Below are 72,089 nucleotides of genomic sequence, written 5' to 3'. Positions count from 1 at the left end.
CCAGGTCCAAACAAGGCCATGTCATAGGGAATAAAGCAAATATTGATGGACTGGAACACTTTGGTATCTTTCTCTGGCCTCTGTGTGTATATATATATATGCACACACATATGCACATACAACAAGCAAACACACACACACGTGCACACACACACATTGAAAAACAAGCTTCAGGTTTTTATTTCATTTACTTACCATCTGGCTACAGAGGTGTAACTGGGCCAGAGGATTTGCTGTGCTGTGGAATTCACCTTTCCTCTGAGAAACATGACCTTCTGTACTCTGGGCACAAACAAATTGATATTTCCTGCCTTTTCTTCTAGTACAATAAAAAAAGTTTTCTGATTTGAGGCCAAGAGGTCACACAGGAAAAAAACAAACACTTGGAGAGATGGGAGTGGGCAGAGATGTTTGCAGAAAGGCTGCACACACAAAAGTGCAGCACAACTCACTGGGGCATCAGATGGAGTTGTTACAAGTGTCCATATCTTGTCTTTCCTGGGCCTTTAAACATGTTATTCACAGGTACATTCTATGATATGCACACATGTCAATAAAACAAGCAAACCTCCATTAACTTGGGGGAACAAGATCCAGGACATTTGAAGGCCTCTACTCTGGGACAAGCAGCTTATAAACTATAGATGACAGATAGATGTGTCACAGGAATCAAAGCTCTAGCCAAGGATTTACTCTAACTCCTGTTTGGCTGAGTCTCCCATCCCTGGAAGAAACAGAAAAAAGGGCCTTGACATTATGCTCATGGGCACACATAAAAGAAAGTAAGAGTCACCAAGTCCATTTTTACTGTGGAAGAACAGTTCAACCTTTAATTCTACCTTAGGGAGGCAGGCTGGGAAGGTCTTATAGACAATGCTTGTCTGAAGAAGACTGTCATTGGAAATGGAGATAGAATCTTAACACAGACAGATCTTTTGATGAGGAAGAAATAGCACATGGAAAAGAGAAATGCAAGGCTTCTTTGCTAAGCAGCTTGAGAATCCATATGGCTAAAGGGATGGTGCTTAGGCAGGTAAGACAGCCAGAGTGGCTGAAGCAGTGAGCAGAGGCCTTGGGCGCCCTGCTAAGGAAGTATACCACTCTTCAGAGAGCGTGAGAAAAATATCGAAGTTGTTTTGTTTTTCTCAGCTAGAAACTCACTTTTTCCATAGTTTACAGTAGGAAGATTAACTTGGCAGTGTTGTCAGTGTGACTGAGAAGAGAGCAAGTAGGGGACTGATTATGTCAGTCGGATGGAAACTATGATGACTAAGATGACAGCTCCCATGGTGAGAATCTCAAGGTCACATAAGGGCCATTGCAGACACGGACTTGGAAAGACTGAGTCGGGTGGGCAGGCCTTTGAACTTGAGGGTCTAGGGTTAGAGTGTTGGAGGAAGAGCAGGGAACACAAGCTTGTATGAAGAGTGATGGTGTTCTGAGATGATGGAGATTGGCATCCCAGGAGCTCACTGAGCTTGAGAGTTCGCTAGGAACGCTCAGACTATTCATTACAATAGAGGTCTGTCAAGCAAAGTCAGCAGAGGAAGAGGCCTTTAACAAAGTCTGAAAAAAATCAGGCATGGGTATCCAAGAGTCTCTGACTCATGTGTCACAGGAGACTTGTGAGGACACACAGGAAATGCTGTCTGCCTGCCAGGAAACGTCATTAGCATCACAGTGTGCAGGGTTTTCAGTGGCGATGGGCTATACAGGAATCCTTGACAATTTCAGGCTCCCAGAGGGAAAATGGGTGTTTGACATAAAACACATTGCTTTGGAAAAGAGTTTAGACCTAGAGCACTGTGCTTATCAGTTCTGGGAATGGTACAAACCCCATTAAAATCCAAGTTCCAGACACTAGCCAAGGCTGTACTTGTGAGCAAACATTTCATGGGATAGCAACCTTGGGCTGAGGTGCTGTCCTCGAATGGACATGTTCCTCTAAACATTCCCTTATATGGAAGAAAGGTACAGGACTGGGCAAAAAGAAAATGATGTAATTGAGACAGTTATAACAAAGAACCAAGACAATCCCAGCGAGTGCTGTATGACTGTCAAAAAATGTCTAACTTAAGGTCAGAGGTTAGGCTTTCCTATCTTAAATGCTGACCAGAGGCTAGCAGCTCCCTTAGACTTGTCAGAAGCAGTTTCCAAGACCACTCTCAGGGAAGACAAAAGGAAGGCAGTGGACTTCCCGAAGATGGGTCCTGTGTGGTAAGCATGACCCAGCATCCAACAGAGAGGACTGAAGAACATTAGCTACGCAGGTTGCTACATTACTTTTTTTTCTAACAGGAGCCCATTCCTTAAGAGACTCTGAAGTAAGCTGTCAATATAAACAAGAAGCACACAGGACATAGTGTTTTTAATGCATCTTGGCATCTAGGAGTCATGAGAACAGCCATGGCTCTTTCTCAGGAGATCATATGAGAAGCTTTGCTAACCACATTTGCCTACATCCTGAATTCTCTCACAGCCAATTGGGGAAACCCTTTATGGGATTGCTTCATTCCATGCGAGGGAATCTGTTTGCCAGGGGCAGCATCCTCACTTTTGGATGAGAATGGCAGTTTCTAAGTAGTTAAGTGCAATGACCCTCAAACACCATTTTGTTGGACAGCATCTTCCATGTGTCTAGGCTGGAGAGACGGCTTGGCAGGTAAGAGCACCGGCTGTTCTTCCGGAGGACTTGGATTTGATTCCCGGCACCCACATGGCAGCTCCCAATTGTCTATGTTTCTAGTTTCAGGGGATCCAACTCCCTCTTCTTGTCTCCATGGGCACTGTACATACATGGTGTATAGATACACATGCCAGCAAAAACCTACACATATAAAGTAAAACTAAAATAAACTTTTAAAAAGCCTCATGTCTTTTCATGTCATGAAAATTCCAGAAGAAATATTACGATTATTGAGAAATGGAGCGTCCATCTAGGTGGGACCCAGGTTCCTGCTGCAGCTGGGCACTAGGAGTGGGCTGAGCTCTGTTCTCCTGTTCTCTTCTTCTGACTGCTCACACATCTCTGCAACATCAAGTTCTTCTCTCAGAAGACAGAGAGCCAGGGCCTTGAGTATGCTTCAAGGAGACCAGAAAACATCTTATAAACAAAATACTTGAAAGTTTGAAAGCATGGCATTGTTTCCTTTGGGGCCAGTGTTCCAGAATATAGCAAAGGAGACACTAACACATAAACTTAATGAAGATTGTGGAGGTCTACAACTACTGCTTTGGGAATTTCACTATTCTGCTGTTGAGAGATACTGTTGATTTTGGAAATATCATTAATCACTTCCTGAAAGAAAAAAGATAATGGGAGCTTTCATTCCAAGTTTCCAAGAAGTGTTGTCTAAGGACAGAGAGCCTTTGAGAATATCAGAACATGCTTAGAGGCCTTCGCTGGGAAACACTCCCTCACCACTTGAGAAATTCTGAGTTCTGGCAGATGTTGTGTTCTTCCTGAGTGTCTGTGCACTTAAGAAAAGGTGTATCTCTTCCTGTTGATTCTAACAGGCTGTTAGTCAGAAACACATTCTTCTGATGGTTGGTGGTGGGAACCACAACTGGAAGATCTGACTTCTAAAGCAAAGGCCTTTTATCAGGAAGTTGGTGTCCAGTGAAGCCAGCACAAGATTCATGTTTCTAGAGGAGATGCTTGTCAGCTTGACGCAAGGGGTGGTTGGTACCACGCCCTGGCCCTCCCACGGTCCCTTTGTGCTTTTCAACCATAAAAATTCTCAAGCTGTAACTTGAAGCATTTTTTTTTTCTCTTTTTAAGGCTATGAACAAATCAGTTCCTCCAATGATGGAGATGAGATTGACTGAGCTTTCCAAGGCAAGTGGGAGGACAGCAGTATAGCCCTGAGCCATTGGACTCAATAAAAGCTGTGTATTCAGACCTGAAAACAGGCTGGGAGCCAGTCTCCTGAGCCAGGTTTTTAAGTTTTACCCAAAGATATATATTTCAAAAGTCATATAGATACAGCTGAACATGTTTGCAGCTAACCCCCTGAACTTGGGGACCCCAATGACGGTGCTAAAGAAAGGACCTAAGGAGCTGAAAGGGGTTGCAACCTCATAGGAAGATAGCAACATTATCAACCAACCAAACCCTCCAAAACTCCCATGGAGTAAAACATCAACCTCTGTGCACACATTGAGAGACCTATTGATCCAGTTGCATATATAGCTGAAGATAGCAGTGTCTGGCATCAATGTGAGAAGAGGCTTTTTTTCCAGAGAGGGCATGCAGTCCCAATGTAGGGGAATGCCAAGGCAATGGGGTGGAGAGGGGGATCAGAAGGGAGTGCACCTTTGTGAAGGCAACTGGAGGGGGAGGGGGAATGGGAGCCGGGTGGGGGTAAAGAGATAACATCTCAAATGTAAATACAGAGTATCTAATAAAAAAGATAAATAAATAACTAATTATAGAAACTCTGTAGAGCCTCAGACAATCTCTTTCCCAGAGGTCACAAAGTTGCACTGTACCTAAAACTAAATGAAGACATCTATGGTGCAGTGGTCAAAGTTAAGCTACAATTGCTGACATGTGTCTTTGCTAGTGATCAAGACCTGTCTTTCAGTTCAACTCAATGCTGTCTTATTGTAAAGAAGATAAAACTATAATGCTTAAAATCTGAGGTTACACAAAAGTGATATTGCTATCGATGGGATCTTTGCACAAAATAATAATAGGTCAGGTCGTGGGGTTTAGCAATCCTGACTTCGGTGGTGGAAGTTATTCAAGGGAAAAATGCTAACATGCTCACACAGGCTCTGCTAATGTCACTTTGTTCTGATTTATGTCATCTGTGCCTTATACACTAGAAAGGTGTCTAAAGAGAGCATGCAAGAAACTGGGGGAATTGTCTCGAGACTTGGATCATGCCTGAGATGACGTCTCTGGTGGTTGATCTCAGAGTTCCAAGCCTCTAGCTTGGCAGCTCAGCTGTGTTCTTAAACCTGAGTGGATCTTTTTTACTTATGGTCATACAGATCTGAGTCTGAATAACTAAAGCAAACTTTTACAGGCAAAGCAATGAACTGGTCTCACATGTTTTCATTGCACCAGGCTATGGGGTGATGGAGTGACAACTAAACATTCTGTTCAGACATGATGAATATGAGATGCTGAATCTGTACCATTAGAAAATAAATCACGGGCTTCAATTGTTACACTGTGGAAATGTGTTTATAAAGAGCCAAGTAAGATGGCAATGTTTAATGAGAAAATGAGTTTCTGTGTAATGATATCAGAACGTTTTACAATGCATTCATTTCACCAGGCAAGAGAGCCTGGTCATTGGCCAAGTGAAAGAGTTTTGGAGATTTACTGGCTCTTTGCCTTTAAGTACTGTCATTTGCCACTGATGCCTATGAACCTCCCCACCTATTCTAACACCAAATCTCCCAACTGTCAATGTGGCTACTCATCATCTGGATGCTACACTCCAGTAACCATGGATTCTGAGATCTTCTCTCAATAAACCACCCTATGAACATTTCTGCTGCCCCTGGCTCTAGCTCCCCTGATGTCTTCAGCTCCGCCTTGCCTTGTATCTTTGTACCTCATGTTGTCAGGCTTAGAGTCTCCCCCACCATTGATGCCTATGTAGGTTCTTGACTGAATGAGTTGGCCATGCTGTGACTCAACTGTACTGTGAAAACTTACAAAGCTACCTCTGTGAGAATCATGCAGGGCTTTTTTGTCTTGAATTTCAGTCTCCGGATACTCAACTTGAATGTTTCCCTCCATTCCTTTGCACATCATTTTTACTTTTGCACATCCTCTAGACAGCTTTTCTTGACCACTCCCCTCATTCTACTCCCATTGTACAACCAAGTCACGTGCCCCTCCCATGTCATGCTTACCTACATCCACTGAATCATTTTGTGTCATCCTGTCCCACCAGATTTATTCCACCATGATGGGTTTCTATCACAAGTCAAACATGCATTTAGAACTCCCACCATGTTCAGAACGCTTAACGTTAGCAGGCAGCTGGGGAAAATTATCTATTAAAGCCTGTTTCATGGTGGAGAACTGAGCATGTCACGTGCTTTGCTGAGCCCTGTACTAGAGTGGAAGTAGATCAGTGGTATAGCTACAGTCACTGAAACACAATCATAGAGTCAGAACATGGGAACTCTGACCAGCAGAGGTCACTTTCTGGGTCATTACTATTAACAGTAAGATCTCAGGCAGTTTATGTTTGTAAGCAGGGCTTCCTCAGCCACTGTAGTTTTTTCCCAAGGGGTTTTGTGTTAACATAGAGTATAATATTTATATAATATAAGAATACCCTTGATCAACACAGCATATAAAAAGCCCTCTCTTAAGTTGTTGGTAGGGTTGTCCAAGACTTGCTATTGCCATTGCCCTTGGCTGTCCCCCAGTGGTGAAAGATAAGTCCTTATGGCTGAAGATACCAGAGTCCTGAGCTGTAAATGATCTGAATGCCTCCTTCCCTCCTTGAGGACTAGCTTTTATAGTATCAGAAGGCATTATGAAAGCTTCCAAATGAAGGGAATAATCAATAGCCCTACTCAGCTGTGATGTCTATGAACCAAGATAAGCCTTCCAAAGCCAATAATGAACTGCTGTCTAAATGAGCTCTAGATTTTTCATCTTTTTTATTTTGATGTTGCTTCTTGATTATAATAATTATCATCAAAAGAAATAAGTGCTGCATAAACATGTCTCCTAGTTAGCCAAATGTCTTCTGAGAGATTTATGTTAAGATTGTTCTGAGGAGGAACTGTCTGTACTTAACGTTTATGGGTGGTGACGTAGCCCATCTCACATTAGAGGTTCTTCATAGGCCACCCTAAACCCTTCAGAGCCTCTGATTGTCACTGTTTAGCACCATGGTTGCTCCCCATTTTGGCCCCCAGTCTGCCCCTGAACCCCTACACTCACCTGGATACTGAACTTAGCATCTGAGAGTCTTCAGGGCAGAGTTCTCACGCTGGGCCTGGAGCATCAACCACGGATGAGAAGAGATGCACAGAAGAGCACTGTATGAGAGTCAGCAATTTGCCCAGCTCTGGCTTCTTAGAGGATGGGTGGACACTGTTATGATTTGGATGTAAGATATCTTCCATGTGGTAAGGGCTTCCTCCCCAGCTAGTAGCTATTCAGAAATAAATGGACCACAAGGAAGCAACCTCATCAGTGCAGTACTCCACCAATGGGTGACAGTTTGAGGGCATTTTGAGCAGGTGGTGAAACCTTAGGAGACAGGACTAGTCAAAGGATACAAGTTCCTGGGGGTGGGGGGGAATGCTCTAGAAGGGTCTATTTTGTTACCGTCACCTCCAGTTTCTCTCCTTCCCTTGTCCACCAGAAGGTGAGCAACTTGGCTCCACCAAATACTTCCTGGCAGGTTTTCTCTCTCAAAATGCTTAGCCCAGAAGCTGCAGAGCCACAGAGACTGAACTAAAACTTCTAAAACTGAGAGCCCCCATGGTGCCTCTTCCATAAAGGCTTTCTTCAGGTGTTCTGTGACTGTGATGGAGAGTGATTACCTCAGGCACCACTTAGGTGAGATCTGAGACACCCACAGGCCTCTTAAATCTAATCCATGGGTGAGCAGATAAAGTTAGATCCTTCTCCCCCCAGGAGCTTTGATCCAATCTGGTTTAGAAGAAAGGATTTGCAGGAAATAGGATTTCTTCCCATCTGGTGGTTCTACATCTTATTCTTATCAGTGCTTGCAACTATAGAACAAAGTTATTTTGGGGAGGATTTGTAGTGTACAGCGTGATTCCTTCAGTGTGAGCAAGCAGGGTTATTTATAGCTGCCTCGTTTTGTTGCTTTAATTTATGTATCTAAGTCTGCTCTAATTGTGGGTGATTATCAGGAGGGAACTATATTCTTGTGTGCCTCCAGGGATTGTTTTTGGGCCTATAGTTTTAAATAGCCCATTTATTCCCCAGTGGGTAGAAGAATCAATTTTATGGATCTTCAAACATAAATAAGATCCACCATGTAATGAAGCTAAATATCAAAGTGTTATTAGTACATTTTACATTTGCTTTATAGGTTTCTCTCTTAGTCTAGAAGCACTATAATATATTAAGTACTTCTAAAAGTGTTTCTTGCATAAAGCCATACAGAGGGGGAATTTCAGCACACTGTATGGGTTACTAGAGTCATTGAGATTGGTTGTACATTGATAGCAGAGACACAGGTCTCAAGCAACAAAGATCCTTAGGCATGAGGAATGGTGGGACTATTTGCATTAGCTGCCAGTGGCCTTATAGAAACATTATGTGCCCAAGAAAAGCTTATGAACTATTCCAAAGCATTTGGTACACTCACACCTTCAATCCAGTCCTCACACTAGAGTTCTTTTTCTTCACCAAACCTTATTAAATGGAGGTAATTCTTAAAAACTGAAATCCCATGAAGTTTTTGTTTTGTTTTGTTTTTTGCTAGTTTCAGATTATTGTTAGAAACACCTGTCTGTGTAGCAGTGGAGGATGGGGAGCTGGTGGTAGCCACTAGAAAGTTCCAGATGCCAGGGAAGCAAGAGGTTGCGGGACCCAGTGGGGATGACATTAGCTAAAATACCCAACCAGGGGAAATAAAACCTACAGAAATGATACCCAGTGATAACGCACAGCACCCAGTTAAGGGAGGAGGTCATCTACCCATATCAAAAATATTAGCCCAGAATTGCTCTTGTCTAAAGAAAATGCAGGGACCAAAAAGAGAAAAAAAGAAGAAAGAAAAAGAAAAGAAGCAGAGACTGAAGGAAAGGCCATCCAAAGACTGCCCCACCTAGAAATCCATCCCATCTGCAGACTCCAACCCCAGACACTACTGCTGATACCAAGAAGCACTTGCTGACAGGAGCCAAGTATAGCTGTCCCCTGAGAGGCTTTGCACAGATGAGGGGTACCAATACAGATGAGGATGCTTGCAGCCAACCATCGAACTGAGTATGGGGATCCCAATGGAAGAGTTAGGGGAAGGACTAAATGAGTTCAGGGTGTTTGCAACATCATAGGAAGAACAACAATTTTAACCAACCAGACACCCCCACCCCCAGAACTCCTAAGGAACAAACCACCAACCAAAGAGTACACATGGAGCAACTGGAGCAACCATGGCTCCAGCCACATATGCAACAGAGGATTGTCTTATCTGGAGTCAATAGGAGGGGAGTCCCTTGGTCCTGTGGAAGCTCAATGGCCTAGCATAGCAGACTGTTAGGGCAGGAAGGCAGGAGTGGGTAGGTGGGGGAACACCCTCATAGAAGTAGGGGTATGAGATGGGGACTTTCAGAGGGGAAACAGGAAAAGGAGATAACATTTGAAATGAAAGTAAATAAAATAACCAATAAAAAAGTGAAAGAAAACAAAACCAACTAAACAAAGCAAACAAACAAACCAAAAGAAACCCCTGTCTGGATTGATTTCCCCCATAATGATTTCCTCACAATTCAATTTACCAACATTCCAGCCATTTTTATTGATCTCATATGGAAATCTTACTAATGAATCTTAGATGATAGCCCAAGTCATTTTTTCTGATCAATATCACTGCTTCCTGATGAGCAGCAAAACCTCCCAGCATTTAAAACCTATTAGAAATGATGACTTCGTTGCATGCATCATGACTAGTTGATAACATTTGCATTCTTTGTCTTCTTTTGCACTTTAAAATTTGGATTATGCGTTTTGTCTGCATCTGAATTATAAAATCTACTTATATCTCCCTTTTACAGATTGCCAAAGGGAAACTCTTCAGCTGCTGCATGAGCTCAATGCTGAGACCTATACTATCCCTATTGGCCTTTTCTTCTAAGTTTGAAACAATCAGTGTTTTCCTCATGGCGCCCACTACCCTGAGCTCCAACTCCTTCATGGGAATCAAGCATAACACTTGTCATAGTTTCAATATTTGTTTATCCAAGTTGAGATTGACAGGCTAGTGGCTGAAGCAGGTACGATGTTAGATGGGACATAGGTCTCAAATGGGTCTCAGAGGGGTGCCTGGTAAAGGCAGTGATGAAGAGCCTTGGCATCCACTGATGCCGAGAGCATGATGCAGCCTGTAGACGGCCACACTGGATTGCCTGGCTGTGCCCATACGTTAACAAAGCAACCTGGAAATCAAACAAGAGTAGCCCTATTGTTCTCCGTTGCTGAGTGATAAGGTTATGGTGAGGTAAACTGCCCTCTAGCTATCTAAGACATCATAAGCTATCCTACATGGGGGATAGCCTAGGAAGGTAGACATGGGTTACCTACCATAGGTAGTAGACTATGCTGACGTAAAGAATTCGCATAAGGAGAGGCTTAAAAACATGGAGGAAAACTATAGTGAAGACACATTAAAGTGCAGCTTATAAGGTTATCTCGGTCTTTCTCCAGTGGTGAGGGACAAGCTTGTAAGACAACATCACTTACTGTGGTATGTAAAGTTGGATCCCGAAACATATCGAAGAAGCTCAACCCTGAGACAAGCAGATGCCAAAACCATTAACCCGAAGAGGCCAGACAGTGTGCAAATCAGATGGGACCTCTGAGCCACAGCACACGTTTTCATCTCTCCAGGGGGCAGAGGCTCTGTCAGGACAGAGAAAGATCTTACAGTACTGGGAAAAAATGCTTGTTTTGATATTATTCTGTTAACAATAAAGATTCATTGAGATTAGTTCTTATGCTATGCACCTCTCTCTCTCTCTCTCTCTCTCTCTCTCTCTCTCTCTCTCTCTCTCTCTCTCTCTCTCTCTCTCTCTCTCTCTTTGTGTCTGATGCTTCTGCCAGAGGCCTCCCTCCTGCTGCTGTGCTTCTCTGCCATAATAAATAAAATCAACCCCTCAGAGTCTAAGCCAGGCGAACCATTTCTTCCTTACCTCGTTTCTTGTCAGACATTTGGTCATAACAATAAGATGGCTTTTCCAGCATCTCCCTTTCGAATCTCTGCTGAGCATATTTTGGTGGGAGGATCTCACATATATTCACTGACATGATAAAACTGTTGGGCTGAGGTAACTTAAGCCATGAAAGAGAAATAATAAAATGTTTCCTAATCATGAAACTCATCAAAGCAGATAGAAAAGACAGTGTTAGGCAGAGCCAAGTGAAGATACATGATTCTTTCAGCCCGTTTTCATTCATTATTGCCCCATATGTGGTTAGAGGGAATAAACTGGTCTTTATCAGCAAAAGGTATGTATCTACCTAAAAATATACTCTCACTGTTTGCCAAAGTATAAACATTCTCTCTTTCAAAAGAGTAGATTTATTATGATCCCCGAAGCAGCATCACATTTTCATAGCTCAGCTTGGTCATCACTTCTGCCAATTGTAACAGTCACATTGCTGGTAAGGACTCCAGCAATAACTGCTTCATTAGAGGAGAACGCTGTTCCCACTCAGTCTGCTTTCAAAGTCAAAATTTTCAACCTATCTGGTGCAGGACACCTACGAAGAAACAAGAATGAAAAGCATTTATTAAAGAATTCACTACTGTATTGCAAAGCCAAGAGTTGAAAAAAAAATGGGCAAAATCTCTCTTTTCTGTAGAACTTTCTTCTGTGTGTCTTTGGTTTTTGTTTGCATCTCTGTGGGAGTTTTGTTTGCCTTAGATGGCCATACTCACATACATTGGGTCGAGATCAGCTCAGCAACACCACCACCTTAACCTCTTATGATTTCCTCAGAGTGAGCACGTTTGAAATCTTCTCCTCTATTTTGAAGTATCTTTACATGTCAACCAGAACTTGATAAGAGGATGATGAATGGAACACATGAACAGATAATCATCTGGTATCTCCTCACAGCGAATGAAGACTGGAGCGTTGATCCAGAATGATTATTCCTGATATGCTAGTACATGTACGCAGAGAAGTTGGTGGGAGGAGGGAGGAGGAGGAGCTGGTCTACAGGCTGAGGAGAGAGGCCTTCTCCGAGTTCTCAGAGAGACAGCTGACAGCCATCACTTCATTTTCCCAGCACTGACCCCAAAACTGTGAGAAAACACATTTCTGTTGTTTAAGCCACCCAATCCATGGTTGCTAGTTTCGGGTACCAGAGCAAATTATTCTACCAGAATGCTGTTTCCTGACAGGAAGGACTAAAAAGTTTATTGAGTAAATATTGTAGTTTGCTGGGAACAGAGGGAATATTGACATTAGCCACAGAAAATTCAGCTCATTACTACAGAAGACAAACATCTGAGTGAGTCCATGAAGTAAAACAGGATTCACAGAGGAGAGAAGACTCACCCTGAACAATCATGGCACCTTCACACAGGGCTCAGGTCTCCACCATGACAGACTTTTAACCTGTTGATTACTTTTGGCAAAATAGCCATTTTTACTACATTAATTCTGCCGATCCATGAGCATGGGAGATCTTTCCATCTTCTGAGATCTTCTTTAATTTCTTTCTTCAGAAACTTGAAATTCTTGTCATACAGATCCTTCACTTGCTTGGTTAGAGTCACACCAAGGTATTTTATATTATTTGTGACTATTGTGAAGGGTGTCATTTCCATGTTTTCTTTTCAGCCTGTTTACTCTTTGAGCAAAGGAAGTCAACTGATTTGTTTAATTTTATATCCAGCCACTTTGCTTAAGTTGTTTATCAAATGAAAGAGTTCTCTGGTAGAATTCTTGGGGTCACTTAAGTATACTATCATATTATATGCAAATAGTGATATTTTGACTTTTTCCTTTCCAGTTTGTATCCCTTTTACCTCTCTTTGTTGTCTGATTGCTCTGCCTAGAACTTTGAATAGGTAGGGAGAGAGTGGGCAGCCTTGTTAAGTCCCTGATTTTAGTGGGATTGCTTCAAGTTTCTCTCCATTTAGTTTGATGTTGGCTACTGGTTTGTTGTATATTGCTTTTATTATGTTTAAGTATTGGCCTTGAACTCCTGACCTTTCCAAGACTTTTAACATGAAGGGGTGTTGAATTTTGTCAAATGCTTTTTCAGTGTCTAATGAGATGATCATGTGTTTTTTCTTTGAGTTTGTTTATGTGGTGGATTATGTTGATGGATTTCCACATATTGAACCAACCTTGCATCTCTGTAATGAAGCCTACTTGATCATAGTAAATGATCATTTTGATGTGTTCTTGGATTTGGTTTGTGAGAATTTTATTGGGTATTTTTGCATCGATATTCATAAGGACAATTGGTCTGAAGTTTTCTTTCTTTGTAGAGTCTTTGTGTGGTTTAGGTGTAAGTGCAATTGTGGCTTCATAGAACAAATTGAGTAGTGTTCCTTCTGTTTCTATTTTGTGGAATAGTTTGAAAATTATTGACTAGTATTAGGTCTTCTTTGAAGGTCTGATAGAATTCTGCACTAAATCCAGCTGGTCCTGGGTTCTTTTTGGAGTGGGGAGTTGGGAGACTTTTAATAACTGCTCCTATTGCTTTAGGGGTTATGGGACTGTTTAGGTGGTTTATCTGATCCTGATTTATCTTTGGTACCCAATATCTGTCTAGAAAATTATCCATTTTATCCAGATTTTTTCTAGTATAGGTTTTATTAGTAGAATCTGATGATTTTTTAAAATTTCTTAGGTTTCTGTTATTATATCTCCCCTTTCATTTCCGATTTTGTTAATTTGGATACTGTTTCTGTGCCCTCTGGTTACTCTGGCTAAGGATTTATATATCTTGTTAATTTTTTCAAAGAACCAGCTCCTGCTTTTGTGAATTCTTTATATAGTTCTGTTTGTTTCTACTTGATTGATTTCAACCCTGAGTTTGACTATTTCCTGCCATCTACTACTCCTGGGTGTATTTGATTCTTTTTGTTCTAGAGCAGATGTGCTGTTAAGCGGCTAATGTATGTTTTGTTTTGTTTGTTTGTTTTTCTTTTGAGGCACTCAGAGCTATGAGTTTTCCTGTTAGCACTGCTTTTATTGTATCCCATAAGTTTTGGTATGTTGTGCCTTTATTTTCATTAAATTCTAAAAAGGCTTTAATTTCTTTATTTCTTTCCCTACCAAGTTATCATTGAGTAAAGAGTTGTTCAGCTTCCATATGTATTTAATCTTTTCAATATCACTTGTTTGAAAGGTTTCTTAGCATCAGTGCCTGAAATAAACTGACATAACACAAGTCAACTAGAGAATAGCATATAGAGTTGTCTAATGGATGCTTCTTAGGGCATAAAGAAATGAAGAGCCAAAGTAGCCATTAAAGTCAGCTACTTATGACAGAATTTCACAAAGAGTATGTCTTGAAGAAGTAACAAATTCTTCAAGACTTCTTTGAGTTTTGCACAAAATCCTGTCTGCTGTGGCGTCTAATCTTTAATGATGAGACTGTTGGTTTTGTTTGGGGCATAGAAGAGTGTTTTTCATATGGGAATTTCTCTTTCATTTAAGAAACATAAAATAGGTCAGAATGATCTTTTCACACATGCTGCTTTTCAAGTGCTTTTAATTCAAAATATTCAATATGCCAAAGTGGAATATTGTTAACACCTCCACTGTGTACAGATATGGTGTGATAAAGAGAGCTATGAATCTTAAGAGTGAAGAGAAATATTATAGCTACTTTTAGAAGTATCTTTAACATTTAAATAAAGAAACTTAGCACAGGAATACTGTGGGCACCCAAGATTAGAGAGCATTTAATAAGAATTAAATTCTATAGGTCTTAAAGCTAAGATGTATATTGATTTGTTGTTATGAATTCAAACTATGTAAAGGGCTGAACATGTGGTCCAGTGGGTAAGAAGAGTACAGGCTACACTTGCAGAGGACCGGAATCTAGTTCCTAAGACCCATGTTGGGTAGCTTACAACTCCTGTAGCTTGGTACTGATGATGGGAGGAAGGGAGTCTCAGTGGTGAGGGCAAGAGAAATCCCAAGCATGTTCTCTGGCTTGCTAAATGATGATCTGATTACGTTCTGAAATCCTGAATTCAGATAAAGTGCAGCAGGGTGAGGATGTTTGCCAGAGAAACAAAGTCACATGTGGTGCCACAGACCATCTTCCTTTAACTCATTACCTTGATTTTGCCTCGGCTTCCATGCTGAGGGGAATTAAGCAGTGGACAGCAGGATGTCATCTCATTCAAGTAAATTACAAATGATTCCTGAAACCCGTGACATTTGCCTAATTGGCTTATTTATATGCATTAGACATTGCTAAGCTAGTTTGATTCTGAAATTGTGATACTTACCTGCTATTAGTTATTGTTGTTTTTACAAACAATGCCCAATAGATGGAAAAAGATTTGCAACCTCAAATTTTCCATCCCTCGGAATCTGAACAATAAATTTGTTTTTAACTTATTTTTCTAACTGTCCAGAAAAAAAAACCCTTCTGTAACTCTAGTTACACCAAGTTATAACACCTCTGGCCTTTACAGAAATCTGCACTCACGTGCACACACCCACACAAAGACATACATACCCACACATAAGGTAAAAACAGATTTTTTAAAGAGTGTGAAAAGTTTCGTGTGCACTGATTTAATAGTGTGCCAGCATGATGTAAATCAGCTTTTAAAAATCCCAGCCCCTAAAGAAGATCAACTTCTCTATTCACTGTTTCCATTTGGTGCAGTGGACATCTAACTGATGTGACAAATAATCTATCAGAAAAGAAATGTTTAGAAAAAGGACTTATTTGGCTTACAATTCCTACTTTACCTATGTCCTTGAAAAGTGTGTTGATTTATGACTTTTTGTTGTTGTTGTTGTTGTTGTTATAATATTTAACACCTCATAAAATGTCTGTCATGGAAAACAGTATTTAGGAAAGCCTGAATCTGTGGGCTGAACCCATGCTCACTCATATTTGGCTTATAATAAGCTATTATTTTTCTCCATTTTGTTGTGAGAGCTGTGTTTTTGGGTCAACACTAGCAATATTTAACCCTGTTGGAAATACTGATTGTCCACAGGGTTTAGGCAGGGATCCATAGATCCCTGAGTATGGGAAAACATGTATGTGTATTATAAGCATGTATGCGTATTGTATTGTTGATGGAAGAGCTCCAAGGTTGCAAAGCAACAAAATCCAGCTAGCAGTGGCTCCTGGCACAGAGTGAGCTCAGTGTCTATAGCTGCAGGACAGGCTCCTGGTGTCCCCAGCTCAGATAAAAAGCTCCCTTGCGTCCCTATCACCAGGCTATTTGCTATTTTCCTGTCTTCTCACCCTGCTGAATGCACTGGGGTAGGATCCATTTGCTTTGCTGCCTCTCTTTCTGCTGATGGGTAGTTACAGTCAAGTCCTGTTTCCAGCGGCCCATGGGATGCAAACTCTATGCTAGTTTCCTTTCAGCTCTCAGAATCCTTTAGTTCTCAAACACCAAACAAAAACAAACAAATAAACAAAAACAAGTGGACAAAACTCCCACCAAACTTATTGAATTTCTAATGGATTTTTAATGAGTTTCCTTTAGTCAATGTGATTGCTCTCCATGAGCAGCAGAACTTGAAAAATATAAACATGAAGAAACATGCACACACAAAACAACAGATATAGGATTACAGAAATACCCACACAGACATAGAAACACATAAATATATAAAATAAACTTATAAAACACATGAGCATATACACAGAAACATATGAAGACAAACACTTGCACACGCACACACTAACAATATTTACACTAACATATAAAACAAATCTAAACATGAAAACATACATAGAAACACACAAAACCAAACAGATATACACATAAACACTAGCACATACATCCCAACACACAAAAGCACACATCAATGTACAAATACACAAAACACAAAAACACAGCAAAAACACATAAACACAGAAACAACACATACACAACACACACAGACAAACATATACACAAATACACAAGCACACATATACGGACATATAGAACCAAAAATGCAAAGACATAAGCACAAACAAAATCACCAACACATATCTAAGAACTCATGTGCATCAAATTGCATGAACACACAGAAAAATTCAAAGAAATACACACATATACACACTTATATATACAAACTCACACATGTAAACACAAATAAATTCAACAGAACATAAACTCACAAACACACATAAAACACATGCAAACACCAATATGATATAAAAAGAGACACACAGAAACACACAAATACAAACATGTGTAAAACAATAAACACATACATGGATAAGCAGAGATATGTGGAAATATAATACATGTACAAACACAGAAAATATATAAACACAACCATAAATCACACATGCAAACCCACACATACACAAATACAAATAGGCACACAAAAACCCAGGCAAAAACTAGCTCATTACAATCATGAATTCACATACACACAAAAACATAAACACTACAAACACAAACGTGAAAACATAGAAACACACAGTACCTAACCACAAACATATAAAGACACAATGCTTAGCACAGATATATAGACACAGAAAATTGCATGACATACATACAGAATGTATGTAAACACAAAGAAACATACACAAACAAACACAAAAATACATACATGCACACACAAACACACAAATACACAAACAAAAGCGCATACAAACACAAATACAATCACACATAAAAATCAATACTACACACAAAACATAAAGAAACATACACAATTGCACATATAGTCACACATAAAACCACACACAGAGAAACATGCACATTAACATACAAATACAATCACACATAAAAATCAATACTACACACAAAACATAAAGAAACATACACAATTGCACATATAGTCACACATAAAACCACACACAGAGAAACATGCACATTAACATACAAATACAATCACATAAGTACATAAAGCCTTATAAATCACACAAGACACACATAAGCATGAATTCAGTTACAAACACAAAAACACACATAAATTCATATGAATGCAGATACACAGAAATAGAAGCACAAAAACATACAAATGAATACAAATCTAAGCACACACAAATGCATCAAAACATACATATAAGCACACACACAAACATACAAACACTACCACACACATAAACAAGCATCAACATACATAGATACAGAGAAATAAACATACAAACATGATACAAACATAAACTCATTAACAAATATACAAAACACACATAAACAGACAAAACAAAGGCCTAAACATATAGAAAACTACACACCTACACATACAAACACACATAAATGTACTAACACAAACACATAAACATACACATAAATATACAAACACTAGAAACATGTAAATATAAACATCAACAACAATAACATCTATACCCAGACCAATACACACATACACATACCAGCAGGTGCAAACACCAAGATACAACTACACACAAGCACAATCACACATTTATACACACAAGCTGAAATACAAACACATACAAACATGCATAAAAAATATACAACACACACATATACTCAGGCACAAAACATACACTCAACCACATACACTAATACACACACAAACACTATAAACATACACAAACATAAAACACAATTGTGAAAATTTACACAAACACAAGTATACAAATGCACAAATACACATGCAAGCACAGACACAATTACACAACTACACAAACACACAAAGGATACAAAATACATGCACTGTTCTCATTTGTTTTCTGTCACTGTGACAAACACTAGAATTAAAAGCCACCTAGAGAAAGGGCTTTGCTGCTGTTGTTTGGTTGTTTTTGGTTTACTGATTACAATCCATCATTAAGGGAAGGCAAGGCTGGAACCAAAAGGCAGGAACTGAAACAGGGACCATGGAGGAATGCTGTTACTGTCTTCTCCCTATACATCACAGGCTCACATGCCCAGGGTTGTCACTGTCCACAGTGGGCTGGGTCTTCCTACATTAACTGCAATATAAAAAAAATGCCCTGCAGACTTCCCCCAGGCCAATCTTCTGGAGACAGTTCTTCTATTGAGGTTTCCCCTTCCTATGTGTTTCAACTTAATAACCAAGATTAGCCATCACATGTACAACACACATACAAATATATACAAATGCATGCTAATATACAAACACACACACAAAGCTATACAAGCATATCTTCACATGCACACAAATCACACTGACATAATACACAAACAGCATGCAAACACACACACACACTGTTGTTCAAACCACACTCTCCCTATGAGCTGATTGTAGCAGTGCTCATGGAAATGAATGTGTGGAACTCACAATGACAGTCAGGGAAGCTGGTAGCAACAGGGATGCCTGAGTTCCTGTTTTGATTGAGGTCTCACTGCCCCCCTTCCAAACAGAGAGGTGCCCTTTCATCCTCATATCCTTGTATGCCCCTCTATTCCCCTTTTGTGTCTGTCTGTCTCTATGTGTATTTGTCTGTATGTAGGTATGTCATGCCTGTACATGTACCCAGGGAATCCAGGAGATGGCTTCGGATCTCCTGGAGCTGGAGTTACTGAGGGTTGTGAACTGTCTGATATTGGTGCTCTGGGAGAGCAGCAAGTCCTCTCAACCTTTGAGCCAACTTTCCAGCCCACTGTCCTGTATCCTCACAAACTGCCCTGGAAGATGCCCTTAACCCAGCTCAGGTCAGCTTCTATTTTCAGCAACCACGGCACTGCTAATTGACAGTTTGGCAGTTTCAAAGCTACAGCACATGACCTTGGGGAAAATCGCTGTAGAGATGAGCTTGAAAAGAGGCGTAATGATCTCAAGATCTCACTCTGAAGTCTGAATTACTCACTTTTACTGCTTTTGTGTGCTCAGGGTGGAACATTCAGATTGCTATGGCCACTGACGGTCTCCAGGGCTGGACCAAGGCAGCCCACTGCTGTTTCCCATGATCAGTGCTCAACAGGGAATGAGTCTCATGTCCCATGCTAGCTGTACCCTTCATAACGTTCCCAACACAGGGATGTGCTTGCCTCGGTCCCACATGTGGAGAACAGTTCTTTCCTTAATCTTTACTCTGTCCTAAAATTGATTCCTAGAAAACTGGAAAGGGCCCTATCTCAGAAATCTTGCTTCCTGTCTTCAACTAATCGGGCAGTTTTATGGGACAGCTTCTTGCAGCAGGCTGGGTCACCTTCGTGGCCATTACTGGAGCAACCACATTCTCCCTGTGGGGAATTTGAGATCATTCTTTTTTTATTATTTATTTAATTTTATTTATTTACATTGCTAATGTTATCCTCTTTTCTGGTTTCCCCTCTGCAAACTCCCTCTCCTATACCCCGTTACCCAGTTTCTATGAGGATGCTCCCCACCCACTCCTGCCTCACTGCCCTAATCTTACTCTATACTCTGTAAACTCCATCTTGATTCTAGCTCCATCTTGATTCCTCTTCCAATCTCCCTTCTGCCTCCTGCCTCCACTTCTGCTCTTTGACCCTGCCTATCTCTCACTTGTCCAATCATGTGTCACCTTAACATAAACCTACACACAGGGGCTATGCTAATCTTCTCTGTATCTCTGTATCATTCCAATTTTAGCATATATATATATATATATATACATATATATATGGTATATGATACATACATACACACACACATATATATGGTATATGATACATACATACATACATACATATATATATATGTATATGTATATATGTTGCCAAGGTGAGCCAGCTCTTGTCTTTATGCTTCAAGGCAGTCCTTCAATTTGAAGAGTACTGATTAAGATTCACACATTATAACTGAGAAAACCAAAGCTAAAGGCATTAATAACCCGAAGAATGTTTATCACCTGAAGATGAAACCAGTCAGAAGGTGAAGGCATTTTTTCTTCCCAGTCTTTTGATCCACATTGCATGGATTTGAACTATGAAACTACAAGGGAAGCCTTGGGTTCAAGCACAGCTGTGATTATGAAGATATAAATGGCCTTGGTGACCATCAAACAAGGCTGGCAAAATCAGATTCATGCTCCTGACCATTCACTGAAAATGCTGCCATTGTTACTTGCCACCCTCCCTTTTAAGTCCACCAAGTCTAGTTTGTGTTAGCTATTCTTGAGTGTGAGAACTCGCCCTGGAGTGTGGCCAATGTACCAGGTTTCATGCCATTGAAAAAATGCACCTAATTTTCACTCAGCACCAATCAAACATCAATAGTTCTCCAGCTAGGAGCACTTTGGATCATGAATACTGACTTGTATGTTTGTACAATCTGAAAATGTTAGAGGTTTTTAGGATCCCACAGGTCTTTTCTTCCTGACTTGTGGTTGGATGCATACACATCTCCGGCTGTTCATGTACAGAGTTGCTCTGTGGTAACAGAAGCTATAGTCAGAGGTGGCAAGTTTGCTTTCATGGAATTAAACTCATAAAAATTCATCATTCTTCCAGATAAAGATGAATATTTTGGCTGGCTTTAAATTTGTTGTATAGTAGAGGCTGGCCTTGAACTCCTGATCCCCGTTTCCACCTTCCAAGTTCTGGAATTACAGACATTGTACTAGTTTACTCAGCCATTGCTTGATTTTGAAACCATGACAACTGTAGATAATCAACGGTAGAAGGTTCAAATAAAAGAAACAAGGTTCTTACAAACATCCAGATGTCTATGAGGGTGGCCTGGGACTTGGGTCAAGAATCACTAGTATTTTGCAGTTTAAAAGTCATTTTACTGAAAACAATGCATGTTTTCTTTTACATGAATCTGTTCAGCTATGAAGTTTAGGGGTTGCCCAATCTCCATTCTGCTGTTCTGTGGATTTTCCTTCTACTTTTTGAGATGCTGGCTGTGATGGAGGATAGAAGGTTCCTAGGTGCCCTGAAATCTGGCATGCATAGTGCATATGTATGTGTTGGGTAGTCATAGTGTATATGTATGTGTTGGGTAGTCATAGTGTATATGTATGTGTTGGGTAGTCAGTGTATATGTATGTGTTGGGTAGTCATAGTGTATATGTATGTGTTGGGTAGTCATAGTGTATATGTATGTGTTGGGTAGTCATAGTGCATATGTATGTGTTGGGTAGTCATAGTGCATATGTATGTGTTGGGTAGTCATAGTGTATATGTATGTGTTGGGTAGTCATAGTGTATATGTATGTGTTGGGTAGTCATAGTGTATATGTATGTGTTGGGTAGTCATAGTGTATATGTATGTGTTGGGTAGTCATAGTGTATATGTATGTGTTGGGTAGTCATAGTGTATATGTATGTGTTGGGTAGTTCTAAATGACAAGCCTGAGAGTGGAATCAGGAGGAGATGTAGAATGGTTTATGTTATTGGTTTTATGTTTTGTTTTTGGGGGGCTTTTTTAATGTTGTGAGTGTTCTGCCTTCATGCATATATGTGTGCCACATGCAACTTTGGTGTCCATGGAATCTGGAAGAGGGCTGACAGGTCCCCTGGGTGGGATTGGAGCTACAGAAGATTGTGAGTCACCTTGTGGATTCTGGAAAATGAACCTGGGTCCTCTGCAAGGTCAGATGAACTATCCATGTCCAGTGGTTAGTTAAATTATATCCATTTGCACAGCTTAGAATCACCTATGGAGTCAGTTGATTAATTGTCTATTAGACTGGATGCTAAGCATGTTTGTGGGGGAACTGTCTCAGTTGTCAATTAATATATGAACACCCAGCCCACTGTGGGTAGCTCCATTCCCTTGGCAGGAGGGATATGAGGAGAATGTAGATGAGAGAGATAGGGGGAAAGGGGGAAAGGGAGGTGGTGCGGGAGGGAGAGAGAGAGCGAGAGAGAGCGAGAGAGAATGAGAGAGAGCAAGAGAGAGAGCAAGAGAGTGGGAGAGCAGGATGTAGCAAACAGGCAGCATGGGTGCTTTTGGTTTTTCTCTGCTCCTGACTATAGATGTGGTGTGACTTAACTGCCTGAGTTCTCACCATGACTTTCCCTCAAACATAAAGTGTAACCTGGAACCGTAAGTCAAACACACCCTTTCCTGCCTTAGTTGCTATTCTGTTTCACACTACTTTGCAAATTTTTATGTTGATGTCCTTAAGTCATTTCATCCTCCTTGATCCTTACTGACATTACTGGCGACCTGAGTCCTGTGGCTTCTTCCTGCTCTCTCCTTAACTGTCCACTCATCTCTCTGGCTACTTAGTGCCTTTGGTGTTGTCTTTCTACCCCATTGTGAGCTAGTTTATCCACAGCCAGCTTCTCAGTGCTCAGCTTCTCCTTAGATGTCCAGGCTTCACCTGCTGATGCTCACATGGGTAAGATCTGGGCGTTTGTCTCTAACAACCCCAAAGAGCTCTATGCTATAACCAGTGAGTCAGCGTGTCCCGAGCTCATTACTTCCACTGCTGAGGAAGATGGCTGAGATGGCCTCCAGTGTTGCCCATTTTCCAGGATTAGGTCCTTGAATCAATGCAAAGAATGGGCCTGTGCACGGGTTATTGTTTGTAATTCTTGTCTAACCCCAGCACTTTTCCTGATGCTCACTGTATCCCATCGTAAATGTTTCTGGTCCAAGAATCACGCCTTCTCTCCTCATTGGATGTGTCTGAAAAAGCATGGATGGTTTCTTTTTTCTACTTAAGGAATGAATCTTTGAGGTTTCTGCTTTATTTTGGGGGGGGGGGTTATTTTTGTTTTTTTTTGTTTTGTTTTGTTTTTGTTTTGGGTTTTTTTTTTTTTTTTTTTGGATTTTTTGGTTTTTGTTTTTGAGAGAGGATCCTACTATCTACCTCTCTGGCTGTCCTAGAACAGTCTGGCCTTGATCCTGCAGAGATCCACCTACCTCTGTTTCCCAAGGTCTGGGACTAATGGTGCACCACCACACCTAGCATAGCTTTCAGTTTCTTTTCTTTTTTTTTTAAACAAAACAAAATAAAAACCAAAACCACCTCCCCCAAAATATTATATTTTTGTCTTAAAAAAAAAAAAAAAAAAAACGGCCTCAATGTAAGCAACCAGTAAGACATTTCTATTTGGGCTTGGAGTTGTCTTTATCCATCGATATGTTCACTGTTTCCTCTCTGCCGCAGAGACAACTCACTATGCACAGGCTGGCATTGAGGGGCTGGAGGGGTTGGGGATGTACACTTTTAAACAGTCTGTAGTTTTCTTCCTTATTACAAAAAATAATCAGAAAAGAACCAACACACAGCATGAAAATTAATTCCTCCTCTCAGTATTAAAGGGTTGTGGAATATCTTGGTAGTCCTTGCTTTTATAAAATGAGGATAACAGTACCAGATTGACTGGCTTATAAATTGGGTTATTTAAGTCACAACTGTAATGATAAAGTTAACCTTGCAAACTCTAAATAAATAAATGAGTTTATAGAAATTCCTCACTGTGGAGAAAGAGAAACAGAGTTCCAGACAATAAAATTAGCAATTCCACCATTAAAATTTACATATGCAAATGAGATTTAAATGATCCAGTCTGAAATACAGGTATGTATCTGTCTTTTTTCTTTTTGAATACTATCTTTCTTTGCACTCCATATATAATACATACAAAACACACCTCTGAGGGTGTGTGTGTGTGTGTGTGTGTGTGTGTGTGTGTGTGTGTGTGTGTGTGTATTATGCATATGTATGAAGGCCAAAAGACAACATCCTGTAGTGTTCCATTCTTTTGGGGGAGAGTGTAGGGGGAAGACCTCTCCTTGACCACGAAGTAGACTACATCCATGGGGCACCACACCAGACTTTTAATGTGGGTTCTGGAGTCATACTCAGATCAAGACTATATATCCCCACGGATCGTATACTGTCTGTCTAACCCTTTCCACTGTTCCCAGCCTACTCCGTTGTTTGACAGCTGCATGTTAGCTCTCCGCACATACACTAACAACCCCAGAACTGTCCCAAACAAAATACTGAGTATCAAAGTTTCCTTTCTTAAATTTCCTTTGGAAAGCCTCTATATTTCCTTGGTTCATAACCATGGGTAATTACTACCACAAACTGGGCATTTAACCTATAAAGTGGCTTCTAAAGAGAGGTATCTGTGGAGGTGGGAACAGTTGAAAACCTTTGATGCCTTCACTTCCTAACCCTGTGCCTGGATGTTTCTGGGCAGATGACATAACAAATGTCTGAGGGAGCTGTCCACACTTGCATAGCCTCATCTTCTCCATGCGTTCAGTTTGAGCTGAGGTTGGACAGCTCCAACAGCAGGCCTCACACTTCTTACCACAGCCACAGGCCCACTAAAGCCCTGTGGACCTCTTCGGAACGATCAAGGATCCAGTTTATTTTAGGATATTTCTCATCTTCTTGAAGCTTCACTTCCTTCCTCAAGATGCTTCTAATTGTTTCTAAAATAAGTCTCTGTAGAGTTTCTAGAGATTGGATTCAGTCAGCATCCTCCTTGCTGCTGGCCTCTAATCTTTAGAGACTTTCTACCTCAGTTGGAACAGCACCTGCCTGTGCCTGTTCCACACCCTAGCATGGTGGTTCCAACATGCTAGTCGCAAGCAGTTGTTTCATTTTGCTTCGGGCTTCAATCCTGGCCTTTGATGTGTTGGTTTCTTTCGGAGAGCCTCTCTCTGCTGGAGCCTTGGCACTGGCTCACACTGCTATCAATGTGATCGTTCCTGTGCATGTCTGGTGGTTTCGCCATATGTGAATATTTAAGCCTAATCTATAAGTTGTGTTTACTGTTCCATGTTTGTGTCATGTGTCCTTGGGTTTAAGAGATATCAGACACACGGATTGGCCCAGGTGTATAGAAACCATTACTAACACCTTAAGGATGTGTCTTCTCATCCGCATAGCCGAGATGATAAATACCTGCTGATTATAGCGATTAAAAGTCTAATTAAAGGCTATTGTCTCTGTGCCAGGAAACAGTGGATTTGTGATATCCCACTGTTGACGTTCCTATCAGTTTAAGAAGACTAATATCTGTTCTAGGTCACATGCCTCATGAAACAGAACCAGTCTTGTCTTTTAATAAGGGCCCAAAGAAAAAAGTGACATTTTCCCATGTAAACCAACTTCCATGCACAAGCTTAGTCTTGGCAAAGGAGACCCTTCTTCCCATTTTAAACCTTGCAATATCGAAGGTGTTCTTTGAAAATTCGGTGCTCACCCTCAGTATTAATTTTAACTGGAAACTGCCACTGGCTACTGACCACCCAAAGAACTTTAAGTATCAGCAGTAGCTTCGGTGACCCAATCTCATCAAACACACTGTGCCTTGTCAGAAAAACCAAAGAACCTGTGTTGGCTGGTATATGTAAGGTGAATTCATACAGTGAACACAGACACATTTCAGAAGATGTCTGAAAGGGCAGGGATAGCCTTGTCAGCATTAGTTGTGGATGGGAAATCACTCAGTCTGAGTCAGGACCTGAGAGTAGGAAGCAGGCATGTCAGAGGGAGATAAAACTCAAGTGGTGAAATTCAGCAGAGCCTGTGTGTGAGAAGGACCAGCAGGGGTTCAGTGCTAGACCACAGGTGACGGATGACGATAGCACTCACCCTCAGAAAACTACCAAATGCTTATGCCGAGCCAGTTACTGGCAGGACTCCACCTACACACACCCTGCTTCTGCAGCTTCCTATGTGCTTAAGCCCAAGTGACCTGCCAAGATAGGTGTCTGCAGCAGTTCTAAGAGAAGGGCTTTCCTTGCCTAGGGCTATGTGTGGGTGCTAAACATGGCACTTGAAACCTACATTGATGAGGTGTAAACTTTTAATACAAAGATGACTCACAAGGTTTCAGAATGTGTAAATATGAAGCACAGTCTAATTTATGTCATGGGTTCTCACCACAGCAATACTTATGGAGTTGATTAACAAATTGTTTGGACTGCTAGGAAACTTGAAATTTGACCCTCCTTGGCTAACAGAGAAGAGACTCCTGGCTACTTTTTAGCCTTTGTTGGTGCATTTCCATTGTCAATCAATGTTGAAGGCATTGGATTTTGATGGCAGCATACACCATGCCATTTCTTGGAAGTTGTGGGGAAAAAAATTGATTCTTTGGAGAAGGCAGAATAAGAAACTTAAATAGAGAGCAATTATAAATATTTGAGAAGTAGGGACTGAGAATATAGCTTAGGGGCAGTGTTCATCTTGCATGCATGAGGCTCTGGGTTCAACTCTAGGACCATAAACAATGAATTCAAATTCTGGAGTGTAAAGTAGGATTCAGGTCTTGGTCAGTTTCTAACAACATATAACGTCTTGTGATGTGGAGTAGAATTTAATACACTCTACTGGGAGTTTAGCAAAGGTAAGCAAACTGAAGCATGGTAGAAGACCAGTCAAGCACAGCCAGGATCCACTTTCCCACTGAGGTTGTCCTAGGCTGAGCTGTGTGCAGAAATTAAACAATCAGAGCTGTCGAATTGGCTCATGAGCCTAGCAGCTCGTTTCAATGCTAAGCCAGCTTCACCAAGCTGTCCTCTGTCCCACATGTGCCACAGCATATGTGCTACACACATCATACACACACAATAAACATTTCAAACAGGTAGATAATCCATGATATACACTTGAATGTGAACAATTTTTATTTACCAATTAGTGTTTTTCCTTTTGCAACTGAGTCTTCCTGTGTGGGCCAAACTCAAACTCACAGTAGCCCCACCTCAACCTTCAAGGACTGATTAAAAGTGGGCATTGTTACACGGGCCCAATTAACTACTTCAAAAATTTTTTAATTAATTAAATATTTTAAAAATAGGAGTAAAAAGAGAAAGCTAATGGTGAATGCTAAAAAAAAAAGACTAGTGTTTGGTGAGTTATTTTAAATGTTTCTGTTCTAAAGGTCACATCGAATCACTATAAAAATATTAAACTTTTGATTCAGGATGAACTGGCAGAAATGATCCCTTTTGTCTTACAAGTGAGACCTGGACATAGTGGAGCTGTCAGAAGAACAGACTTAGAATTATGACCAAAGACTTGGGCACTGCTGGAAGACCAGAATTCAAAAGAATATTATTGTAACGCTCAAGAACTGTGTGGCCTACCAGATGTGACAATATGAAAAAGGGCAGAAATTTTATCAAATTTATAACAAAACCAGCTATTAATTATGATTCTTTCTAAAGCTATGGTAAAAATAGAAAATATATGTAAGTAGAACATAAAACAAACTTAAAATGATTAAAAACTTAAATTCTGAGTCATATTTTATGCACAAGAAATAAGTGATTGTTTTCTTCATTTTCATAAGTCAGTCAAAGCAGAATCCAGGGATGATCTGAAGATTTAGCCATTATACTGGCTGGTTTTGTGTCAACTTGACACAAGCTGGAGTTATCACAGAGAAAGGAGCTTCAGGTGAGGAAATGCCTCCATGAGATTCAGCTGTAAGGCATTTTCTCAACTAGTGATCAAGGAGGAAGGGCCCAGCCCATTAGGGGTGGAGCCATCCCTGGTCCAGCCCATTGTGGGTGGTGCCATCCCTGGGCTGGTAGACCTGGGTTCTATAAGAAAGCAGGCTGAGCAAGCCAGGGGAAGAAAGTCAGTAAGTAACGTCCCTCCATGGCCTCTGCATCAGCTCCTGCTTCCTGACCTGCTTGAGTTCCAGTCCTGACTTCCTTTGGTGATAAACAGCTTCTTGGTCATGAAGCTTTGTGCAGGAATAGAAACCCTGACTAAGACAGCCATCACACATTCAGAAATGAAAACATTAACACAATGTCATCTTCTGATCACTTAGGTGTCAGGATCGTTTGTCTTGCACGGTCACTATGGAAACAGTTATCAAGGTTTTTGAGACTGATGTATGTTTTCAATAATGGTGTCAGGACACTGAGTCATCCTTTGTTAACTTGAAGCCCACTGGTGAATGGCACTCATGAGAATGCCCAGAGATAACACAAGTACATGGGCTTAGATTCCCAGAACCAACCTCTGCACAGCTGGGTCAGAAAAGGGCTTTCACTGAGTATTTGCTGTGGTATTTTCTTTCATCTACAAGAGACAGACACGGGCTCCTGCTCTCACTGGGTCCACAGTCTGGTTGGCTTCCTTTTGAAGACTTGGAGCAGCATCAAAGCAACAAATTCGAGCTGTGCCAGAGATACTCTGCCATTTCAAAAGTCAAATGTATGGACCACATGCTAGGAAAGGCCTCCCCAGGTGACCACCACCTGTGTGACCTACAGAGTGAGGTCAAGGACAACTGGGGCAAGTTGTCTCAGAATAAAAAAGTAACCTGAGTGCTGGGACTATCGATCAGTGCTGGGACCTTTGGGTTCAACTCTCAGTATCACAGAAAGGAAAAAGACAGAGCTCAGCCTGTCCCCTGATGTAAGGGGTGCAGTGTGATGAACGTTGTGTGCTGTGTAAGGCACTCTAAGCAAGGGTTTGTGAGGCAGAGATCCTTTATTGCCACAGGAAGCAAGTGAACTCATCTCTTCAACAGTTTTAAGAATCACAAAAATGCAGAATTCACACAACAAAGAATAACACAGGCTTAGGGAGAAATGGTCCCTTGGGTTATATTGGCTGTAATACTGAGGTAAACAATTGACCTTGTTCAGTAGAAATATCTTAAACAAAATGAAAAAAAAAACACTAGTTATAACATCTGATTTATATATACCATTCAAATAAAAATATATATTTGCTTTAATGTATAGCAAGTTTAATACATTAGTGTTCACAAGATAAAAACTGTATTCTACTGAAAATTTGTGTGTGTGTGTGTATGTGTGTGTGTGCACGTATGTACACTCGCTCTTCTTCTTTATCTCTAAGCTTGGAAGTCAGGAAAGTATGCTCCTTAAGGAGACTTATTTCTAGATTTAAAAATGCAGGTTCTGGGTCCAGAAGAGACAAATATCGGCTGGAAGACTACTGCATCTTTTAAAACTCACATGTTAAAATCTACAAACTTGAACTGTAAGACATAGTTTTTGCTTTTTTTAAAAAAAAAGGACAAAATTTTTCAAAATAGATTATGGAACATAGGAAACAGTTCATGAAAGTACAGGGGTGCTATCCAGTGCTGTGGCTAATATTCAAACTGAACATTCTATTTAAACGGCATTGCACTAGCTCTACACACAGTGGACAGTGAGACCACAATATTCAACCTCACAGTAGCAACAGAGGCACTGGGTCCCTAAGAGACTTCTTCAGTGGGAAAGATTGCTATGGGCGGATAAAAACAGAGAAGAAAAAGCCTTGTAATGGTAGAAGAGATGTTTACTGGTGTTTCTACTGCAAACTCTTCTACAGATCGAATTGAGAAGTGATTACCTATGTGAAAGTGTTTAGAGCTTAAGGAGCAGACACCCCACCTAACATCTGACCAACAGGTTTCAGGATAACAAATTGGGAAGTCACATCCATGACAGCCTGATCTAAAAAAGAACTAAAAACAAGACACACACTCCATGCCTATTTACCCACATCATCGTCTTTCTCACATTCAGGGTTAACTTACTATGCCTTAATTTGTTTAACATATTCTGAAATATCAATGTTTAAGTCAAGGTTTTGACACATTAACCCATTTATTTCAAGTCCTCTGTCCAACCTTTGTTACATCTTGAGCAGCTGTCATAAGTACAGCCTACCTCATCTTGGGAATGTTACTCCAATTTTTAATTTGTGCATTGATTAAACCAATGAAAGTGACATTATTTAGTGACAACTACGTATTTCCTATTGATCAAAATCAATGTTATCAAGTATTAAGCACACAGTCTTCTCCTTGGTGTAAACTTAATATTTATCTTTCATCTTTCTCCAGTCACCTTGTCAATAACTACATTGCCCAGGCTTTCTTTCTATGACTGCAAAAGTTCTAAATGCTGACGAGTAACATTTATGGTAAATACACTTAAAGTAGACAACACAATTTCAAGTAAAATGAATCGCATCCACATCTATTAGACTACAAGGTATCAACACCTACATTTGCTTCTATAAATTACAGACACATTGTACATTCTTAAATAGAGAATGCCTAAGATATTGAGCCTTTCCACACAAGCAACGTACACAGGAAGGGAACTGCTCAGTGTCTGTTACGCTGCAATGCTACCTTGACGCCCTCTTCTGTGGTTGCTGCTTCGTCCTGGTGTCCACAGACTACTGTGTGAGTTCTTATGCTTTGGCTATGGTCTGTGAGCTGAATGAGGCAACACTGGTTATTAAGGCTTCATCTATGATGGACCATTATCCTCGAATCTGGTGCCACTTCCAGAGAACAGTAGGAGATTCTCAGCTATCTTGAGTCTTCAGGCTCTGTTTTAATAACTTTCTTTTCCAAGGTGAATGCAGAATGAGGATAGTCTTTTAAAATCCCAAGGTTCTCTGCACAAAACAAAACCAGAAAGAGTTTGGAATTTGAAATCAGTGGACTACAAAACTCAAGTTATTAAATCCCAAACTTCCTAGCAAACATTAACTATTCATAACTATGACATTACAGATAGAATTTAATTTATTGTTGAAAACATGGGTTCTGGTTGAACATGGACTCAGGGACGGGTCAACCTGGGCTCTGTGCAGAGTATCCAGCCAGTCAGGGCCACACAGCAAGAGCCCATTTCATGGAAAACAAACAAAAACCAGACCGACAGACAAATGAAAACAGAACAAGACCCACAGTTTTACTTAGGCCACACCATCTGCTCAGTATAAACTAATTGGGGTAGGTCACATGTCTGAGCTTTGTGTCCCTACCTAGAAAGTGGGGAGAATGTTGACTCAGAACAGGATGAGCCACAAGGGCACAAGATGTACACAACCTGAACCGACAGACCTTTCTGTGTTTATGTTACGTGCATTGTTCTTTTCCTGAATGAAGGCATTGGAGCCCTGCAGTGGTGAGCTGCCATGTGGGTGCTGGGAACTGAACCCAGGTCTTCTGGGAAAGGAGTCAGTGCTCTTAACTACAGAGTCATCTCTCCAGCCTCCTGACAGACCTCTCCAAAAATGCTTAGTTTACTGCATTAAGTATTTAGAATCAAACTGGTCACACAAATGTTAATAGCTAAAATATTTATCACTAAAGTGGGGCAGAAATACATTTTCAATTTTAAATATAAAACAATTTCCAAAAGTTCCTTTAGCATGGCATTCAGAATTGGGATAAGTGGGAATAAAGGTTACATTCATAAATAATGGTTCCATGGAGTTTTATGAATTGTTATTTCAACAATATATGCATTTTACATGTATTTTACATACATGAAAACATGGACATTACAACACACAACAAACACTATACACACGTGCAAAAATACACACACACACACACACACACACACACACCTTGAAAGGGCTGTAGAAAGGGAACGAACCAATGCTCCTAGCTTGAATGTAGGTGGTACAATATATGGAGGTGTTCTCTTTATACAAAAAGGGAATTTAAATTGCACTTAGGAGTAAGAACAGAGCCACAATACTTTAATTCTCACCAGTCATACAACTCATACTCTTGATTACAAAAACCTTGTGAGGTATCCACTGTACATCTGTGAGAAGCAGGGATTTCTTGATCAAGTAACCAGGCTCTGGCTGCATGGAAACTATGTTATTTCTACTCATATATTTAAAGAAAGTATTTCTCAAGGGACTGGCACTGTGAACTTATCCACCAGGTGAACTTATCCACCAGTGTCCAGGGCAGGCCCGTGTCCTGGAGGCTAACCTCTGGAAGAGCAGTCAGTGCTCTTAACAGCTGAGCCACCTCTACAGCCCTATCCTTCTTTAAAAAAGAAGTTGGGTGAGTAAAGAGGTGGGGGGCATGTGGGGAAGACTGTGGGAGGAGAGAAATATGATCAAAATATATTGTGTAAAACTCTCTCCAAAAAAAAAAAAACTAACTAACTAAAATGAAATCATAAAAAAAGCCAAAACTCTTCTGTAGGAATTACTTTGTTCTGTTCTATGTGAAATCACAGATTAACTAAACATCTGTGTAGCAGTAATACCAAGTATGTCTCCAGAGTGAGGTAATTATGACCAATGTGATTGCACGACTTCTTTTATATAAGGTCTTCAAGGCAATCTGGGTTTGTACAGACCACGTGAGTTTGTTTGTAAGAACTCTAAAGAAGAGGCTGCCTTTTCATGTTGCTTAAGTTATGACACCAATTTGCTATCATTTTAGGGTAAATCCATCCTCAACTTCTTTGGCAGACAGTGTGAAACAGTGGCCAAGTGGTCAAGGTAGAGAACATTATTCAGTCTTTTCAGCATCTGCTCCTAGAAGCATGAACAGAAAGACACAGACTCTCTGGATAAACTTCCCAGTAGATCCTCAATTGACCATCAGCTGTAAAGACAGGTTCCTCCCGACTTAACACACAAACCCAGTGAACTGTCCGATCTCAGCTTCCCCATCTATAAAACCAGTGACTGACCAAGCAATCCCTGAAGTTTCTCTTTTCTTCAAAGACTGAATGATACCAGCCTCTCCTCACTGGCGCTGGTGTCCACTATCTAACGCTGTCTGATTCGTTTTACTTGAGTACACAAATGTGTTTAGCACTTCACCCACCCATCAACCTTACCCTAAAATGCATCTATCTGCACAAAAAGTCAGGTCCTGGTACTCAAGGCTCTCTCAGCACGAGGACAGATGCACTGTCAGGAAAGGAAAGCCCGTCCAATTTAGCATTACCATTCAGCTTAAACTACAGGTAGAAATCCATGGCTAGCCAAACTGTCTTAACCTTTACAACTCTTCCTGTCATCCCTTACATTACAATTCTCAAAGAGGCTATGTAACATTGTGGCAGTCTGTAATTCCCAAGGGAAACTGACCAGCAGCAGGGTTCAATAGGGCCAGCAGTGGGTGAACAGAGCTGAGGGAATGCTGTTCGGGTTTTCTCTGGCCGAAGACTGCATTCTCACCTGATGGGTGGGACTTCGCCTCACTGGAGTAAAGCCTACTCAGCTCCCCATCCACCACAAAATGATGGGGCTGTCTGTTCTGCACACTGGGGATGCGGAGATTCAAAGGTCTTTCTCCTAATGAAAGGAAAGAAAGAAAGCAAAGTAACAGTTTAAACAGTTCCTGTGGCTTTTGTTGTTTAGTTTCTGTTTAATTTTGTAGATAAATGTTGCCAGAACACAACTTACTGAGAATTTAGAAGAGTAAAGAGGCTCTGCAACATTTATAATAGGCAGGAGACAACATTTAAGATAAAAACTCAGGAGGAAAATGGCACGTCATTAATGGTATATACAAACTCTTGGGGCATATACTAAAGAGGTAAGATGAACCAAACAAGAGATGGACATTTCTAGAAGCTCTCTAATACTGAGTTAATACAGCTCTCTGTAAGAGATTTTCCCTAATAACCATATACTAAGGCATGCCATTAACTAACCACACATTTAACAATAGAGAGGCAGACATACTTTGGGCCAATTACAGTTTTTCTTAAACATAATCCATGAAAAAATAATTAGTACAAATACTGTAAAATGCTTTGTACATTATTTTATCTGCCACAGCAAGTTTACTACCCCACAGCAAGTTACCCTGGTGTCATGACTTGATCATCATCAAATCGTTCATAATTGTCTTTGCTTATAAGTTAATTCTTAGCCACTAAGAAGGGTCAGAGAAGCTAAAGAAGACCGCAACTAAAACATTTCTGTCGAGTGTTAGAAAGGAAATCTTTGTTTTACTCTGGTGTTGTGATCAAAGGTGACATTTCATTTCATTGCTAGAGAATGCTTACTAAGGAGGTTTTCTCATTTTGATGGGGAAAAAAATCAACTATGCCAGTACATGTCAGATGGTATTAACATTCATAGCATATAAAGGAGTACAGAAATCAGTCACAAAACCCTCTAACCTCCCAATTAATAACTGAACTAAGGAAATGAAAGGAAATTCTGTGAGGAAAAAACATACATGCTCCCTGACTATCTGGAAAATGGCTCAATATCGTCAGCTGTCATGTAAATTCGAATTAAAAGTTCTGCCTCGATCCAGCTGGAGTGTCTAACACTGGGCAAGTGATTCCTGCTAACTGCTGGTGACAGTAAATGCTGAAAACCAATATGGGGGGAGGGGTCACAGAAAACCTAAAAACCACCCCCATGCAGCCCAGCTCTACCACGCCTGCATACATGCCTGCCCTGTTCTGGAAACCCTATGCAAACGTCTGCTGACCGCTGCACTCTTCAACAGCTAAAGTATCATCAGCCCAGAAGTCCACTAGGGGAAGAACAGGAAAGGGACATGAGGTACTGGTGCGCAGGGGAGTTTTCTTCAGCCAGAGAAAAGTGGAATGGCCACGCAGGAGCAGATGGAATGGAATCAGATTTTACAGTAAGTGAAGTAAGCCAAACTGAGAGACACACTCCACAGTTACTTCTGTATGTTGAACCTATATGCGTGCATGCATGAAACCAGAGAAGGGATGATAGGGATCTTAGGGGCGGGTGAAGGGAGAAAGGGTGAGATAGTACGTGTTACAAGAAAGGGGCTGTTGGAGGGAGGGTGGTACTGCATAAAATGACACATCAAAACGTTCACTCTGTATGAACTTAAATAATTTTTTTAAAAGATGGACTCTTACTTAGAAGAAGTTATTAACAATACTAAGCACTTGCTTGAAAGTAAATAGTACGTAAGACGTTATGGAGCTATTTCCCTTCGGTATTTCCTGATACTGAATCTGTGGGGCTGATTCACAGGTTTGCATGCCATTTCTCTGTACTTGAACCTAAGCTGTACATAAGCAAGGATGTGTTCAGCATGAAGGCAAGCCGGGCACATGGAAAACACTGCAGACAGTCGTTTCGATGGGTGGATGACAATGACTTGGGATGTCTTCATGCTGAAGACATGAGAAAAGCCAAAGAATCTTCTGAGTAGTAAAAACTCATGACTCAGCTTTCACACAGTCTTGTGTTGGGAAACAAATATACGTTTTAGACAAATTCATTTTTGAAATTTAAAGGAAGATGGTCAGATCGTTTTTGAAAAGGTGAATGTGTGCCTCAGTGGAAGGTTCTAGGTTCAATCCCAGGGCCACAAGGAAATGGTGTTCTCAGCAAAGAGGCACCTTTAATGGAATCTGTTTCTTTGTCTGTGTCTGGGAAAATGGGCTGACACGCACATCCCTGTCCTGACCAAGCCTCTATAAGACACATGTGCGGGCTACAACAGAGGAATAATAAAATTTAAGAGTTTTTAAAAATTAGAATACACAGGATGCACCATGAATACTTTCCTTTGAAAGGAGACTAGTGAAAATGGATTTTCACAGATGGAATCCCTTCAAAGCATCAAGCTTCAAGCCTCGTCCCTTTTCCCCATTTCTCTTTGAAAGGCACGAGGCTCTGAAGGCCAGTGCTACAGACACACCTTGTCCATCGGAACCGTCCGAAGGCAGGCCACCGTCAGGGCTCTGCTCTCCAGAGCTCTGCCTGTAGAGCCCAGCTGTGAGTCTCCGCTCCTGCTGCAGCCTCTCGTAGCCGGCCTGGGCACACAGGAGCTCCATCTGTTTCGCCATCCCCTTTTCAGCCTGCTGGTAAGTAAAGCAAAAACAAAAGCCGTAACTACAGCATTCTACATTTCCTAATGGCCTAGAGCTGCCAATCTGAAACACCAGCAAATGCATTTAGTATTTATTAAAACAAGCTAAGACTTCCTGTGGTATGATTGTCCCATATCTAAGAATAAATGTTTGTGTCGTGTAAGGTACCTGGTTTGTTCAAAGGGATTTTTTTTTTCAGTCCTATAGAGAGGGTTCTATGTAAACTCAAAGCCAATATAACCTTCACTTTGTTTCCCAAGGTACTGAGTCCTTTAAAGGATTTCCCTTCTTTCTAAAAAAAAAAAAATAATAAAAAATAAAGAAGAAGAAGAAGAAGGAAAAAGAGCCCAGAGCACCCGCAACATCTGCTGTCAACTGCTTTGAGCACAGGGTGAAATCCTGCCATTTTATTTTAGGATTTGGCGCTACCCAGATTCTGCTATGATGACAGCCTGCTTGGAGGAGAAAAGGTGTAAAATGCTTGTCTAGAAGAACAAGACAAACACACCTCCCACCAAAATTAAACAATGCAAATTATGCAGAGAGGCATCCCTGCCAGCAGGGACTCTGCCTCTGTCCTAGAGTGAAGGAGCATTTCCCAAGCAAGCATAGACAGACATGTTTAAAGCACAAGGCTGCTTGCTGTGTGTGACATATGAAGTCACCTCTGTGTGTGTTTCAGAAGTTCCTTCTCTATGTTCTGCTCTAAATTACTTACATGTGATATTCAAAGCACTGTACCTATGACATTTGCCAGTGAAATAATAGTCAAGATGCAGATATGATTCATTACCATGTTATATAAAAGTACTATAAGAATGTAACCAACTATAAAATTGGTTACAAAGGCCATGATTCACAAGTTAAAAAACCAATAGATGGAACACACAATGGATTTAAAAATAGGAGAAATGGCCTTAACTTTTCTAAACACAAACCAGATCAAAGGTAACAACAACAGCTTCATTTCAACCAGTTAACTGAGGATATCTCAGCCATCCCAGGAGGGAAACACAGCCTTCCTTATCTTTTCTCCAGTAGCAGGGTTAGGCAATACTGAACGGGCTTGCAAACAGGTCTATAGTTCTGTCTCAAAGGGACATTCACACACGGACTTTGGAAATGGACACTTCTGAGCACATACAATAGTTAAAATTTTACTAAGATTTGGTGATAGGAGGAAGGCTACTGCAGCACACAGTACTGACTGCATGAGCCTGGGAAACCAAGTCCAAACCCCAGCACCCACAGGGAGAGCTGAGCCAAGAGGGGAGGCGCTCCTCCAGCAGTGGGGAGGCAGATGCAGGTGGGTCCCTGGGGCTCTGCACCCAGCTAGCAGAACAAACAAGAACAAGGTCAATGAGAGCCCTGTCTTAAAAAAATCAAGGTGGGTGGATGCTGAGGACTGACACCCAGGCTTTTGTCTGGCCTCTATAAACAGGTACACATGTGTGTGCTCATACCTGCACCCGTGTGCACCCAAAGCCCCACACTAATTTAACAATTCTTTAGTAATGCTTTAAGTAGGGTAAGAGTTGCAATGTTGACAATGTTATTGAGATCTTGTGCTATTTTACCTAAGAGTTGTACCAAAATGGCTGTTTCCCGTGATTCTCAAAGAACCTGTCACTTCTACAGAACTACAGAGAATAAGTAACATCTTAACAGATTTTGTTCATGAACCAAATGAAACCAAGATGTTCCTGCAGTCTCACGGATACAGCCGAGGACAACACCAGAAACAAACTCAGTCCTCACAAGCCTCAGGAGGAAGCTAGCTGAAGCACCCATCTACCCCAACCTGCAGCGAGTCCAGGGACGGTCACCGTGGGTGGGTGCGTTACCTGGGAGCCGAGACCTGCAAGCTCTTCGCTCTTGGCTCGGGCCTGCTGAAACAGTGTGGGTACAGATTCCTGGAAGTCCGGAAATCCATCCTGTGAGGCAGATCATAAGGCCTGGATATTCAGACTTTGTTCCCACACAAAGCAAAAACAACACTCTGCCCTGAGTGGTAAATAAGCTGGGACCTTAATGTCGAATACTGCATTTCAATCTGTTAAGCCACCAAGAGTGGCAATTGGAACCCACCACACACTCACCCCACCCCACCTGCTCTCCAGTTCACCTGCTCCACCCCCACCTGCTCACCAGTTCACCTACTCCACCCCCACCTGCTCACCAGTTCACCCGCTCCACACTCACCTGCTCCACACTCACCCACTCCCAGATCTCACCTGTTCACCAGTTCACCTGCTCCACCCCCACCTGCTCACCAGTTCACCTGCTCACCAGTTCACCTGCTCACCAGTTCACCTGCTCTACCCCCACCTGCTCACCAGTTCACCTGCTCCACACTCACCTGCTCACCAGTTCACCAGCTCCACCCCCACCTGCTCACCAGTTCACCTGCTCCACACTCACCCGCTCCCAGTTCACCTGCTCCACCCCCACCTGCTCACCAGTTCACCTGCTCCACACTCACCCGCTCCCAGATCTCACCTGTTCACCAGTGCAACCTGCTCTCAAGCTCAGCCCCTCCCATGCTGACCTGCTCGCACACCAGAGCCATCTCATGCTTCCGGTTTTATGAGAAGCATTTTCGTGAAAAGCACATTTTTCTATAGTTTTGACTATCCAGTACAAAACCCATCAAGAGGCAGAATGAACCTTCCACCGGGAATCCACCTTTGCTGTCTTCTAACGTTGTTGCAGTGGTCCTCAACCTTCCTGACGCTGCCACCCTTTAGGGCAGCTCCTCATGATGTGGTGACCCCCAACCACACAGTTATATTGTTGATACTTCACAACTGTAATTCTGCTACAGTTACAAATCCTAGAAAGTATGTGACATGCAGGATATCTGATGTGTGACTCCCAAAGGGCTCCTGACCCACAGGCTAAGAACCAGTGGCTAAAGGCCTCACGTGGATGATTTATGTGCGTCATCCAGTGTGACTTTCCCTGGGGGACTGGGAACTGCTGGGTTTTTTTAAATATTTTTTTAATTATCTTTGTTTTGACATACAAATATTAATATATTACAGTCTCCCATTATGGTCTTTACATGCCACACTTCCAAATAGTTTACCAAATCAATACATAAGCTTGTGTATTACCCCTCTGGTTTATATATGACAGTTGTATACGCTTATCTAATGCCACAGTTTGTACTGCTCTAAAGTCCAGAAGGGAGTTTGATTTAGAAATTCAGTGAATAGCCATACTGTCACCCAACTTGAATTTCCAGGACTGCCTGCCCATGAGTCCCCACTGTCAGGATGGGCCTACAATGACCCACAATACCTGTCCTCCCAAGCTAGCCTCAGGGGGAGGGGAAAGACGAGTCTTTCTGAGCTGCTGAGAGGACCGACTGGGAAGAGATGACGAGACCGTGGCTTTAGCATGTGACAGCTGCGTAGTGAGAACAGTAACATGCGATACCCATGGAACACAAGATGTGTGGGGGCCATTCTATGCCTGAGCAACCGGTCAGACATATCAGCTCACTTCATGTGCATCTAGGGGAGCCTACCCACCATTAATTTTCAGTTCCTTCTTAACTGCCGGTTTGCTGTCAGATAAAAGGCTGCTACATATACAGCTACAGGCAACCATGATGGCTTCGGTAAGGAAGCCTGGAAGAAGGTCACAAGGGTCTCTGTACAGAAACCTCATTACCAGTGCGGCTTTCCCTTTGTAGGGTACTCGACATGCTTTCAACACAAGGTTGTCAATTAAAAAACAAAACAAAAAGACTATTACAGTAACCTAGTAGAAAAAATGTGGTGATATAATAAAGTGCTTTATTTCATTAGAGATATAAAATACTTGCTTGAAACAGTCTCCCATTTTGGTCTTTACATGCCAAGCTTTCAAATATTCAATCTACTGAATCAATTTCCTAAATAACATCTAATTATCCCCTTTTAATGATAAATTTTACAGTTTTGAGATGCTCTCATCTTATAGCCCAGGCTGGTCCAGGTTGTAGCTCAGGTTGGTCCTGAACTCCCAACCCTTCTGCCTTGGATCCTGAGGGCTGGGATTAAAGGCACCACAACCACAATGAGCTGAGTATCTGCTGTTTGAAACAACATGGTTGGCAGTAAAATGACTCTGACACTGTGAGGCAGCTTTGTGTTGGGTACGAAGATGTCCAACTGCACTCTGGGTCCTGAAGATGCTTGCCTTTCTAGCTCCTACACCACTGCATAGGAATGCATAGACTGTGAAGTATAGACAGTAGGTGACCTAGAGTCAACTTTATGTAGGAGCATGCAAGGATACCATCCTCTTGGTTATTCCAGTTTTCTTCTGAGAGCTTCCTGACTCCTAAACTCCAGCCTCCACTAGAGCCAACCTTCCTTCACTCGCAGACGAGCAGACTTGGATCAGCATAGAAGACACCCCAGCAGCAGCCTGCTGGCTTTCAGAAGCCCAGACTGTACTGGTTCCTATTTCAAAGGCATCTTCTACTTAACCTCACAAACGATGCTCATTTCTCTGTCCAACAGCTACAAATATCAGCTCCAAGCCTAAGCTCAATGCATACAGCCCTAATGTGATACTTCTGAGACTTGACTATGAATAATTAGCTATTTTTCACCAAAACTGACTACAACTTTGTAATTTGTGCTGGGTTTGAAGTGTAGTCCTGTTGCTTATGCTGGGATGTGGAACATACCATTTCTGTCCCTGGGTAAGTACTGTCACATCTGTAAGAGGCCACTATAGCAGTCACGAGGCTAATTTATACAATCATTTTTAGGGAAACAAAAGCATCCAAAGAAAATACTTAACTTCAGTGCTTGGTGCATATGAATCACCCACAAAAAATACGTCTCCCATGTAGAATGTTCAGCCCCAAAGCCACCAGGTTTAATTAACATAAAACATCCCAGCATAGGTGATTTACCCATTCCTTTGTTATACAGAGGGAAAAACATGTTTTAGAGATAATACAGCTCTCCAAGGATGAGTGAGGGGCTATGTACTTAAAACTCTAACCAGCCAACCAGAAAATGCTGGGTATACTGGTAGGGGATGTTCTGCTGAAAAGCACAGTGAGAATCTGGATGCTCTTGGGGATACAGCAGCAGCTAGGAAAGGCATGGTGCTGCGCCCTGAAAAGTAATCCACAGAGACCCCCGGAACACTGGGAAGGAGAGTGGGAGGGGAAAAGGGGGGGGGAGATAGGGACAGGGAGGGGAAGGGAGAGACTATGAAGCTGAAAGGAAAGAAATTCTTCAGACAAAGAGAGCAGTTTAGATAAAGGCCTGAGGACAAAACTAATGGGCTGTACACAAGGTTTATCAGAGTTACAGTAAGGGGTACCTTAAGGAGGAGTCCAGAGAAGCTAGACTGGCAGGGCCAGATTCTGTGGGGCCTTGTCCGAAATGCTAAATCTAAATCTTAAACAAAGTAAATATTCCCTTTATTTAAATGGTAAAGAGAAGCCATTAATGCTCTCAGAGAGGACTGCCAGGCCAGATTTTAGAAAGGCTACACAGGACACCTAATCTGGGGAAGATGGAGAACAGCAGCCTAGAGCTTTGTTGGGGATACTCACTACAATAAAGGTTACAGGGACACTTTACAAGGGGAAATAGAAAATGGATTGATGCAGGAAGACATCTTTTTCTAAGGGCTTGTACTGGCTGGTTTTGTGTCAACTTGACACAAGCTGGAGTTATCACAGAGAAAGGAGCCTCAGTTGAAGAAATGCTTCCATGAGATCCAGCTGTAAGGCATTTTCTCAACTAGTGATCAAGGGGGGAGGGCACAGCCCACTGTGGGTGGTGCCATCCCAGGGCTGGTAGACCTGGGTTCTATAAGAAAGCAGGCTGAGCAAGCCAGGGGAAGCAAGCCAATAAGAAACATCCCTCCATGGCCTCTGCATCAGCTCCTGCTTCCTGACCTGCTTGGGTTCCAGTCCTGACTTCCTCTGGTGATGAACAGCAATGTGGAAGTGTAAACTGAATAAACTCTTTCCTCCCCAACTTGCTTCTTGGTCACAATGTTTGTGCAGGAATAGAAACTCTGACTAAGACAGGTCTGCCATGACTTCCCTGTACCTAAACCATAAAAACAGTGTAGAGACTTTAGACGAAAGAGTGAAGTCAGGCTGGAGACTTACAGTGGCCATCGATTCAACAGTATGTTGTGGGTGGAGCTGCTGACGGGGGAGCCCCAGGTGCTCTAATATCTTAAATACTATTTGAAGAGGCTTATGAAGGAGTCCAGGGATAGCAAGTCTTCCTGTGTTGAACCAGATGTGTTGTGGTCTCAGCAAGTGAACCGAATTGTTTACAGCATTCCCAGTTTGTCCGTGGAGACTGCATCACGGGCTTTGCCGGCCCAGGGGAGACTTGTGGGTATTAAATGAACTATGCAGATGGCAAATCTTGTCATGAGTGCCTCCGTGGTCAGCTCTGTTCAGCCACGAGAATGCTGTGGAGCTGGGGAGGGACTTCAAACTGGACATGAAAGCTTGCTGGAAAATGGGACGTTACTGCTTCACTGTTTATAACAAGAAACAGGGTGTCTGGCTTATCCAACAGAGCAATAACAGGGAGGACGCCTCCAAGATACTGTACATTGGCAGAGGAATGGCTTGGTCGTTACTGTGCTTGGCACGAGGCTTACTTTGCGTCTCTGTAGGCTTTTTTCTAGGCACCAGCTGTACCATGCTATGAACAATTTATCTCCTTGTCACACTGATGGATGCTACCATTAATCACCGCATTCCCTTGGTGGTGAAACTCTGGCTCTCAACAATGAGGAAATAAGATACACGTCTGGAGGCTGTTTGTGACCTAATTACTCTCACCCCTTGGTCTCCTCTCTTTCCCACCAAGCACCAGAAAGCTGTTCTAAAGTTGCTGCCCAGTTGTCTTGGAGTGATGCGTGGAGGCAGATGTTCTTAACCCCACGTGTGCTTTTCCCCTTTCTCTATTCACGCTTTCTGTATGAATAGAAGATTGTACTGTTTCTGCTTTTCTCATCCAGAGAGAAGAGCCTACTTCGGACTCCACCAGCTTTTCTTTCACGAGCTTAGTCACCGTGTAGGTGGATATTCTGACCTGCCTCCCGCTCCCCACTGCCCCAGAGCAGCCGGTTGGCAGATGTTTCCTCTTTCTTGTTCAAACCCAGTTCTTGGACTTTCTGGTCTCTTAACGAATTCATTTGTTCCATCCAGCCATGTCCAAACTCTACTCCACAGGGACAGAGCTGTCACCTCATGTCTGTCCCTTTCCTAGCAGTTCTGGCAGATGAAGAAACTAAGAAGAAAAAGACACAGCACACTGTCTATCCACAGTCAGTGGCCTTCAGCAGTCTCTTCTCTGGGAAGCTCCTTACAATGCTGCCGTTACTGGAGAAAATGAGTTTGTTCTTAAACCAAAGGTTACCAGTGGACTCTCCGTTTAACCAGTATTTTAAACCTTTAAGCAAGAACAAGAGAGCCGGGAATTCCAGCTCTCAACTTTTGATGCTCATGATGGGGAGTCAAGCAGTCTGACCCTGTCACAGGAGCGTACAAATGATCACACTAACTTCTGTGGATATCTATCCAATGTTTTCTTTATACTCACCCTAAACAGGAAGCTCGCTTTCATACTATATATTTTATAGTTACCACTTTACCACTCAAAGGCAGTTATCCTTAGATTGGAAAATAGTAACCACACTGCCTCCACAAGAGACCGTCGGTCCTGCACACCCCTTCTCCTTCATAGCCACAGGGCGGAAAGAAGGTTCTGAGTCCGACAGAACTGCTCTGTGCAGGTGAGGTGTTTTGTGAACGCTCATTAGCACCCAGAATGATACCATTTGGAGCTCAGATGTAAGACATGGGCTGGAAACTCTGGTTTTGCCATTGGATAGCAACATGGCAACACTGGGTCTTCCTGCCTGTGGAAGGGACATCGTAAGGCATACACAAGAAGGCTTGTGACAAGTGTCTAGTGAGGGTATCGCATAATAGCATGATTTACAAAATCATTATTGTCACGACTGTCCCACAGCTACAATTTTTACTAGGCTCCTAGTAAAAGATAAGAATTAAAATACACAGTACGTTCTTGGTTTAGCTAGAGGTGGGTTTTCTGCAGCTGTTAACTCTGCAGAAGTGTTACCAAGCCTGACTCACTGTCCCACAGGGGTTGGAGTGGGGCTTTCCCCAGACCTATCCACTTCCACGTGCTCACCCAAGCAGGGTCTCTGTGAGGGTCTTATTTTCTTCAGAAATTGAAGAAATGATATTCAAAACCTCTACATAATTTAATATCTAACATACCTTGTAAGGTGGTATATCATTGAAGAACAAAAGATACATATTTTTATATAGTCTGTGTGGATGCTTTTTAAAAAATCTTGTTACAGCCGTTAAAGGAAAACAACATTGTCTCAGGGAAGAAAAAGTCAGTACTTGAGATTCATGGCACCCAACCCTTACAATGTGGATCTGGGAGATAGGCCTTCAGCCACGGGAAAAGATCAGACCGCCCTTGGACATGGCACTGTTTTACTAGTACACCCTCACACACTGACAAGAGCACACAAAACCGTTTCCTCATTGGACTGGACATCATATTTTGTTGTTGTTCACGGCAAAGATACCCAGTCAAACATGGGGACAAGTGAGCAGCTTGGTCTGTGTGCTTGCTGACAGCTGGGACAGATTCTGAAGCAAGGGCGAGAAGTAGTCCTTGGATTAATTTCGGCCTAAGCAACTGGGAATCTGTCCTACAACTATTTTATGTTACTATCTTCAAATAAGGAATATACTGAGCAGCACAAAAACGTTTATTAAAGCTAGACAAATACTTTTTTTTCTAAACATGATTAGTATTTTGTTACATCTGTCTTGCCTGAATGTCAGTTTACCTCTACGATGTCACCCTGAAGACTCCTGGCATTCCTACCTTTAAAACCCAGCTCAACTGAAACCTCCCAGGGTGACCGTACTGAACCTTCGCATGCTCTCAAGCCACAGTTGCCTCATGGAAGTCACTAATCTTGACGGCAAGTGCTTCAGGGGGCAGACCCCATGACAGCCAGCACCACCCATCCCAGCATCGGCTTCTGGAAGCACGTGGACAGCCCAACACCTAAACATACTCAGAACACAGAACAGACCCAGCTAGGACGACTCCAGACTTACAGACTAGCACACTGAGTGACAGCCACTATCCACAAGGGAACACTTTGAAGAGATTGCTGGTGATGCCCAAGTACTTTTACAAATCTAAGCAAAACCAAAACTGTAAAGACAACAATAGAGTGTGAATTAGTGTCCTAAATTCAAGGTAAGGATTGCATTTACTTCTAGGAACAAGCTAGGAATCTACTATGTACATAGGTCTAAGGACACTTGAGACAGTCAGTCGCTGGCTTTATTAGGAAGGGCTGGGACTTTTACAGGGAAAGACAACTGTGTTTGCTTTAATTCTAAATTGAAACTATCCAACTACTCAAGTGGCCTTGTGACCCTAATAAAATGATGAGCCAACCATATTGAACTGCTTCTCTTCAGGGATATAGCTCAGGGAATTGAAATTTCACAGCTAATGTAATAACTCGAGTTCCTAATGATAAACTCAAATTGCTGCAGAAAGAAGTTGCCCAAGTTTCAGCTCAGGGCCACTGAAAGTTTCAAAAAGAGATTCATCTCCCAAAAAGCAATAAAGGCAGCTCCAACCAGCCATGGCCACATGTTTTAGTGTGGAACTGTAGGTCTTACATGTAGAACAGAGCAAGCCATGACTCATTGTGTGGCAGGAGGTAAGGGTAAGGGCCCTGTTCTTCTCTAGCAGGGTAGACTGTTTATAAATTAAACCCAAACATTAAAGAACAAGCTGGACAAAAGCCAGAGTGTGATTTGGGGTACGCAAGCCCCGCCCTACCCCATAAGCTCTGGCCACCTTGCTTTGGCTTGCGTATGGTGGTGTATGCTGGGAACACTGAGCTCATCAATACCAGCCAAAACAGGAGGGACAGAAAAGTTATATAGCGAAGACCTGAAGACAGCCAGGGCGACTGTGAGGGTCTCGGGTACCTCCCACGCAAGGGAGATGGAAAGCCACTGGGATTAGAGCAAGAAACACGCGAGTTTTACAAGATAATTCTGGCTTAGTACCAAGGAAGGACAGCCACGCAGACATTAAAGAATGATAATGTGACGGTGGCTAGCCAGTGTGGTCAGCATGGCTGACCTGCTAGAACCTGACATTAAATGACGGGGTAGGCCAGAGTGTCCGAGTTCATGCCACACTTGGGGGAGGAAGAGGGGGGGCCTGTGATTATAGCTTCCATTCTGCTGTATACTAACTTAGGAAAGATACGCAACCCAAACTGAGAAAGGGTAGTTCTGAAACCATCTGTACCTCAAGAACCCTAAGAGATGCATGTTTTCTTGTCCAGTTTCTATCTTACCACTCCCAAGTTAAAATTGCAAGAATGGTCTCAACCAGAGTCCCTTGGGAAAGGTTTCAGGTACAGTAATGTTTCCACAATTGTAGCTACTGAGCTGTTGGTTCCCAAGCATAATACAGAGCCCAAAAAGTCAGCCCCTGAGGGATCTGATAGCCAATGACAGGAGAGGAAAGAGCTGTTTGACCAATGAGGATTTTCCCGTCTATAAGATGCTCATTTGTAAATTAATAAATTAATCTGTAAATTAACTTGTAATATTTGTGATTTGCAAATTAATAAATTACTTTGTAAATTGATAAACTAGGTATCAGTGTAGTCAATACAGTTTCCTTTTAAGAATCTCCTGGGGAAGACACCCAAGGGATGGCTCAGTGATTAAGTGCACTGGCTCCTCTTCTAGAGGACATGGGTTCAATTCCTAGTATTGACAAAGTAGCTCACAACCGGGTCCATCTCCAGCTCTAGGGGGTCCATCACCCTCTTCTGGTCCACAAGGGCACTGCACACATATGGTACCAGACATAGATGCAGGCAAAACACCCACACACGTAAAATAACATTAATAAAATCTCCAAAACATTTTTAAAAAATCTCCTTGGTTTGCTCACTGAGATTACTACAAGTACTTCAGAATAACAAATTCTATATTGCTTTTAAGATGTAAGAAAAATTTTTTGCTGAATTATAGGGCCATTCTTTTGTGCCTGAACTAGGAAATTTTAACATTATTTTGGTGATCTTATGATAAATAAAGCATAACTTATTAGCACAGCAATATCTTATATGTATCCATACCTCTATTTTAATTCTCTTCGGGGATAATTCGTCTCTCTCACCACATTTTAACCTAAAGGGGAGGGAGAAAGGAAAAGCTTGAGAAGATAGCAACTTTATTACTCAATGATTTCATTCTGCAACATTCCCTACGAATATGTAATTATGACACCATAGAAAAGTGCTTTAAGTAACCATTTGCAAAATGGAAGAGACTGACCTCACTTTTAAGCTAATACTAAGGAATATGTGCACGACATTGCATGTTGTAGAAAGCCTTTGACCGAGAATTTGGCCAGAGCAAGTGCTATTTCCCAACAATCTAATGGCCACAAAGCATCGAGAGACGTCTGCCTAGAGTTCAGTGGGAGCCATTTAAAACAATAAGAACAGTCATTTGAAATTAATGCATAAGACTGTATGGAATGAGAAGGCTGCGCCTGCCTCCCAACACCACAGACGCTCTTACCTGACTTGGATGGAAGTCTTCCTTCTGGGAACTACCACAGAGTTATTAACCTACTTATAGCATGGCACCATTCTCTGAGGCACTACCCTGATATATATAAATAGTTGTATATGTGTATGCAAACATATATATGTACGTATGTATGTAAATATTCTTTCCAACTGAACTGTGAGAAGTCAGTCTAACTTATGTATCAGTGTAAAGACATGAAAATCTACACTGCGGCAGGAAGTCTACAGGTCTGCAGACTGTGACTTTCAAAGGAGGAGGTACAGGAAGATTAAGCAGAAACAAAGAAATCGCTGTTAAGGTCAGACGCTCCAGTGCTCCAGTGGCCACTGAGTAGTGGGCTGCCGTGGACAAACTACATACAGTTTACTTATTTCAGAGCCCAGATTCTGGGATGTCTTCTTCAAGAACACATAATAAATGTCTGAGCAGGCAGATTTAGCAACTGATTTCAACATCTATTTAAATAGCAAATGGTACCGTTGGTACAAAACTTTTGTTTTTAAATTCCAGTTTAAAATCATTTAATTAAAAAGATGTCTTTGAAACAATGTTCAGAAGGGTCTACAGGAGTCATAGTCTTACTTTCACAGGAACATCTACAGTCTATCTCTGAGCAATGCTTCAAACTGCCTCTACCACCGTGCTCAGCTCCTGCCTTACCTGGTGGTCCTGTAAGTGTACTTGTAGGTAACTTCCCGGGAGACCTGCCTGGCCAGGGCAAAAAGCTCATCTCTTCTCGTCAGCAGAGCGTTGTCCTTCACACACAACTGAGCCGCTGCCTCATTAACAGTAAGCTAAACACACGGAAGAAAAGTTTTCAGAAGTATAAGGATCTCTTTCATTAGCTAATAGGAAAGTTCACATCTTTACAGGAAGAAACAATGTGTAAACCCCCCTTGTGCTGTTTCAGCTTTCAGAAGGGATGTCTGGCTTTCAGTCTTCTACAGCCAATAAATACTTATTCTGTATTTCTGACTAGGTAGGAGACTTTATGAATGATAAATATTCTTCATCTCATTTCTCTTATGAAAAGAAAAAAAAACCCAAAATTGACTTTTGAAATGGTAACCATCTTTTTTTAGCTAACCCTGAACATACACAGCCTGGCAGTGTTTCTCACACGTACTGACACAAGCTCATCGGATCACTGGAAAAGCAACTTCTCAGATTTGTTAAAATATTGCCGATATTGCTGCTGGCTGACCAAACACCTATACTAAAGCTTAAATTAGCAAGTACTATGGTAAACATGAAAATTCTAACCTGCTAACATGCCCGTGTGTCCCCCACAGCTGCATCCTGCAGATGCAGGGGTCAGATGGCAGATAAGCTACACTTCTTCTAGAAAGTAAGAAATGTCCTCCGTCAGTGTGGGTCATGGAAGGAAGAAGGGCTTGGTGTTAGCAGACCTGGGACTAACTCTGTTCACTCCTGGCTGTGACTCTGGACACACAGAGATGTCTCTAGGCCTCGCTGAGTTCCACTACACCTGGTATAGAGCTGCTGTTGGTGTTCAGCTCCTGTTTCATCTTATCAAAACATGTAGTCATTCGCCTTTTCTCTCTTCCCAGGCACCTCACCTTCATTGCTAAGGACTTATTTCTTTACACTAAGAGCTCTCAACCCTTGTTCATCTACATAATTCTGTATCTTTTATTTTTGCCAAATTTAATGACAGAAACTTGGCTTATTCACATCAGTACCTGATATAGGGTCCATACATAATAAATACTGTTGACTGATTTTAAAGTCCTCTGTAATACTGTTTTTGTCATACATGTAAAGTGTTATTTCAGTTAAGAGCAATACATAATTCAAGCCAACCTCACCTAGATAACCCCAGTTCAAGTACTACAAGCAGAAAAGGACATTCATAAATGTACTCGCTTGCCTGCAAATCTAATTATGTGGCATGTGCTCCAACAAATGGATTGTTAGATCATAGAACACACTCAATTTTAATAAGATTTTTAAGGATTAATTTTTATTTATATATGTCTGTCTTGATGGATGTTACATGTTTGCAGACATCCAAGAGGTCAGAAGAGGGTATAAAGTCTCCTAAAGTCTCCACAGGCAGTTGAACGCTGCCTGACGTGGGTGCTGGGAACTAAACTCAAGTGCTCCACAAGAGTAGCAAGACAGTTTCAACTACTGAGCCATATTGCCAGCACTTACTAACTTTTTAGGACCCACCACCATTTTCCTTTAGATAAGCTATTCCAATACCACAAACACCAGGAAAAAACCTGGTGATTCTTAGAATCATTTCCAGTATTGCTTTCTATCTTTTAAAATGCTTTACCTACTTCATATACATAGAAGGCTTGGTTTTCATTTATTTGATCAGAGAATAAATGAACTGGTGATGGCTAATCTCAACTGTCAATGAGATGAGATCTGGGAAATAGGCCTTGGGGCATGCCTGTAAAGGATTATCTTTGCTAAGCTAGTTGGGGTTAAAAGGAGCATTCAACTGTGGGCGGCACCATTCCCTGGGCTGAGATAGAGGATGCCCAAAAAGAAGAAAGTGAACTGGCCCTAAGCATTCCTTGCTTTGTTCTACAGAACTGTGAATACAATGTGACCTGATGCTATGAGCCTGGCTCCTCACCATGATGAACTATGAGCCCAGATACACTCTTCCTTCCTTAAGCTGCTTTTGTCAGGATATTTTAAGAACAGAAAAATCAAGACTCAAGCCAAACCAAACCAACCAAAACCAAAACAAACAAACAAAAGTTGACTAAAACAAACAGAGAGATGATGGCAGGGACATTACCAGAAATGCTTAATGAGTCAGAAAAAGAGGAAAAGATGGCTATGCCCAAAGAGCAAGTCAGTTAAAGATGGCGTGTCCAAATTGGTCACAGAATCACAAGGCTAAAAGTGTGTGAAAGGACCAAGAGGCATGGAGGAGCCCTACGTCTCTACCATCCACAAAACTCCAAGCACGAGCTTTAGAAACTCGTGCATTACCAGGGGCATCACAGAACATTACCTTTCCTGAACCTCAGAGCCATGTGGAAGAGAGAAGACAGGTCTCTCCATCCTCACTCATTCTTCCAGCCCTACTTCACTCACACTTGCCCTTGTTTGTGCATCCTGTTAAATTGTAGAATTAAATCCAGATATCTGCCTTTGGAAGCCACGTCCTTCCAAGGGCGTCTCAACCTTTTAAGACATGTGAGATCAGTCAAGGAAATCAGACATGAGAAACCAGGCCAAAGAGATGGTCCAGTAGGCAAAGGAGCGTGACACCAGGCCTTCTTAACTAAGTCCTTTCTCCGGGACCAGCCTGGGAGAGAACCAGTCACCATGGAACTCAGTAAGGAATCATTAGAAAGAAACAACTGAGGTAGGGGAGATTCACTCATGTTTAGAAGCAAATGAAATTCTAAATAACCCATGAGACAGTAATCATAAAATAAAAAAATAAAATATCAAAACTTTAATAATAATGAATCCACGCACAGTGAAAAGGCAAAAGCTACAACTGCTTGAATCAAAAATATAAGAATAATGGGACCCAATTTAATGTAGACGAGACCACAGACACAACATTGTAGCTAAAGACAACCGCAGACACTACATACAAAAGCATGACTGTTTCAATAGTTTATTCACACACACACACACACACACACACACACACACACACACACACACACACACAACAGGAGGCAGTTCTGGCGGTTTGAATAAGAACAGTCCCCACAGACTCGTTTGACTGCTTGGCCCATAGGGAGTGACACTATTTGGAGGTGTGGCCTTGCTGGAGTAGCTAAGACCTAAATGGAGGAAGTGTGTCACTGCTGGGTTGGGCTTTGAGGTTCCATGTGCTCAACTTAGGCCTAGTGTGGCACACACTTGCCTGCAGATCAAAATGTAGAACTCTCGGCTCCTTGTCCAGTGCCATGTCTGCCTGCAGGCTGCCATACTTCTCCCCATGATAATGGGCTAAACCTCTGAACTAAAAGCCAGCCCCAATTAAATGCTGTGGTAATAGTCTCTTCACAGCAATAGAAACTGTAAGACAGACACAGCCCACTGACCCTTGTTTGTGGTTCTCAGAGAAAAAATGTTGTCAAGTTTCTGGGCAAATGTAATAGGTGGGTAAAAGGCCAAATAGACTAGGTTAACTCACAAAATCTATAAATAACTTGTGCTAGTATTCGAAGATAAATGAAATTAATGTGTTTAGAAAAGTGTAAACTTACTAAGTGACTCAAGAAGACACAGACCACCTTAAAAATGCTACGATTATTTCTTAAAGTCAGCCTAGGAAAACCTAACACCTCTTTTAGGTGCTGAGACCCGTCAGGCTAACAGCACAGACTGAAAGCACTGTCACCTATGCAGAACAGAACGTGTCCCTGTGAGTGTCCCAGATGCGGTTCCTTCTTTCAAAGCCCAAATGTCTCACCTTTGACCTCTCACCTCTGCACCGGACCTCCCACCCAGCTGACCCCTCACCCTTGGCATCACTGTTTCATGAGCCTGAGCTGATGTACTTATGTGTCTGCACTCCCCGCTCACCTCCACATTCTCTGCCAGCTTTCTGCTTCCGATTTTCAGTTTCCTTATCATCCATCAGCTCAAGATCCAATCCCACTGCCTGCCTACTTTACCACCTCTTGTCTCCAACTGTACCTCTGGATACATAAAGTATTCTACCTGCTGAAGTTCTTAGCACCACATCTGCAGCTGTTCCTTGTCCCTTAGCGCTGGCCCCATACCAAGAGTATGTACAGTTCTAAGTTTTGTCATTGCACAGGGGTATGTATGTATGTGTACAGTGATTACCTATTCTTAACTTTAAAGGCAAAAGTGTAGGACAATGTTCTATTGTATATGTCTTTACCATACAGTATACAATGCTTTTGGGGACAAATACAAAAGTGTTTACAAGAAAAAAATCCTATAGACTTGGCTAGTTTTTTTTTTTTCCCCTAGGTGTCAGAGGTGCTGGTAATCACTAGGAACTAGAGACAACACTTAGCTTTGAAAGATTTAAATAACAGCATCCGGGTTTTTATAAAGAAAATTCTCAGAACAGTTAGATGGAGCCAAGGAAGTTACATGTTCCCTTATTTGGCAACTGAAAATGAACTGGTAACATTTTTTTAATTTTACATATTTAGAAATACTAAAATGTCTTTCTCTAATTTAAGCAGTTAATATTTTCACAATTCCTGAAAGGTCATGATAACACTACTTTTTATTCTCACATAATTTCAGACTCCCAGTGTCCTCCAAGGTCTGGGGGAGGCTGAGAGCTGAGGAGAAACAGATTCTACCTTCATCCACATTACTGGATTCCAGTCACACGCTGGAACCACAGTGAACAAGAGCTGTCCAAGGTGAAGCTGAGAAGCGACTTTCCCAAAGCTCCGCCTCCACCTCTGGGCACACAGCGACAACCATTCTGAGCACACTCTTATTTACCTGCACCTACTTAGCTAATGAAGCAATGGGCCCTGTGGTGAAACGTTAGGACAAAAAGAATCACTTTGGGGGCTGCAGAGATGGCTCAAGGTTAAGAGCACTGGTTACTTCCAGCAGTCCTGAGTTCCGTTCCCAGCACCCACATGGTGGCTGACAACCATCTGTAATGAGTCCTGGTGCTCTCTTCTGGCATGCAGGCATACATAAAGGCAAAACACTGTACACATAAGGAAATAAATTAATGTTTGAAGAGAATAATAATTCTTTTCGGTTGTTTAGTATAAGGAACATTTTTTATAGTGAAAATGATTAGGGTTATTAAAGTAATCTTTGTAAAAAATTACTTTTACTTTGATAAAAGTATGGGTTTTCTGCTCAACTTTGTGTTTCATCTGTAAAACTTTAAAATTACATAAAGATAGGATAAGGCATGAACTAAAATCACCAATACATGTTAACCTTTTCCTACTAATTACAGCTTTTCAGCTGGGTACCTTTATTGTTTACAGGTAACAAAAAAGCACAAAAGAGCATCAGAATCTTAACGCTCACTGGCCCCTGTGAAGCAGGAAGCTTGAGGAGACCCAATCACTGCGCAAGCTAACTCCAAAAGAGACCAAATCACAGACCTGATGTGATTTCAGGCATTCTTGCTAACTAATTCTGTAATCATGAACTTCAGCCTTCATATCCAAAACCATTCATTTTAAAAGACCAGATGGTGAAAATTGCTGAAAACAAGATTAACATACAAAATTCACCCAGTGATACATTAAAAATGTGGTGAGGAAAAGAAATCTCATTTATATCAACCTGTACATCCTAGAAAAAGGAAAATTAAATCTATACAATATAGACATTCAACATACAAGAATTTGGCCAAATAAGAAATGTGCAAAATACATAAAACTAAAAGAAATATAAAATTAACTACTAATGAAATTAGTAAGAAATCTAAATAGGAAAAAACATATACTGTACTTACCCATAGGTGCCGTACTATAAATATGTCATCTATTACCAAGTAAACTTACACATGAAACATTTCTATTCAAAACAGTACTTTCTTTTTTAGAAACTTGATAAATGTATCTAGAATTTTATTTGGAAGGAAGATGTATAAGATTAACAAAATCTTAGAAAAGAAAAGCAGAAAAGCGGGAGTAATAAAGAAGTGTGTCTTTCCACATGACAGACTGCGCTGTACAGGCGCTTGGCTGGAGGATCTAGGCTGCTGAGGGATACAAAGGTCAGCTGCGCCATGCAAGATCAGATCAACACATAAGACTGAATAAACCCAAACCCAAATGTGATAAACCAGCCAACCGTCAGAGGAAGGATGACCAATGGGAAAGAGCATTCTATAAGACAAAGGGCTCATGCTCATAACACAGAAGGTCTTGTTTTGTTCATTTATGATTTTTGTTTGTTGTTTTTTTTGTTTCCGTTTGCTTGAGACAGACAGGATCGCTCTGCAGCCCTTGAAGTCACTGAGATAGACCAAACTCGCAGAGCTGTCTGCCTCAGCCACCTGAGAAGTCTTTTTTTTTTTTTTTTTTTAAGACAACTTAACTCCTAAAATAGTTGTTATGGACAAAAAGCTGATCATGTGTTATATGAAAAGAATCTCATCATCCTCACTAGGAGAAGCAAATCTGAGTGTAAGTTTCCATCTACAGAGACTAATGGAGATTAAAATGTAAGGGGCATCACTTGCAAGTGCAGATAAACAGACACAGCACATGTCTCCAGCTTTTTAGGATTCCAGTCAGCAGCAATTAGCTGTGGGCTGAAATGGTACATCTGCATACTCCTTGATCCTGCAATTTACATGCTGGCACCCATTCTGCAGAAGAATATGCACAAGACTATAAAAGGGTGTGTGTGGTTGGGGCTGGCTCAGTGGTTAGGAGAGCACAGTGTTCCTGCAGAGGACCCTTGTTCAATCTCCCAGCTGCCTAGAACCCCAGCTCTGTAAGGTCTGACCCCTGTGCCCTCTGCAGGCGCCAACATAACCTACACAGCAGAGCCACAGACATAATTAAAAACCACCAATATTCTTACAGGTGTGTGGATTAATGCTAAGGTGATACATGATTGGACAGTGGAGAGGTAGGCAGAGAAAAGGTAAGAAAATGGAAGACGAGCAGAGATTAGGGGGAGAAATCGATGTGGAGCTTGAGAAGGGTGATCTGGATCCAGGTGGACTTAATTGGCAATAAGTAGATATGAATATTTTAAGGTATTCTATAGGTCTTGTATGAATATTTTAAGGGATTCTATAGGTCTTGTATCACATACAGAAGGGCAGTTTGTATCTTTGTTTATTGGAAATAATCTTACTGTGTAGAGAGTTTGTGGATTGAGAATTTAATATATAAAACGACCATGAGAAGCTACTGAGCTTTAGAGTCATGTTTGTGCCGGGCAATGGACAGAAGTAACAGGGCTGGTGGAGTGAACCGCCTAGGAAAGGAATCCCCTGGAGAGGGCGGCTTGTGGACCGAGTGATGGAGTCAGTGCTCAGCTCCCTAAGAGCAGCGTCCTCAGTGTGAGACCGTGGGGGCCGATACAGGGATGAGCCATCCATATAATATTTACTGCAACACAGGTGCATCATAATGTTCACACGCCAGTATATAAGCTTTTAAAACCAGAAACAATCTAAATGGCACTGGGAAGTAGAGAATTACGGCCGCACACAGATGACCCATGCAGTGTCCTGTGGCAGCATGGGGTCTCACCACCAAAAAGGAATCTGGGGAACCGTTCGTGAAACATGAACTCACGTTTGTTCGCTTAAAGAAAGTCTTTGAAAGTTTGCGAGTCCGTGGTTTACATCTTTTTATGTCAAAACACCCTCACAGTAAATGTGTTCCTTTCCATATTAAAGCACAGGCTGGGGAGAGAAACATGGTGTGGGATGAAATACTACACTCAGCTGAATTTTTCTCTCTGGAGGCTTATTCCTTTTTTCTAAAGGGTATGGGGACAGACCAGGGTACATTACATTACAACAGTGTTCTAGAGCTTCTGAGACAGGAGGAGACAGGATGAAAGGCAAAGAGGAAAGAGATGTGACATTCTACTTGGAGGAAAAGATCACACCAAAGACAAACTTACATCTGCTCTGCACTGAATAATCAAGACAGGTGTTAGCCAGATAAGCAAGAAAAAACAAGAAAGTGCAAAGATGTATGCACATACTCAAACGAGGTGTGCTTGTGTGTGCGTGCCTATTTGTATGTGTGAGTGTGTGCACGCATGCTCAAGCAGAGCACTCTGGATAAAGTGCTGTGGAGACAAAACAATGAAACTTGTGTATGCTAAGCATCTTAACTAAAACAAGAGCCAAAGCTTTACTCTAGATTCCACCCTTCATCTAACACAACTTTGTTTTCCACACTAGCTGGAAATTGCTTTATGTTCTGGTCATTTTGTGTTTTGCTTTCCTTAAAAATAAAGTTTAATTTTAAAAGGTTTTAAAATGAAAATACAGCTTTAAAAATCCTTTTATTTCTTAAATAATAAACAAATCACACTGCAAACACAAAATGAATGCTTCACTGCTTGAATTCTGACTTTTTTTTTTCCTAAAAACCTACCTTACACTGTAGTTTTAAAACTCAGATGTGTTTGAGTTCAACAGAAGGCAGCCCTGGGGCTTTAAACAGCCTCTGCTCAGAACAGAGATGTCACACTTCAGCATTCTAAGGGCTTTTTCAGTAGTGTTCCTCCCTGGTGCCCTGCAGTGAACACACACACACACACACACACACACACACACACACACACACACACACACCAGGCTCCTTACCTCGTGCAGTGTGAGGTGTTTGCCATCCTTTCTTTTGGAGTCAAATCGTCCATAGATGGCACTGTACTTTCTAATCTCCTCCTCTTTGTGCGGGTCTTCGTCACTCATCTCAAAGATGTGGCCAATCATTTTGGCCAACTTCTTATTGTTCTTCAGCAGCTCTTTCACTTCATTCAAGTCACTTTTGGGCAGTGTGGGGGCCATCCGCTCCACACACTCGGCGACAGAGAGCGCAGCAGCAGCATCCAGGGCTTCGCTGGTTTCCTTTGGGGAGGCTGGGGAGCCCAGGTCTGCTGGCGAGAGGCTGTGCTCACTTTCAGTGGTGTGGTGTCCTTGCCAGAGTCTGGATTCACTGACAGTATGCAATGCTAAACTCCCCACTTCCGACTTGCCCTGACCGAGGCTCTGCACACAGGTGGTGGCAGCACACTTGGGGATTTTCAAATGCGGCTCTCGCGCACCGCTGCTCCTTTCGTAACTATTGCAGGATATCCCCAGCCACGTTGGTGACCCCTCTGGTAATTTATAGATGGGTATGCTACTGACTGGAAGGGAAGTCAATGGCTGGTTGAAAAGTCCAGGGTTTGTAACCCAGTCTCTCAAAGCCTTCTGAAGCCTTCGGACGTGAAGGGGTTTGCTTGCCATGCCCACAAGTGCCATGATTTCCAAAAACTCTTCTTCTCCAGCTTCACACAGTTGCTGGACATCATCACCACCTTGCTGGATAAAGGCATCAAAGTAAGAAAGCAGATTAGCTTTCTGCAATATTCTGTACAGCTGCAGCTCTCCCAGGGTCCTAGGTAAGGTTGTGGCCATTACTGTGGATGGGCTTAACCTACAAAAAGAAGAAAGGAAAAGGAAGACTCATCATCACACTTGCTTGGAGCAATTTCAATGGCTTGCAACATTGTATTATTTAGATAGCAACACTGCATTACTCAGAAAGCAACATAGGCAAAACAATACACAAAGTATCTGCAGAGTAACAGGTAGTTAAAGATGCACCCTGACAGGCACACTTTATCCAGCTCTACTCTTCAACTCAGAAAGTCAGTGGCTAAACGGACCTACTTGCTCAAAGGAAAACAGCCATGAAACACAAACTAGGAACTCAGACCAAAGCTCAGAAAGGGTTTATCCCATATTTTCAGCTTTGCATTCTCTTCCCTTCATGGTGTAAACATGATGGTAAAGAATAAAAACCAGCAGGAACTAAGACACCATCACATCACCCACCATCCACTGAACTGTTATCTTGTGCCAGTCAACATGATGAATACTATTAGTACATCTAATCTTCATGACCCTCCAAGAAAGAGTTATTTCTAAATCTAGAGATTTCAATGTGAACTGAAGAAAACAGTTGTTATACTTAAGGATGGGTGTGTGAAGAAATGAGGAAACTGATCACTTAGGCACGTGAGATATGGAAGAGACAGTTATCACATATCAACACTTCCTGTGAGCTCAGGAATGAGGGCTGGCCAAGTACTTCCATTAAGCAAAGCAACCTTGTAAGCAATACACCCATGGATTAAAATGAGACAACCACAGAAGCCCAATACATGAACACCTTGAAGGCAAAAGAAAGACCGACCCTGCTGATGTGGAGGAAGCTAAGGGGAGCAGATACCAAGAGCACACTAGAACACTGGAAAGCAGAAGGTCGCCATGCCTGGCCTGTTTTCAAAAGCCTCCATCTAGAACGCTACAAAACTTACAATCTCAGCCACCCCAATACAGAAAGAATCTACCACTTTGTAGTCTTCTCTCTTGGGACCTTTGAATTATCCATGATTTCACCAACTACTAACCTTCTCCAACTTCCAGTGGCAGCAATGGCTCTGGATTTTTATTTACATGGATTAGTACATGGCCTCAATAAATTTCCTACAGATTAAAAATATATAATGTCCAATGGCTTCTGCTAACACCTAGAGAAAAACTGCCTAGTGTGCTTTTAAAAGTCACTTTCCTTAAACTCTCAGTTCCACTGTGTGAGTTGGCAAATGAGGCAAACTGTACAGGAAGATTCCCACTTTATACATCCATGCAACAAAACCTGCATGCTCTGTGAGTACCTCAGGACTTCAGGTCTCCGGACACAGTCACCCCATCTCAGACCTCTGTGTAGAATGTTCTGTCTTCTAAATCACCTCAGTGAAGACCCATATACGCAATGTCTACCACCTAATTGGACACTGGGTCCAAAACCAGAGCCTTGAGAGGAAGACTAAGTTTAAGTGTGTGATAAATTACTCTATCCATCAGAAGGGCTTCTGGAGTGTCTGAACAGAAGCAAAGAACTTTACTTTCTCGTCATTTGCCTGTGTGGCTGTTCTACATACTTTCACACTGCAACAGAAAAAAACTCACACACATAAAATATGTATATGCACAGTCCTTTCCATTAAGGACAGTGGTTTTAAATTTTTTACTAAATTATAAACTAATTCACCTCATTTGTTTCCCAAAATCATGGACTATAGGAAACAGTGCATGACTTAGAGTAACAGAATCTTTCTGTCATTTTATAACAACAGGAGAAAAAAAGGAGTATTTATTAGACAAATAAAAAAATATAAAAGGATCTTAGGACCCCAAAGACTCAAACTTAGACTATAGTCTTCTGAGGTAAGGCAATGGGCTTAGAAAACAGCGGTTTCCAGGTCTTCTCCTTTCTCTTACACTTTACCAAAACTCCTAGTTCCTGAGAGAGGCTGGTGAAACAGCTAACAACGTAAAGAATGAAGGAACAAGGGAACCTTTCCAAAGTCAGTGCAGCAGAGGAAAGACAGACACACTCTTTGGAATCCCAAGAGCCTTTCTCAAGACCCACCCTTGCAGCTGGGCAAGGTGGTTTCTCCCAAAGCTTCCCCCCTAGAAGACTGTGTCAGCTTCCTTCAAATCCTGCTGCGATAATTTTAACACCCACTGCTTCATTCGTTAACTTGATTTGACTTAAAATCTACAAGATTTCTGTTTCCACAAAGTCTGTAACTATTCATGCTTCAATATGAGGGTCAAATTAGCTGGAAACAACCTCTGCTTGTATCTCTCTGAACTGGGAATCAATGGGCCTGAGTAACAGCACCACATTCTAGTAACTGGCCATACAACGAATCCACTCAGCCGGAAGCTACTGCACCTGGCTGTTCCAAGACACCGTGAAGCATCACCTCCACTCTGACCTTTCCAAAAAACCCATGATTTAAAGACTGCTTTGACTCATTTTTGCTGTTTCCTAAAGATGGCCCAGCTCTGCTACCCCTGCAAAGCATGTAATCCCAATCAACTTGGTCAGTGAGAAGGATCACAGCATTAAAAATTCATTCAGAGGTAGGTAACACTTGAGTTCTGACACTTCACACACTTCTTCCACTGGCCCACACAGCACTGGTCACCTCAGCCTGTGCTAAGTGAAACTGTGCAAAAAGCTCACTACTGAGTATGATGCTTCACACAAATATGTACAACAAAATGAAAGCAGTGCATTTAGGGCCCTTTCAGAGATTCTATCTCAATCTTAGGCCAAAATTTAATTTAATAAATTTGTGTGTTTGAGACTTGTCAGCAACTCAAACAGAAAAATTTAATTTCAAACACCTTAACCTTGTTACAATCCACGGACATGTTAATTAGATACTAGTCTGATACAAAATGATGGCAGAAAAATACTGCCTTTGTTTCCTGCAATTAAACTATTAGTTTCTATAAAAAGCAGAAAACATTAATTGTACAGTAAAAACAATGCAATTCATAACCTACCCTCAGTCTGAAACGTGAGTGAACAGGTTTCTAGTTGCATTTGGGGTTACTCTGCAGTGAAGACTGCGCGGTGCCAGGGGTACATGTTGTGTGTTCTGAGCTAGGTCTCAGTGAAGATGCAGCAGGCATGTGCCGTCCTGCCAGAAACACCTCAGCCTCTTTCCACATTTAGTTCTAAATCTTTACTTACTTGGTTCTTGTGACTTAGAAACCTTTTACTGTTGCTAAAATCTCCACCATCTCACACACTGAATTTCATGACCCCACGTGGGACCCTCCACAGACATGCAGACACAACACCAATGCACATAAAAATAAATAAATCTCAAAAAAAAAGCAAAACCAAAACAAACAAAGAAAGAAAAACCTTGTAGCTTAGTGAGATAATTCAATTATGGAGTCTCTACCAAGAGACCTCAAGGTAAAATGGAAGCTTTTCATTACAAAGGGAAGCAAATGAACACTTTCCTTATTTTACAAGGTACCAACTAATTTAAAGTGTAACTGAAGTTGCTACTCTGAGAATGCCAGTGTTTTCTCAAATGAACAATGGTAAAAGTAAATAATCCTGAGTATTTGCAAAGTTTTACTTTAAAAGTGATTCTCATCCCTGAAACACTTGAGAGTGATGAGCCCGAACTGTTCTTTTGGCCTGTAATTTGGCATCCCACCTGAAGACGGCCAAATCCATGCTCAGGTGCCCAGAACCCAGGGCTTGGCCTCATCTTCTTCTCTGCAGCCCCTCAGTACTTTGTTTCCCAGATTAATGAAAATGTATCACTTTAGTTTTCTCTACTTCTGCGTGTCCTCCACACCATCAGCACCCACCTGGTTCTCTCTGTTCCTGAAGCACTTAATCCTGGCTTCCATTGCTTTTTGCTCCCACTTCAATGAGGTATGGCTGTTCCCTCTTTTCTGTACTTTTACCACAGCTTAACACAAACAAGCTATGCATATAGGTACCACCCACCCATAAGCTACCTTTCAGCCCTTCTCTCAGGGCCCTGTCCTGGGTATTGCTCCATAGCCTTTCCCATAAAACCTTTTCACATGCAACCAGGCTATGGATTTTCTCTTGGTTTTCAGACTGCCCACAGTAATGTTTTCCTTTCTTTCTTTCTGTCCAACACCCTCCCCAGTTTTTTTGTTTTTGTTTGTTTTTGTTTTTGTTTTGTTTTACTTACTCCAGTATGCAAAGTCCTCAGCCAGTACTGAAGAGCCAGAGGAAAGACTGTTTTCTCTTCGTGAAGATCAGTTAAGCACATGTTTAAGTGCTGTGAAAAATAGGATACAATGTGCTTCACAAAAGGAACTTCAGAACAAAGGGCTTAACCCAGCTCTGAAGACAAGGCACTGTTTGGTTATAGGCACCCTGAGGTTAGGAATTAGGTTCTATTAATCTTTTATTCACCTTCACTCTTAGCAAAGTGTTCTGTATTTTACAAGGATGGCTATCTTCATGAAACCCAGTATTTGAGTCAGAACCTCATCAGCAGCCTCCTTTCGTGTTTCAGGGGTACCCTCTCAGTAATGTGGTGTCCCTAAAACTGCCAATCAGGCAGCAGCACATTCCTCTGCATCCTGCTACCCTAGCCTTTCCCCTCCCCTACCCTCTCATGGGACAGACTTTCACAGCAGGGCTATTTACCTGAGAGCACAAAGAATTAAAGCCAAGTGCAGGAGCTATACTTGGTCAGAACTGTGATGTTCATCGTACATGAACCCAACTCCCCAAGTCAGCATTTTAAAAAAAGAAAAGAAAGAAAGAAATTAGAGGTTCAACCATGAGAGATTTTTGTCTGTGTTCCTAAAAGTTCAATGTAATGTGTTTCAAATAAATAGCAAGCATCTTATGAATCACATTACCCTTTAACAGATTCGTGTCTATTCTTAAACATTTTCCTGCAATACTGGAAGAAGGACTGCCACATACACACTTAGAAATTCTGAATATATATTTAATATACTCCAAGGAGGACCAGGACAGTCCAGAAGACTCTTCGGGACTAGCAAGGAACCAAGAGCATCATCTCCCAAGAGGCCTGACTCATCTATACAACGGAGCCTCAGCTTTCACCTTGGGAGCTTTTGAGTTAATAGCGACCTCTTATAAGGCACTGTGCAAAGCTTACCGAAGAAAGTCTCATGCATCATTTACAGATGAAGGGGCATTAATTCCACTAGACTAGACGGCTTCTTTCTTAACCTCTAAGTGAGGTCTGCTGCCCCCACAAGTGAACTTCTATATATGAAGAAGACACTGGCCTTAAAGCCACACATGTACCAGCCAAGTTTCAGAGTGTATCTCAGAAGCAGAGAGGTTTGGGAGAAGGGAGCAGTAACCACAGCAAGGGGCAAGGCTCCAAAAATGTGCCTAGAAAAGAAGGACCCTGTAGGACATGCGGGTGTCTCACTTCCAATACTAGAATCCAAAACTCAAAGCTAGAAAATGTCTCCATGTGGTTCAGTTGCATTCCATGGGTTAGGGGAGATTGCGTTGTTCCCTGGATACTCATCAAGTTCGAAAAGGACACCCTTAGACACACTCACCCGGATGCATGGGCTTTTGCTGGTGCTGGAGGACTGAACAGCCAACCAGAAGCATGCTATGTACACATTCTTCCATGAGCTACACACACTCTCAAGCACACAGCAGTCAATCTTAAGGCAATTTCAGGTCTTACTGCTCACATAGCTATGAATTACACCCTTAGCTTCCCATGAATTTATGCTAATTTGGGATAATTAAAGTATTCTCCCTATAGATTCTTCTTGCAATTCTGAATAAAACTGAGAATTTTTTAAAGAGACTCCTTTAAAATTCAGTCCAAATGAAGGGTAGGTTTAAAGCATGTTTATTAAAATTAGGAAAAGGTAAATTGGACTTACTTGTCTACTAAACAACTACATATTAATATCAACAGACAAACACAACTCATGACAGCTGGGAATAGTTCAGCCAACGGAAAAGGATTCTGGCAGGCAGTAAGAGCATCTAGGCAGACTGCAGGAAACATGTATACATACGTAAATCTCATGGTCTTCAAAACCTCATCTGTAAAAAGTACTGACATACACAGAGACCCTAAATATAATGTGCTGAAAATGACACCTTATTCAGAAGCTTAATGATACGTTTTGGCTTTGAGAATTCTCAAGATGAAGAGTAATGCATTTTTCCTAGCACCAACTTCTGAAATTTCCCTCTTGTTCCATTACTAAGATGAGAGTATATTCTACTACAGTATGAGCTATTGAACATGTCAGATCAGGAAGGAAAGTTGCACTTGCTCTAATAACCACTCAAGGACTAAAAGAGGCAGGCGACAGAAGGGCGAGACCCTAGCAAAGGAGCTGGCAATCTTGGGGTATGTTTGGTAAGATCCACAGTGAAATATGGACGTGTGAGAGAGCCCTTAGCACCGCTTGAAACTGTTTCTAAGACGGTCACTTTCGTGAAAGTGACCAGCACATGATGGGGCTGCAGTATAAAGGACACATTCACATTGTATCAAGTAGAGAAACTTCCTTTGTTAAAAAAAATGCAACAAAAGCAGGTTTACTATCCTGAAATAGCCAAGGCCTAACTCTAGGGCCCTACCACACTTATTTTTAATCCAGCCATGTTTTACTCTTAAAATTTAGAGTTCATGAAACAGATTCTTCATAGGTCTGCCCCACTTCAACATTTCTTCTTTCAAAGCTACAATACAAATTTCAATAAACCTTATGTTCTTAAAGTTGAAATAAAAGAGATAGGAGGTATCTCTGCTGATTGTTTAACTAATGAAGAGGATATAAGGCTAGGTTTTCTATAGGGCAAGGTTGTTATTAACCAGCAACAAAAGAAAAACTTTTCGTTTAGGTAAGATTATGCAACTATAATCATTTACTTATTTGATGTAGTTTAAGAAATAACAGCTCACTAAAATTTTCTGTATCATGTCTATCAATCCTAAGAATTTGTCATCTGAAATACATTCACATCTATGGGACAGGATGAAGTAAAACATCAAGTGCCTTGTGTGTTTTTCTTACTGTTGTCACTAATACAGCCCCACATAAAAGGAGACTCAGCCTCAGAGGAGAAACAGTATGCCCAGTAGTGGAATGGCAGGTTAAGCAACAAAAGATGGTCAAGTCAAAAATAAATAAGTAAACAATAAAAACAAATCATCTCCCTAGAGCTCCTTGGAATTATTTTCTTTCAAGATGTAATAATGTTCCAGTATCCAAACTGGAAACCGAGATGAAGGAGGCTGACTGTGCTGCCCATCTACAAACTCTCAACAGCATACATACTAATCTGCTTGAGGTTAATGAAGGAACAGAATTAAGTCTCAAACACTGCACACTGGAGGAAGAACCCTTCCCCCTTCTGTCCAAGTCACTGTGCTGGCTCTGAAGCTGGGTGTGAAGATAGCTTCCACCCCGTGGGCTATCCTATACATTGGATCCTATACAACCTCTCTCCAATGTTTCTTCTTAAAACCGGCAGATGAATTATAAATGTCATAACATATATCTTACAAAGAAGGAATTTTCAAAAAGTGAATATTTAAAAAGGGTAATTCGCTGCGTGTACAAAACAGCCAACCATTTCGGATGTGACTAATCTGTTTTAAATTCGGTTCCTCTGCTCCTATGCAATCTAATATTAACTATTAAAACTGCCAAAATATTTTTTTTAATGAGATCCTAGGATCCCCTTAGAGATTCTGATCTTTGCACTCCCCGTAAAGTTGGCAGGCTCGTCACTGGCAAACCAATCGGTAGTGACAACTTACTCCAAACCAGCTCTTTAGGATCAAACTGTAAATTAGCAGGCACTCCAAAAATTTCCCAAGCCTCCCGGAGCCAGGGCACGGTTCCTGTTGGCCAAAACTTGGTCAGCCACAACCTAAGAACGCAAATTCCAGCTCTACCCGGGAGACTCCTTGCAGAGCTCCCGGGGTTGACTGCACTCCGGTGTCTGTCCCCAGAAGGTCACACACCTGCATCCCAAAGCTTCTCTGTCCTACACGTGTCTGCACACTCCCCACTCAGCCTCGGAGGCTCGGCGACTCCCGCTCCCCTGCACCTGAGTGCCAAGTTTCCGAGAGCCACTTCCAAGCAAAAAACTCTCCTTCCGCTCCGAAAACACAACTCCAGTTGGAAGGGGCGGATAACAGGAAGAAAGCAGAGACTCGGCGGCACTTTTCGGAAGTCGCCGATGGCCGCGGGGCTGGCACCCCACGCGGGCCCACGAGCGCGTCCTCCCCGCCCAGCCCGCGTCCCCTGGCCCGGGCGAACCACGCGTCCACGAACTCCCCCCATCCCCCCGCTCCGGCCCGCGGCCCTCCCGGTACCTACGCGGCCCGCGGCTGCGGCGCGCTCCGCGACAACGGCTCTGCCGGGCTCCTGCGGCGGCTGCGGCGGCCGGAACGCCCCCGCGCCCATCGAGGGGGGCAGGGACGCGGTGGGCGCGCGCTCCGTCCCCCGCCCGCCCCGACGGCGCTCGCTCGGCCGCGCGGGCGGAAGCTCTCGGGTGGAGGCGGGCGGCGGCGGCCCCGGGGCACCTTCCCTCGGCCTCTCCCTCTCCCTCCCCCGCCACCTCCGCCGCCCCCGCCCCCTCCCCGCGCGCTGTCACATCGGGAGATTCCGCTCTTGCTCCATTCGCCGCTCCTGCTCCCGCCCACGCGCGGCCGAGTGACGCAGATCCCGGCGTGGGCGGCCGCGGGGCGGGGGTGGGGGCCGGCGGGGCTGAGGCTCGGCGCGGTCCCGGGGGTGGCCCATTCCCACGGCAGCTGGGAGCGCGCGGGTGGGGGCGCGCGCGCACAGGGCGGAGGAGCAGGGACAGCGCGCTGCCTGCCAAGCCCGGCACCCGGCTCGCCCAGGGCAGGGGGTGGGACACAGACCCGCAGGTGCAGCGCTGTCTCGCCTCGCCCACCCCACCCTGTCCCCACCCTCGCCCGGGCCAGGTTGGAGGAGGGAAACCTCTGGCCTGGTAACTTAATACCACACTGTTCACGTCTGGAATCTTGCGTGGCTTTACTGGCTACTCTCTGTTGTCTTCCTGTAGGCAAATGACACCACTGGTGCTGTCTCCAGTGTGTCAAAATAGAGTTCTTAAGGCAAGGTGTAGACATTTTGAGCTTGGTTTGCATAAACTTTTCTAGCCAAAGAAAGTGTTGAAGCACCTCCAAAACTGAAGCTATTGCCAAAGTTTTAGAAAAAAAAAAAAAAAAAAAAAAAAAAAGATTAAATCTGTTTTTGCCTTCCTTTGGGGAGGGGAGGGTGTCAAAAAAAAAAAAAAAAAAAAAAAAGAATTCAAGTTTTAATGGTGTGCTCTTACTGCAACACAGGTAGAATCCTGTTTTAATGTACATATAAAAATCCAGTTTTATATAGGAGGCCGTTCCCACTGCCTGGCTGGCCTCCCAGAGTGTGCCTACTTGGTTGAAGGGGATACAAGGCGTTCTTTGAGAAAAGAAATTCTTCAAACCACATCTTTATGTTGCAACAATGGATGGGATGATAATATTGAAAGAGAAAGACCTTATTAAATAAACCCCCTTTTTTTCTTTTTGTAAAAAACATGTTTTGCCAATGAGTGATGTCAATGGAATAAATATGTACTTAAATACATAAATATATGAATATTCACATGCTTAGATATATATTTAAGCTGAAATATCTTCCCTGACAGTGACAAGCCTGACTAGAATAGTTGGTATTTTAAATAAATATGCTTAGTTCCTCAAATTCTTCAAAAGAAATCACTGCTAAAAGCTTCTCCTCCCCACCCCAACCCCGCCCGCCACTCCAATTGTCAGTTCATGCAGCTGTGGCCCCTGATCAGTGAAGAGAAGTTTAATTTGGGTGGTTGTATAGTACATACAGTCAGAGCTATTGAGACAGTTTCTTGGCTGGTGTGGAAAGATAGAGGTTAATGGGTAGTCAAGCAATGAAATCCATAAAATTCTTCTAATTCCTCACTGGGAACTCTGATGTTTTGCAAACATTGTTGGTTCTGAAAAGCTTGGGGGTGGGGAAGTGTTCATGTAGCTTTATGCAAAGCACTAAACTCAGTGATCTTACCTGCACAGCCTTCTGTGGGACTGAGTCCAGTCGGAATAACCAGCAAGCTGTGCTCTGGTTAGGGTGTACATCTGCCGTGCTGAAGTCTATAAGGACAAGGACACGTGTCTGGAGTTGGTCATTTCTACGACTAACCACTCAAGTCCTTCCTTGTTTATTTTCTGGCACATTAGATAGTGTGTTCTTCCCACATTAAGAATGGCATTCTGGGCCCACTTTGCTTTGCTTAAATGCCCTGTGGTTGCTGGGGAGGCCGTGGGAGGAAAGAAAATGAAAGGAAAAGATTTAAGCCTTTAGGCGTCAGGTTCCTTATGGGCTCACTGTAGTCAACATGACTGCAGGATAGGCCTGAGGTATTGACGTGTGTGCAAGACAAGTTCTCTCCCATCTCTAAATGCCACCTCCCTGGTCTCAGTGCAGGGTCTTCTACCTCCCTGGGGCCCTAGTGGGAGGAGAAGGGATACATTCTGTAAGGTGACAATTATGGAGTGGGGTTGTTCTCTGCAGGCCCTCTGGGAGAGATTAGACAGTTTTAGAATTTCTTGGAGGCAGTCCCAGGCAGTTCTAAGAGAACATGGCAACACAAATGGTTCTTCTTGAGACCATTCGGATATCTTTTGTTTAAAAAGAACCCTGCAGTAGCTTTGTTGCTTCTGGCTTGATTTTACCATAAATACCTGTATGCTTAAGTTACTCATTTTCTCCAGTACGTCTTGTTATGTGTTAATTAGATACCAAAGTTAAGTTCAGAGGATACAAATAACCATGGTTAAACCACAGTTTAAACCACGGTTCTGTTCCCAGAACTTTTCTATAAAACAGCAAAAACAAGGAGAACAAAAAAAAAAAAAAAAAAAAAAGCCCAAAAGCTAAGGAACAGGATCTGTCTCCAATGCCTTTCTTTCCTCTATTAACAGATTCATGGACTAACAACATAACCATCAACTCAGCATCCCTTGAATTCATGTCACCCTCCATACGCTAGAACTAAAGTTTTTTAAAATGGGAAGACCCTGTGTCATCCCACACTCAAGAAAGAGCCTTAAGGATACTGGAATGTTGTTTCTAATCAATCTTTCTGTCTCTCTCTTAGTGTGTGTGTGTGTGTGTGTGTGTGTATGTGTGTGTGGCAACACTCAAGAAAGAGCCTTAAGGATACTGGAATGTTGTTTCTAATCAATCTTTCTGTCTCTCTCTTAGTGTGTGTGTGTGTGTGTGTGTTTGTGTGTGTGTGTGTGTGTGTGTGTGTATGTGTGTGTGGCAACACTCAAGAAAGAGCCTTAAGGATACTGGAATGTTGTTTCTAATCAATCTTTCTGTCTCTCTCTTAGTGTGTGTGTGTGTGTGTGTGTGTGTGTGTGTGTGTGTCAGTGTGTGTGTCAGTGTATGTGTGTGTGTGTGTGTGTGTGGCAGTGTGTGGCAGTGTGTGAGTGTGTGTGTGTGTATGTATGTGTGTGTGTGTCAGTGTGTATCAGTGTGTGTCAGTGTGTGTGTGGCAGTGTGTGTGTGTATGTTTTGCACATGCACTTCCCTTCTTTTGCCTTTGCTGTGTGAGATTATTTATTTCGTGTTTTCATCAGTGTAGTTATCCTCTTTGGGACACAGTTTTCTGTGTAGTATCTTCTGTAGGTCTAGATTTGTATATAGATGTTTAAAATTAATTTTGTCATAGGATAATGTGGTGGTTTAAATATGCTTGGCTCAGAAAGTATCACTATTAGGAGGTGTAGCCTTGTTAGAGGAAGTGTGGCACAGTGGGAGTGGGCTTCAAGACCCTCACCCTTGCTTTCTAGAAGCCAGTCTTCTCCTAGCAGCCTTCAGATGAAGAAGTAGAACTCTCAGCTCCCCCTGCACCATGCCTGCCTGGACATAGCAGGAAGCTGTGCTCTCACCTTGATCATGTAGGTAGTCCCATTTAAATGCTCTCCTTAGAGAGTTGCCTTGGTCAAGGTGTCTGTTCACAGCAGTAAAAGCATAACTAAGACAGATTACCTTCTTTTTTCTATCGATGGTGATTGAAAGTTTTGCTGGGTACAGTAGTTCTGGGTTGGCATCTGTGGTCTTTTAGGGTCTGTAAACATTTGTCCATGCCCTTCTGGTGTTTAGAGTCTCTGTTGAGTTGTATGTGATGCTGAACAATGGCTGACACATACTAGTCAGTAAATATTTGTTGAAATAGAAAATAGAAACTTATTAATAAATGACTTCTTGTGTGCTTTGTAGATGTTTTTAGTATGAATGGTATTCCTAATAGGAGAATCTAAAAATGTATATCTACTTCTGAGCAAATGTGTAATACCTTCAATAAAATATTAAGGGTAAGAATATGTTTGTAAATGCTATGTAAATTGCAATATAATAAGTTACAAAATAAGGCCTGATTATTGAACTAATTCATATTACATTGTCAGGCACAAATTCTTTCTTTCTTTCTTTTTTAACAAATTGCAAAGGTTGTTAAATACACCAAGTTCTGAGCTGAGTTCACTTGGAAAGTAGCCTAGGAAGTATTGTCCCTTATCCCTTATTAACTTGTGTTTATCTTTGGGAACACCATCTGCAGATATCCCAGACTGAGTTCCTTATCTTCAAAGGGAAGGTTTCTACAGGCCGATTTCTCACAAATTACATCTAGAACGTTCCAAGTTCTGCAAAGACTTTTTAGAAGAAATTGCAAAGGCCTCTTCTAGTCTATTGTCTTTGCTCTCCTCATTCCCTGATAAAGCTGGATTCAGGAGAAGCTTTTTGTCTCCACTGCTAATTTTAACCAATGTGAAATATGTCATATGATATAGTGAAATCTAATATTTATCCTGCAAGAACACCAAAGCTTCACTTTTGAGCTTAGAAATTATAATTTGTGTTGAGTTTTTGGATGCAAGTTCAAAATTATATATATACAAAATTATATATATATATATATACATACATACATATGTGTATCTATACATATATATAATGTATTCCATCAAAAAGGCACAATCAGTGCATATGGCACACCTATAAAAACAGACCAGCCTATAGCAAGGAGTGTTGCCCCTTCCCTATCTTCTAATGGTCTCCAGAGGATGGGAATCTGGTCCAGAAGAACCAAGATTGCAGTGGATGGTTGCATCTGATAGCAGCAAATTCCATGCTGAGGAAATTATTCCCTTTGCACTTCTCCTTCTGTCCTCCGAAGGGATAAATCCAAGCTGGTGCCAATCTGCCACTAATCCTCTTATGCTTACTAAATTCTGCCTTAAAAGAAAGCGAGAGATACCAGGTTTACTTCAGAGTCTCTGGCAGGCCTTAGTCTGTAGCTAGAATTTGAAAACATTATTTCCCTTTTAAGTTTGTCCTCTACTGAGGCAAGTAAAATTTGCTGAAACAAGAATATCAAAATATCTTTAAAATAGATGTATTTAAGTAAAATGAACCCAAATGTATAAAAGAAAACCTCTAAGGTATGAATCTAAATTATGAAATTTCTAATTACAAAATGCAAATCATGAAATGTAATATAAAATTATCTTAAAATTCAAAATAGAATTGACAAATAATATGGCAATAATCGATAAATGTTACCGGATATTGATTGAAAGGCATGAAATCAATGTCAGAGAGATGTGTATTGCGACACCATCTTCAAAAGCCAAGCTATTCTATCAGCAAGAGTTATTAGAATGAGCAAAGAAAATGTGGTATGTGCATAATGCTGTTTAGTCTTCAAAGGACACAAGATCCTGTCCTTTGCAGCAACGTGTAGGAACTTCGAACCTTGAACAAGATAAGGCAGGCACAGAAAGGCAAATACGTCATTCATGTGGAGTCTAGGGAAGCTGAACCCAGAGGAGGAAAAAGACAATGATAGTGAATCAGAGCTGGTATAGTGTCTCAGTCAGGGTTCCCTAGACTCGTGGAACTCATGGAAGGCCTCTGTATATTCAGGGAACTTATTGTAATGACTTACAGTCTGTAGCTCA

General features: G+C 41.9%; 1 protein-coding gene across 2 annotated transcripts; it reads right to left on the bottom strand.

Moving 5' to 3' along the window:
• Positions 1 to 29,439: 29,439 nt before the first annotated feature.
• Positions 29,440 to 66,602, bottom strand: NAB1 (NGFI-A binding protein 1). 2 transcript variants are annotated; one of them, XM_080933432.1, is made up of 8 exons: positions 66,397 to 66,602; positions 57,277 to 58,111; positions 48,672 to 48,805; positions 47,552 to 47,603; positions 38,167 to 38,256; positions 36,151 to 36,313; positions 33,678 to 33,794; positions 29,440 to 31,127 (listed from the first exon to the last, which is right to left on the bottom strand). In XM_080933432.1, exons 2-8 carry the CDS (start codon positions 58,090 to 58,092, stop codon positions 31,039 to 31,041), a joined length of 1,461 nt encoding a protein of 486 aa, XP_080789558.1. In that variant the 5' UTR covers positions 58,093 to 58,111; positions 66,397 to 66,602; the 3' UTR covers positions 29,440 to 31,038. The 2 variants fall into 2 exon arrangements, with proteins under 2 accessions (XP_080789558.1, XP_080789557.1); XM_080933431.1 differs by having other exon boundaries at positions 36,151 to 36,310; positions 66,397 to 66,526.
• Between the last annotated feature and the right edge of the window lie 5,487 nt (positions 66,603 to 72,089).

This window comes from Micromys minutus (assembly GCF_963924665.1).
Source record: "Micromys minutus genome assembly, chromosome: 19".
Taxonomy (NCBI): domain Eukaryota; kingdom Metazoa; phylum Chordata; class Mammalia; order Rodentia; family Muridae; genus Micromys; species Micromys minutus.
The sequence above is the reverse complement of the archived record's forward strand: the minus strand, read 5'-3'. Positions and strand labels throughout refer to the sequence as shown.

Bases quoted from the DNA above. Each gene is read 5' to 3' on its own strand.
- NAB1 (XM_080933432.1), bottom strand. From the start codon at position 58,092: ATGGCCACAACCTTACCTAGGACCCTGGGAGAGCTGCAGCTGTACAGA. The intron at 47,604-48,671 runs GTAAGGCAGGAG...CCTCCCCTTTAG, and splicing joins TACACTTACAGGACCACCAG to GTTAAAATGTGGTGAGAGAG. The intron at 38,257-47,551 runs GTATGGATACAT...TCTGCCTCACAG, and splicing joins CGAAGAGAATTAAAATAGAG to GATGGATTTCCGGACTTCCA.